At 32.4% G+C, this 72,089-nt stretch overlaps 2 protein-coding genes and 1 long non-coding RNA gene across 3 annotated transcripts; 2 read left to right on the forward strand and 1 right to left on the reverse strand.

Moving 5' to 3' along the window:
* Nucleotides 1–15,837: 15,837 nt before the first annotated feature.
* Nucleotides 15,838–18,246, reverse strand: LOC132755670 (uncharacterized). Its single transcript, XM_060746564.1, has 2 exons — nucleotides 18,002–18,246; nucleotides 15,838–17,282 (listed from the first exon to the last, which is right to left on the reverse strand). Exons 1-2 carry the CDS (start codon nucleotides 18,056–18,058, stop codon nucleotides 16,608–16,610), a joined length of 732 nt encoding a protein of 243 aa, XP_060602547.1. The 5' UTR covers nucleotides 18,059–18,246; the 3' UTR covers nucleotides 15,838–16,607.
* Nucleotides 18,247–21,164: 2,918 nt separating this feature from the next.
* Nucleotides 21,165–23,582, forward strand: LOC132755672 (cubilin homolog). Its single transcript, XM_060746565.1, has 3 exons — nucleotides 21,165–21,230; nucleotides 22,098–22,215; nucleotides 22,456–23,582. The coding sequence occupies exons 2-3, from the start codon at nucleotides 22,140–22,142 to the stop codon at nucleotides 23,280–23,282; spliced, it is 903 nt and encodes a 300-aa protein (XP_060602548.1). The 5' UTR covers nucleotides 21,165–21,230; nucleotides 22,098–22,139; the 3' UTR covers nucleotides 23,283–23,582.
* Nucleotides 23,583–27,382: 3,800 nt separating this feature from the next.
* Nucleotides 27,383–29,732, forward strand: LOC132755676 (uncharacterized). Its single transcript, XR_009629243.1, has 3 exons — nucleotides 27,383–27,530; nucleotides 28,045–28,158; nucleotides 28,477–29,732. It is a non-coding gene; the product is annotated as an uncharacterized LOC132755676 (long non-coding RNA).
* Nucleotides 29,733–72,089: the final 42,357 nt, after the last annotated feature.

Genomic DNA, 72,089 nt, shown 5'->3' on the forward strand with positions numbered 1-72,089 from the left:
AAGAGAACAATGTCTTATCAAATCATGACATGAAAAGTATTTGCTGTTCCAAAGATATAAAAGATGAATTCACCAACAACTCAACCAAAAGCGGCTTACTGACATACACGGTGAGAACTGAAAACCAATCCGAGAAAATGTTTGAGTTAGTGCGTTATTTAATTTTGTTCTCTGTTGCGGCAGCAACCATTACTCAACATCATTTTGAGTTTGAAAATGCATTAACTGACGCGCAAAAAGCAAATGGTGACCTTTATAGGATGAGAAGCCAAGCTTCAAATAAGGAAACGCTTTACTATAACTCTCCTGGCTTGGTCATTGAACTAAAGTTGTGTATTGTTCCGGTGAGCGGTAAATCTTTTGCAACAATATACGTCGACAATATTCGTTACTCTAATGATGGAATGCCTGACAAAGTGACTGTTGGATTCCCGAACAATGTGATAGGTTCGTTTTCAAGCAAACCACATTCACACTTTGGTCATTTCTGGAATGTCTTTGAGGATTCTGGACCAATCGGAGGGCCACGAATAGCTGTACTTCTTCCAAAAGGTGAACACACTTTGAGAATCACAGCGGACATAGATAGATATGGAGTCGAGTTGGACAATATCAGAATTAATGTTGACAACTTGGAAAACAAGGATCTTTTTTGTGGACCAAATACTGTCTTCAAACCGGGAAAATAACACTGATGTGTGTGTACCAAGTAAACATTTAAATATTCGGAATATTTTTGTTTGTTTTTAGAATGGTAAGGCATTAAAGATTTCTTGATTCAAACTATTTTGTTTGTTATGCTCGTCCACATACAATAGAGTAGATTGACCATATCGCACAATCGAATAAGGACGTGACAGTTGACGAGTACTGTTTGTATATATACATAATAAACGGGAGTCGAATTTAAACTGTGAGTATATGTCCAGTTTTAATATATTCCTACAAAAGTTCGATGCTATTCGGATATTTGAAAATTACAAATTTTACCATTTCATGTTAAATGTTGAATACTGCTTAAACCGGTACCGTGGACATGGACGGTATAGTGTACGTTCCATTTGCGTCCATAAACAGGCTCAATCAAACCGAGCCTGCAACATTTTCATTTTTTATCGTTTTGGGCGTTCTTTAGCGTTTCCATTTTTCTCTATTCTGATAATGTGAGATCCTGTTAAAAATAGGAAACAACGCTTTAACGTTAACAGTTACCTAGCAAGAATTTGGGACAAATTCGAACAAAATTGTCTATGGGTTCAGACCAGTCACAAATGCATTTGTAGAACATAAGTACAGTTTTAATATTGATACATTAGAGTGATCATTCTGTCATCTATTACTTCAGAACTTGACTCTTGAGGCGATTTTCTTGTTGGGAAAATATATTTTTATGTTGGCAGGTTGAACTATATTACGTTTTATCACTGACCCGCCAACTTATCTAAGCACGTATCCTGGTCTCGTTGTTCGGACATATAAGTAAAAGGATGGTCAGGTTAAGACTTTGATTGATATGGTTGGGAAGGACTGAAAAAAAAAACACGTATTTTGCGACATTTGTTTTTGCAATCTGATATTCCCTTATGTTTCTATACAAATCATCGCAAAATAAAGCTTAAAAAGGACGACCAGTTGGATGTAGGTACAAAAGACCGGTGGGGACATTTCAACTTCATAAATTCCCGATTATAGCTTCATGAATCCTCGATTTCAACTTCACGAATTAACGATTTCAACTTCATGATTTCATGATTTCAACTTCACGAATTCACGATTTCAACTTCATGAATTCACGATTTCAACATTGAGAATTCAACTTCGTGAATTCATGATTTCAACCTCACGAATTCACGATTTCAATTTCAACTTCACGAATTTATGAAGTTGAAATCGTAAATTCATGAAGTTGAAATCGTGAATTCACGAAGTTGAATTCGTGAAGTTGAAATTGTGAATTCATGAAGTTGAAATCGCGAATTCGCGAAGTTGATACCGTGAATTAATGAAGATTAAATCGTGAATTCGTGAAGTTGAAGTCGTGAATTCTCGAAGTTGAAATCGTGAATTCGTGAATTACGTATGTTGAAAACGGGAATTCACGAAGTTTAATTGTGAATTCATGAAGATGAAATCGGAAATTCATAAAGTTATTAAAATGGCCCTACTGGTCTTTCGTATGTAGGCCTTGTAACGTTATCAAAACTTGTAAACTGGATATATACTTACTGTGTAATGTCATCGTCTCCTTTTACGGTATTGCACGTAGATAGGACATGTGTGGTCGTTTGCACAATATGTTGATGTTAACATCGTTTTAAATTTGCAGCAATAAATGGTATTATCGTGAACTTGGTTTTCAGACACGTTCGTGACCGTGATCCCAAAGTCAGCAACTTTAAAATGTTATTTCCCGATTTGAGAAACGGAAGTTCACAGGAAATAATTTCCCATTATATTGTCACACAATCGATCAGCCCTGTATCTTTCACACTCCAAAAGGGACAATTCCTCTTTCAATCAAAATACAAATAAAAGCATAATACAAATACGAAACCATTCTGGAAACAGTTAATTTTTATTATAAACTACACAAAAACGAAACGTTTGTGTAGTAGATAATTAAAAAAAAAGAGAAAACTTGAAGAGATAAATAAATGTAAGTAAAGCACAATATGTATATTGATTTTTGTTGTATGTAAAAATATATCAGTTCTTTAATTTTCTTCCGTGTTACTACTACATTTACTACAGGAGTAATAGAACAAGAGGCCACCGTGATATTTAAAGTTTCTTTAAGATCAGTTTGAGTTGTTTGTAACACAGTGAATGAACGTGTCTATATTTTGATTTTGCAAATATATTTAAATATTAATATATTAGATTTTAATAAATAATATATTAAATAATAGATATTATTCAGTGCTGTTTGAAGCAAATAGATAATTTTAATTCAAATCTATAGTTCACTTTGGTCAACGTATTAAAATCTGGATAAAGGGTGATCCATCGGAATCATTATTCAAAACAAAATAACATGAACATTGCACACTTGGTCTGATTGCGTCTGTACATGAGGGATAATTAAACGGTGCTACACCCCTCACCCCCCCCCAGCACCGACTTGAGCGGTATCACTTTTCAACACTTAAAGTGTTTGAATTGACTAGACAAATTATAACAATACTGATGTGAAGAACGAGTCGATACGCACAATCCACGATACGCTCAATTAGATTATATTTAAGTTCGAATGCACATTCCGTCATGTAACAATTACACATTTCATTACATAAACATATCAAAAATTCGGAATTTACAATTATGAAGATAAAATGTATATGAAACATACTTTTATCTAAATTCACATTTTTAAAAAACATTTTAAAGCAATGCCTGGTGGATATTGAAATTTCCTTTTCGGGATTTATACCATAAACTAATAACTTGTGTGCAAACATTGAAATATTTTCTGTATGACAAAACATCGACATTTAGCGCGATTTTAGCCCGATTAGGGTCAAAAGTGTTGAAACGCATTTCAACTTAAGGTCAAAATCATTTTTTTCCCCAGAAAATAAAAAGGAATCAATATTATCTGTTCAATAATTTTACGATTTAAGGGCCACGATTTATGTATGTTGTGTTCTCAAGCTTTTTGACGTGAGTGGAGTTCCTTAAAAAACGATCTGAAAAAGTTAGTAAATGTGAGTATTAATTGAAACTTCAACTTCATCAGATGTTAAAGTTCGCAAAGATTATTTTGTACAGATAAATAAATTACTGTCTATTAACAAAGGAGGCTAAAATATTGCTGATCTAATATCCCACCCCTATGTTGTACTCAATTTTTTTATAGATATGTTTTCCCTGTAATGTTTTTGTACAGTGAGCAACACCCTAGATATCAAAGGGTTTTGCGAGAGTAAACTTAGTTATACTACAAAATACTCTGATTATAGAAATGCTACCTATATCAAGTATTTTAATATTATTCTGAAAGGATTTTCCAGAATAATTACTACTAGGACAAAGGGAAGTAACTTCAATTCGCAAATGAAAATAAATCGGCAATAAATTATTTCCCTTTAATAGAAATGACATACACATTAAATTGATATCAAATGTAACCTAAACACCTAAACCAGCTTCCTACATGATAATTTTCAATCATGTAACAACGGGTAATCTCGTTGTCATACCGTATTGACTTAATTTACTACACTTTAACTTATGTTTTGAGTTAGTGATTTACCTGATTTTTGTGTGTAAAATTAAAGATTATCATTTTCTTTGTGACTGGATTTAAAGGCAATCAATTCTAGAATGTAAAAATCAGTTGCAGGACGAAGAAATAATATGAGGCGAACACATTATTATAGTATCATTTCTCATTAAATACATTGCCATTTAATATGTAGCTTTTCAATAAAATCTAATTAATGAGTTCACAATCAGCCAGTTAACATTTTCACTTTCTGTTAAATTTGTATTTTTATAAATATTCCATGTACATATATGAGTCTTTCTGAAACCAATGCATGTAGTATTAAACAATTTTATGACACTCCGAACATGAATGCAACATACTTCTTTTTGACTGTAACCGCCCACCAACCCTCCCCCCAAAAAAAACAAAAACAAAAAACAAACAAAAACAACAACAAAAACAACAACAAAACAACAACAACAAAACAGAAAAACAAACCAAAAAAACACACAAAAACAGCCCACATCTTATTATTGACAATTTTCCTTTTAAAGAAAGGTGACTTTGTTATGAAAATCTGATAATAATTCTTGTTTTGAACTATTGTGTATATGAATCTTAGTTGTAAAGGGTTGAAAACAAAAGTATTTATTCAATGCAAATCAATGTTATTACAATGAATTTTATAGAACATGAGTACCATATTTTTATTTACTCATGAAATATGTTTGGTATGACCTCCTATGATAGGGTATTGAACATTAAGCAACAGTTCAATATAGAGGTATTCGGACTTTGCAGCAATTTATTGCCTGCTTGAAAATGAGATATTGTAAAAAAAACATAACTTGTATGTGTATAACTTGGTTTAACCAATATTAATCTACAGATTCACTCTGCATGGCCTGTAGCTTGGTCAATAGTATCGTTGACAAATAGAATTTTATTTATCATAAACATATCTTTTTCCAGGCAAAGATAACCATAGTTATAAATAAAATCATATCTAATTTTTGTACTACTCCAATTTTATCTAAAAAGATCATATAGTTCCTTTATGTTAATCTGACTACATATGAATCGCGTCATTGCAAAACCAACATAGTGCGTTTGCGACCAGCATGGATCTAGACCAGCCTACATATTCGCTTACAAACCCTGTAACAAGTAGAGAAACTGGTAGCGAACAGCATGGATCCTGATAAGACTGCGCGGATGCGCAGACTGGTCTGGATCCATGCTTGTCGCAAACCCATTATGTTGGTTTTGTCATAGCGCGGCTCATATGAATTTACAAAAAAAGTGTCACAGTAAAGGAAGTTTGTCAATATAAAAATCATATATGCATCTTGTGAACCATTCTATAATTAAATGTACATATTTTAAACTATTATATCTGTAAAATATGTATTTCACTATACATATATTTCAACAATAGTAAAAAATATAACCAACATTTTATAGTTATGTTTAGCTATGTTTAACCTAATTGTTTTATTTTGACTCCCTACCCTCACCCTAATATAAATCATAAAATAAATCATGAAGTGCTTTCAAAAACCATGTGATAGTTTACTTCAGAAACAATGAGTAAATACAGGAGGAAAGATTGACCTTATGATGACAGCACTTTTCCTCTACGGATTAACATTATTTTCTAGTACATCTGCTCTTTTTACATTCTTCAGATTTTCTTTTTAAATTTACGTCAATCAATTTGCCTAAATGAACATGAAAATATTACACCTAACAATTTAAACTGCGTATCCGCAATATTCTACAGGCATGAAACAATAGCAAACGATATAATCATATTTCAATATTATTTCATATACACATGCCTGTCAGATCTTTTTGATGGATGTGTAATAGCTTAGCTAAGCTTTGTATATTTTTTCCCATAGTTTTTCTGAGATATATCTTTGTCTAGACTCTGAAATTGAGCGTCCGGGAAATGCCGAGAGTCGATCATTATCTCTGATAATATCTCAAACCCAGCCTTTTCAAATATTTTCTTCGAATACTTTGAAGACCCTTCGACTTTGATGTATGTTGGATTATATTCCAAGTTACAAATCATTTCAACAGTTGCTTTAAATATATTTGTGGCAAGACTTTGTCTTCGGTAGTTTTCTGCAATTGCAAGCGCTTCAATATGAAATGCTTTATTTGTACCATAATGTCCGAAGTAGTCCGCTTTATCATCACATATTTTATTGAAGTATATAGCGTCTTTGAGTGATTTCGTTTGAATTTCATCTATATCATCGTAGGAATGCTTGTCTTGAACGGCTGTGCGAATTACGGCTGCGGCACATCCTGTTTTTTCATCCATGAACATCAAGGACAAGTTAAGTTGAAACGCTTGAAGACAAACTTCTTTCACTTCATCCGTCCATTTAAGACCGGATACTTTATGAACATTTTCAGCAGCAGTAATGAAATGTTCGCGAATGAAATCCAATGCCTTTTGATAGTGTTCAGATGTGATAAGAATTAGCTTGAAACCTGATGAAATGGCATTTTCTCTTGCCCTTTCAAACGCCTGAAAGTAAATTAAAGGAACAATTAAATTTGTTTGCAATACACGTATACACTTAACAAATCTTATTATTGTGCATGTATGGATGGTCTCATATTTGCACCAGTTAACACACATCTGCATGGTGCGTGAAAAGTTAATGTTTGCAACTAATGCGCACCCTGATTGACGATCACTACCGTTTTGCATGGATTTGACCAACTTGTTCATAAATTTGTGTAGTTTTACCCAATTTTTAACGGTGTTAAACTTGGCAAATTTTGTGATCCTGCGCTCGTCATTCTTCAATCACATTTAAGTCTAATAACTTTTATGACACGTAAGTAACATTGCTGTTGTTTACATGTAGAAAAAGTGTTGTCGATTTTGCTGTGTAGTATGCTGCTCCTTTCATACAACATCTGGAGTGCTTTTCTTAGTATATGTCAGAAAAAAATACTCAATCTAAAGTACAAAGCAGAGATCGGATTACCCAGACTACCGTCTACTAAGTCCATCTGCATTTTCTGGTTCAGTGCATACATATACATTTGTACAAAACTGTTATGTCACTGCTGGTTAAAAGTTGATGTTATTTTTTTGCTTTATTGATAGTTTTATAATATAAAATGTTTTAATATATACATGTACTCATCTACGAAATACTGAGAAATATCTATAATAAAATGCGTATTATCATTTTCGTATTTTCATTGTAAAATTTATTTTCACTGCAGATAAACACATTTTCTTCACTCACTTTCACTTGTGTCTAGTCGGACTACATTATTCTACACAAAATTTAACAGGAGGTCTTTCAAATTTTAATAATTAAAAAAATCATAAAAAAAACCCCAAAAAACAACAAAAAACAAACAATTATAAAAAAAAAAAAAAAAAAAAAAAAAAAAAATTAAAAAAAAAAAGAATAAAAAATAATAAATAAAATAAAGGAGAAAAAAATATATAAAAAAAACAGAAAATTCAAGTTTTTTTTTCTTTAGATACACTATCATTTTCATCTTGTGGTACGAAAATATCATATGTCACTCGTGGCCACCACCACTCATCAAAAAATTATTAGTTATTATTATTTATAGAAAAAAAACCCTTAAATATCCCCTGTGTATTAATTATAAACAGTGAACTCATACCGCGTGACATTGACCTCATTTTTGTAGTGAAACGGGCAATGAACCTCCCGTTCGTTATTCTATTATCACATATGACCAAAAAGAAGCGAATCCTAAGACACAAGTAGTATGTTATAAGTATATCATTATGATTTCAAACTATTTTTCAGCACTCAAGGACAAGCCAGGTTTTTCATGTTTTCAACAACAACAACAACAACGACGACGACGACAACAACAACAATAATAATACTACTACTACTACTAATAATAATTATAATAATAATAATAATACTAACTATTAATATTATTAATATCATTATTAATTATTATACCGAATTTATATCTATCTATTATTATCTATATTTTATAGATACAAATATATACATGCATACCATTCCTTCATTTGTGTTCATTTCGATAAACATATTAATTTGGAAATTAAATAATTAATAATATTAACATAAGTATTTAAAGTATATATAAACATGTGTCCTAAAAAATGTTGATAATGTTGTCCTGCTAACGTTTTTTTTAAAAACCGTTAAACCATCGTTTGTACTAACACAGTATAAAAAAAGATTTCAAAAATTTCTAAAAATCAATAAATACATATTGTTTCATAACTTTTGTATTTTGTTGAGTGTTAAGTTTATTACATCCATGTCGTCTTCTTTTTATATATCATAAAGGTGAGTTTAAACATGCGTCAAAGGCGATATAGGTCAAATCACAACACTCTTCAACTAAAGAAAAGGTCAAATCAATGTAGTTTATACGTGTTTAAAGGTTTACCTTCAAAGACGATATAGGGAAGTCACAATACAACACAAATAAAGTGAAAGGTCATTCAAATGTAGTTTATGTATACATGTTGAAATGTTTAAAAGTACAACATCTACATGTTTATGGTTATGGCGAGTATTGGAGTCAAAAGGTTATTCTAAATTTATTTCCTAATATATTACCTTTTACCTTGTTTGGTATTTCAAAATGTGTATGATATTAAATACTTTAATTTTATTGAATACCCTACCTATATACATGCATTTATTTATTGTGATTTTGTATCCAAAAGTGTTCATTGTCAAATGTTTAATTCTTAATATGCTTAAACTGAAATTTAATACGAAGTTCAACGTTTAATTTCTAAAAAGGGCAAATATAAATTTTACATCATATAAATGATGTCTTAAGATCATGTTATTTGCTTGTTACATGAAGAAAGAAACTGTAAATGTGAAATTATTTGTCATTAAAGTAGCAAAATGTTAATAAAGTAGTATTTTGAGATCCATTAAAAAATTAATCAATGTAACCATACTAATTGCCAAAAAAAAGCACCGACCCATCAGTCCGAATTCAATGTCTTGAAATTTTGTTAACCACTTATTTTCTCCAACTTACAGATAATCTTGCTCTCGGCTTGGCTATGTTTACCATCCCTTCGCAGCTCAATGAATACACTCACGTAACTTTACACAGTGAACGATAGTGAAACGTTCGACCGGTTTACTAATTCCTTTAAGAAGATCGTTTTTGTATCAGTTTAGAGGGTCTTCATTGCACAATATAAACCCAAAACCCTTACTAAAGCAATATGTCCGCGAGATTTACGTGTGACATGGTCGTTTTCTGTACCGGTGATTTGTTCTTTCTGTACACAAAAGTATATTTATTTGGTAAAAACACCATTTTCTCGAGCCATTTGAGGAAAACACATTTTTCTGAATCCTTTCTAGGTTCGTTTTTGTATCAGTTTGGAGTGTCTTCTTTGCACAAAAAAGGCCCAAAGCCCTTACCCAGAGATTTCCGCGTGTCATGGTCGTTTCTTTGTACCGTCGATTTGTTCTTTCTGTACATAAAATGCATCAATTTTCGCAAAAGACACCATTTTCTCGAGTCAACCGTGAAAACACCATTTGTCTGATTTTTTTGCAGATTCATTTTTATAACAATTTGGAGGGTCTTCTTTGCACAATGTAAGGCCCAAAAACCCTAACCCTAAATTATCAAAATTAAAGCGTCAGCCACATTCTGAATTAAAAAAAATCATTGTATTCGAAAATTAATTTTCAGAAAATGATTGTTTTAGATTAAATAGAAATTAACGCTATCATTCATTTTTTTTATAAAAAATAGTAAGACTAATCAGGATAACATTTCGAGACTGTTTACAAAGTGGCTAAATTTTATTGCATATAATTTATATATGACCACTGATCGCCATGATGACATTGCTCGGTCAATTATCCTTTCAAAAGGTATGGAATTCTTTATTTCGAATTTCATTGGATGCTACATATTATCTTACCATTATATCATGCATGTGTTGCTAACAAGCCGAGGGGAACGTATAACCCTGACGTCTGATCATGCTTTACACTTTTAGTCGTTTTTTTGTAAACTATTGTATTGTTTTGTCCGGATTGAAAGATAGACACCTCCATTTAAGAATAATAGCGTGGAAAGGACACATCGTCAAGGATATTTCAAAGTGCTATTTGAAAACCAATGCACGACTACCGGCACTTGCATGCTGTGACTGTTTCTTCATTATGAAGGTATCGGTCGGTGTATAACTCAGATCCTGAAAAGCTTTCACAATTATCCGAACTTCTTATCGACATCTTGATATTAAATCTATGAATGACATGTCGCCGTCTGTGTGTTGTTTACATCAGTGACGGGCGTTGAAATGACGATCAAATTTACATTGACGTCATTAAAACATCAAGTTATATTTAAGCAGAATTTTAAACAGAAAAACCTATCGACGCAAAATATTACCTTTCGCATTTATTATTAAAATAGAAATCTATAAATTTTGGGTTGGCCCATGAAACATTTCTGATTTTTCTGTGTTGCGTTTGGGTTTTATGAAGAAAATCTACGTATTTTCCGAACATCCCTCGTATCATAAAGATAAATAAAGTAAATGCAAGTGTTATGTCGAAAACAACATAATTATAAAAAAGAACAAACATCTATCAATATCAATGTTTAATATCGTGCTTCGTGGAAGTTCAAGTAATACCATATAATGGGGTTAAAGACTTTGTGACGTTACATTGTATTTTCAATTCCAAAACATTTTAATTTTATTCAAATTGAATACAGGCCAGTTTCTGTTATGTCATTGAAAAGGTAGTATAAAATTATGTGAAACATATGCAAGAAAGGTAAAGATATTGTGATTTTGTTGAATGCAGCACTTTATTTAAACATATGTTATGGTAGAACTTGCGCTAATTTATTTATATGGAATAAAAATGTTGTCTTGACGTCACTCTATTACGCACAGAAGACACCGAAGACGCTAATATTGGTCTTGTCCTTTGTCCACATCTTGTGCGTTTTCTTTATGAGCAGCTGAAATGAAAGTGTACACATTTTTATTTGTATAATAATATATGTATAAGATTTAGTACAACAAAAAGAGCGAGTGGTATCAGATACATAATATTGATATAAAAACCTGTATATAGACATTAAATAAAACGAGCTTTTTATATCTTATGACATCAAAGAGGTTATTATCAAAATGATTTTTACACGTGCGTATTGTAATTCAAATCTGAACATGAAATAAAGTAATTTATTGCTTCAACATAAACTAACGAGTATTCAACATGTTTATTTATGAAAACATATTCAAACGAAATTACATGAATAGGAAAATTATCAAACCTTCTCGTTTGACTCTGACACCGTTGTCAAATTCAGACTCCACTTTCTGCAGACCTGAAACAGAATTGCAGAATATAACAGTTATAACATACAGTCATTTACCCTATTTCTAAAGCATAATTCTTTCATTATATACATTGCATATCGACACAATATATATAAAGAAGTACACTACAAGATGTAGAAATTACTATATCATACAAATATGTCATGAAATAAGTTCTGATGTAGATATATTAGATAGTTGCGAGTGTATTGACTTGCAGTGCAACTCTCTTGCATCTGTAGTTATTGCATCCTTCCTATATCAAGCAAACAAGTGTTAATCCGCTAAATGTAAGTGTAAGTTTATTATTTCTTAAAATAAAAGAAATATCTTAAGCATTTATTTATCTAATAGAGAACGTATTTCATATATTGCCTCACCTCCGCCGCTACGAGTGCCACCAAAATGCAAAGACATTGAATTATCAGTCAACAGTCCAACCAATAAGACGACGATAAAGAGCTTACCCATGACTTATTTAAGATCCGTTTCTCACTGAACACATGAACAAGAATACTTACATATTTTGAGAGTAGTCTTATCATAATAAAGAGTATGCAAACATATGTTACTTCCCATTTCTTTTCAGTAAAACTAACTAATTATCTTTTTATTTATATTACAGAAAGTAGATTTGCTACGTTTTTGTACGATAACTAAGAAACAGAATTGAAAACATTTTTGTATGGCGACAGAAATGTTATGTCGGCTTTTTTTTGCGTGTGGTCCATTAATTCGTCAACAGGATAAGTATAACATTCCATGCAATATCAGTACGATTACATAAAACTATCTGAGACCCCACATACCATGTAATCAAAGCAACATGTTTCATTTTTGCATTCCTTTATACTTTTTTTTCTGTATGAAAACCATTTTAAATAATCTCAAGTCGGCCGTTAAGTGTAATCATAAGATGAAAACGACCAATTAATTTGGTCTTAAGAATAAAAAGATTGTTTGAAAAGATTTTTTTCTGAATGAGATCCATTATGAGCCGGCATATACTGTAAACAGTATTTTACAAATCTTTGCAGGTAAAACGTTTTTACCAAGAATAAATATTATGTTTTTGAACTGAAATGCTGTGAAAATTCCGCATGACCCCTAGTTTGCTTTAGCTGGAATTATCTTGGATGATACTGTACAAGTGACTTTGATTTGATTTGAGAGTTAGTAAAATTGCCACAGGGTTGAATGTTTATATAGAACATATAGTGAAATAAACTGTGGTCTGAGGACACATCAAGACGTGAATGTAGGAAATCAGCCTTGACAATTGTTCTCTTTTACAGTTTAATATCAGAAGCACTAATATTTTTTCTTCATATTCGTTGTATGTGCTCGTTGTTTATAAATTCAGTTGCATATTTTTGTGAAAAACAAAAATAGAACTTAATACATTAATTCACAAAGTAATGCCATGTGTGAAATTCTGAAATGTTTGTCTGTTGCGACAAAGATTGAAACGTCTGGTGGAAGCAAACTTTAATTTGATAACAAGTAAAAAGGAAATGATTGGTATACTAACTTGAAGGTGATGAAATCAAGCGTCCTAAATATATTGATATTGTGTCGAAATATTGGTCACATTTACATAATGTTCGAATGATTTGAGGACGAAGTATTCTGTTTTCTTTTACAAATAGCAAAAATATGTCTGAATTTTTAAACAATGTTTATGGATAAATTGTTAAATATAATCAATTCTTAGTTAAATATTGTTGACTAATTAAATTAAACTATTTGATAAAACACAAGACTACATAGTTGTTTACATTTTACTTAACGGGGAATTTAGGTATAGAACCACTAAATATAATAAAAATCTGAGCAAAGAGAACAATCGTCAGAATCCTTCAAAACAACCTATTGCAAATATATGTATTACATTATAAAACAAACTTAATTGTCATTCAGTTAATCTGTTTTATAACTTAAATGTTTTTTCTTCACGAATATGCATACGTTGTGCCTGTTTTGCAAAAAAAAAAATATGTCCGTTGCGACTGATGCGCTAAAAAATCTCCGTTGCGTAATTTACTTATACCTCTTGTTCCCGTTAATATAAACTGACTCATTGACACATTACTTATAAAGTAAAAAATATATATGATATTCAAACATGACATTATCACTTCAGTTAAACATTTATTTTAATTCCTTAAAGCTCGGTGACATATGTTGTACATCACAAAACCTATTTTTATTAGAGAATATGAAAACAATGTGACTTTGTTGAAAAAAATTGACAAAAGAAAGACTAAAGTATTCCCTATGGCTGAATAGGCGAATGCATATCTACTAGCATCTGCGTGCACGCGGCGTCTAATAACAAATACGATGGCTGATCATTAAGTTCGTGGACAACCTGGCTTGCAATAAAGGCATAGGAGATATCATGTGCATAACCCATGAATAATATAAATGAATACTTTAAACATGTAGTGACAAAATATCATCAAAAAATGACCTGTGTAAATATCATAAACATTTATCGACAACCATGTCTCAATGCTCCCCGCAGGTCCTGCATAATTTAAAGACGTCACGGTCACATCTTCTCAAAATAAACCCCACCCGTTTTTACTCAACATCCATGCCACAGTTTACAAATGTTTCCATAAAACGGTTTATCACATCCTCTTAATACGGACAAAGCAGCTGTATGGAGCTTCTCAAAACATAAAAAACGTCGACCTTTTAGTTCTGTTTTCAGTTTTGGGAATAGATAGAAGTCACGCAGGGCTAAGTCTGGTGAACTTGATGGATGTTCCAAAGTCTCTACATAAATGTCCGGTCACTATTGTCGTAGTGTTAATAAAATAAAATAAAAACAATAATTACTATAATTACTGTAGCATTATTATTATTGTATACTATACTATACTGTACTGTACTGTACTGTACTGTACTGTACTGTATTGTAACGCACCGGACCGTACCGTAACGTACCGTACCATACTAAACTATACTATACTATACTATACTATTGTTTTTGTTAGTTTGTTTGTTTCATTTTTACGCCTTTTCCCAACAATATTTCTGTCATATAGGCGGGTAGTTTCCTAACCATTGTACCTGGAGAGTTACACCAGTACTAGACTTCCTTCCTCCGTGCTGAACTACCAAAGCATCTCCCGGGCATCGAACCCACGCCAGAGAGGTAACTGGATTAGAAGTCATCGACTCTGACCCGTCGACAACGGAGGCGGTATACTATACTATAATTATGTGATAAAACGCATACCTATGAATGATACTCTGCGTTGACCGTTACACCCTGAGACACAGCATGACCTGGCTATCAAAGAACACAATAAATAGGTGTTTCCCCAGTGATTTACAGGCTCGAATCTTGTTGGTGGAGAATCAGTTGTCTTTCGTACTATTTTGTTGCCTAATCTCCTGGTCGTAATAGTACAACCAGGTCGAGTAATGATCATATGGAGAAAACGCTGGCCTTCCAAGTTGAAGCTCTATTAGAACCGACGACTGTGTTCAACACAATAATTATTATTGTTCATTTACTGAACAATTAAGGAACCCACCTAGTGCCTTTACATCGTATGTGTCATTTGTTAGAACAGCGGCACAAGAATACTAAGTAAACATACTTTTCGTTTGAGTGTTTTTATTGAATGTGCTAACAGATGCTAGAAATCTACTTAGTAAATGTCAGTATTAATCTTTTTTTACTATTATGTCAAATAAACTTACGGTCCGTTGTCCAGTTCATAAGAAACCGAAACACACGCAACGCATATATAATGCTCAAGGCTGTGCATGCTGTTTTTGGTTCATGTAATGAAATAAATTTTCCTAAGAATTAAACTGTTTAGATTTGAGGAAACACACAAATATAGAGACTGAAATTATTATAGGGACGAGATCACCCATTGAATAAACAATAATGCTTTCTCAACTCTATGTGTAAATACACATACTTTATTAGATACATTGACGTTGTCTAATGGTTTTCAAGTCGACAACCTGCTATGGGCATATGAATGAATGAATGAATAGTATAATTCATACTAATTCAGATGATGTTACGTCTTCTTTGACACGATTACTCTTTAGGCATATATTTTTTTTCTTCGTCACAATAGCAGAACTAGATCCCCGGTGTTCACGCTCGCGTGGTTTAAATCTCTGACCTCTAATAGACATTCACGTCTGGAACAAAAACACACGTAAAAAGAGTACATAAAACATCATTTATTATAAATATTCTATTTAGAAAAAATACAAATAAAACATTTGTATCATTTAACATCAAATATATGGATTGGAATACTAGATCAATACTTATTTTGCGGTTGCAACTCTTTATGCTCCCATGAAATAGTTTTAAATTCTTTGGTAAATATGGTATGTTTTGTTTCTTTAATCGGCACAAAATGGTAAGCAAATATCAATCCATACACACTGTGTTTAGATTTAAAGAATAATTTCAACAGATATATTTTACAATCAGCATAAAGTCCACCATATCTGTCGCACGGCTGTGCAGTGTCCTTCAAAACATAAAAAAACCCACAAAACTCTACTAGGATCCCTTTATATCAATGCATTAAATATTTATATTTAATAGATTAAATTTCCGTCCATCTGTTCAAATGTTAGACAGCGGACCGACAATTCTAACGAACGGACAACCAGATGTATAGTATTACAACCTAAAATTATATAGAGCGTTTACAAATAGAGATTATTAAGAGACAATTGTTTGGAGTTTGAAACTTAGGGAGCTGTAAATGTCTAAGACAAAGCTATCTTAGACATGCATAAAAAATACACGATAGTATGTCTAAATTATTTACTAAAGTAAGGAACAAAACGATCGGGACTTCATATTGATATATTAATGAAAACAGATATAAGACAATGTACTTAAGCGTATTGTTTTATTGCAGAGACTGCACATTAATAATATCCATACAATCATTATTTTACAGCAGATCGTTCGGTCGCTCTTTAAATATATAATTGTGTATCATTTATTGTCTAACACTTGTCCGGTGTAACTTTCAACCCATAAACTTTCATTGACTTATGTTCTCCAGTGTTTTGAATGGGAAAGTTTCCATTCACTTCATAAGAGTCATAGAACTTTTCATACAATGTCTCAAATCCTTCTCTTTCGTAAATTTTCTTCGAGAAGTTTGAAGTTCCGCCCCCTTTAACATACACCTCATCAAAACCAAGATTACGAATCATTTCCAGTGCAGCACGAAACAGTTTTGTTGCAAAGCCTCGTCGCTTGTATTTCTCTGCAACTACAAGGCCAAGGAAATTAAACGCTTCATCTGTTTCATAATGGTCAAAGAAACGACTCTCGTTCTCACAGTGAGCTATAAAACTTAGAACTTCCCGCAGTGGGTTTGACTTTATAGAACAAAGATCAAGTTTTTCATCTCGACAAGAAATGTTTGTTGTTCTAAATCCTATAGGTTCTCCGCTTTCTTCGTCTATAAACAACAACGACAAATGTAATTTCAAAAATTGTAGCCAGAACGACCTCATTTCGTCATTATATTCTAATCCTACCGCTTTGTTGATTGGTTCATCAGGTACAAAATAGTCCCGGCATAATTCTAGCGTCTTTTCATAATATTCTTCCGTTACTAACACTAATTTGACACCTGGAATGTCAAACTGTCCCCTTGTCTTCTCAAACGCCTGAAAAAGTATTTGATCAATTTAAACACACTATTTATTAATCCTGAATTTGACAGAATCTAGTGCATTGATATCTCTACTTGCTTTGGTACTTCAAACGTAAACGTTAAACCTTTAGCAACAGGAATGCATCAAATGTTCTATGGCTTTTATACAAAAGTTCCGATACAATATCATAATCAAATAAAAGTATAACCGCAGCGCGTAATGTCAGCTAATTTCGTTAAATCAATAAATATGGATAACCGTGAGTCAACTAGTCGATCCATGTTCTTTGTTTTTTTTCTGAAATGCTAAAATGAACGTGAACGGCCTTTATAATACTCTTGGAAGAAGTCATACAAAAGTACACACCAACAATGATTGTCCTGTAAATCGCCGCTATCGATTTGAATATCAGTTATTTTCAAAGCTTGGAAAATGGAAGCTGCCATAAACGTGCTGACATAATCATGATAATTACAAAACTAATGAAAAGCTTGTTTTTATATTTACGATAAAATTGTAAAATTTTATAAACTTTGTATATAACGCCTCTTATAAACATGGCATCAACCGTTAAATAATTATGATAGACACAAATGACAAATATTTGTTAATATGCCATTTTTATTTACAGTTAACTAGATCTATAAAGGTAGAAATAAACATAAATTCACACTAATTTCGTCATTAAGATGTTACATACAGCAATATATATATAAATGTATACATTTTACCTTCTGAATATCCTCCTCTGTTAAAGATTTCAATGAAACTTTCCTCCTTGATTCCATTATTTTTCAATGAAAAGTATAATTATGAAGCAAACAGAGATTAAATCTTGATCAGATATCTCTTATGCATATTTAAACACACGAGCTGGTTTACAACTTTACACAACACAGCTGACATACATGCAGTATCCTCTGTCTTGATAACGCAGTGATTACAATGTAGTTTCTCTGCATAAATCCACATAAATTATTATACTTAAAACTATAAAGTCCTTGTTAAAGGTTTATGTAATTGTCGGTTATATATAATTTCCGGGAAAACGTAGAATCGGCCGGTTATGATATTTCAAGCACAAATATGAGTAGTAATAATAATTTATTGTAGAATATACTCCTACGTATCGGACTGACTACCAAATGTTAAGAAATTTCTGAAAGTAATTTAAGTTATTCTAATTACTATTTCGTTTATCTTTTAAATAAATAACATAGTCTTTAAGAATAGATACATGTAAGGCTTTATAAATTTTTAGTTTAACAAATTATACCTAAATTTCCCAATCCTAAAAAAAATGTTTGTAAAGTACATTTTAATTACTTAATCACATAAAGATTTATTTTGTCTGCGTTGATGTAGCAAACATAACCATAATGTACGTTTCGTTCAATGAAACAGGTTAAGGTTGAATACTAATTTAACTGTAACAGTGTTAATTTTTACATTTTGTTGTTATCTACTCCGATACAATAAATTATTTCCTACTTGTTTAATCCTTGATTTAACTACCTTGGTTGAAAAACCTAATGCATAAAATTAATACAGATGCAAAAATTAATAAATGCGTACAACTCTATGTTATACAAGGAAGTTAACGGTAGAGAATACATTCCATGCAGTGAAGCGCATGTTTATATTTTTTTCTAGCCTACATTGTATAAAAGTGCACAGATAAAACACATGTAGCAGGAAGAAAGAAATATTAACTATTGTGAAAGCTTATTTATTATTGTTATTATTTGCAATTTTCATTTTTTTTCTTAAATATTTGGTGTCCTGATAAAATATCTGGACCGTCATTAGCTTCTTTTACTCTTATAGGTACTCAGTACAGTTAATCTGATACATATCTGTTTACAATTTGCACTTTTAATTAATTGTTTACAATGCGTCAACTAAGTGAGATATAGTTTCACAATCAGCGCTTCTTACTTCCGGCGCTAAGCATCTTAAAAATGATTTGAATTCGTGATTATACATTACAGTACTAAGCACATGTTTAAGAAGCACATGTTCTTAGGCATGAAGTGCCTTTAAGATTAACCCTTAAAAAAGAAGCTGTTGATTCGTCATTTAAGTGTTGTATGTATTTCAAATTGATAAGCATATGTAAATTACTTTTAATTGAAAAGTACATGTTCATGTATATTGTATCGGAAAGTACATTATGTATTTTCTATCGAAAAGTACATGTTAATATATTTTAAAATGAAAAGAAAGTGTAGATACATTTGTATGGAAGTGAAGTTTACTTTCAATTGAAAGTACATGTATTTTGTACTGTATTTTGAAAGTGCTGTGCCGCTATGATAATGAAAGTGTGACGTTTCATATTAAGTTTACAACCTTTTTTCTAACTATACTATACTTAAAACAATTTGTGTACATGTATGTATTCTGTTTAGTATTTAGTATAATCTTACACCAACTTGCAAGATATTGCTACATTGAAATCAAAGAAAAAAGTGAAATGAGAATTCAATAGAAAATAACACAACACTTAAAATATTTACAAGAAAAAATACAATATATTCGTGTTTGATTATTAATAATACAGAAATATATTTTTGCGAAAAAGTACAATCCGAACACGCGTGGCTGTCTTGCTTTGATTTTTAACTAGAAATTTACAAGAGTTACGCTGACAGTTGGTAAATTAATTTGTCGATATTTAAATATGTATAGCAAGGCTGCTTGACTTGAGGTTATAAACACAATAAGATAACTGTTTAACAACTTATAATGCGTCTCTAAATAATTATCATAAACGTACAGTACATGATTGGAAATTTATGTAAAAGTACATTTTATAACTTTTTTTTTAGAAACTAAGAGAATATGTCATATTAACATTTATTTGTTTGAATATATTTAAAATGAAAAAAAAAATGCATTCAAAGGTATAAATATGTATTGCATCATGATTGTGTGTGTGTCTTTCTGTTTTATTTTTCTTCAAAACAAAATAATTGTTTGGATATTTACAAGTTTGTATTGACTCGGGCAAATGAATGAAGCAGAAATTTAATATTCCTAATTTCTATTATTATTTGGAATATCATCACTACATAACATGTATTAACACAAAGCACGAACTGTAATGGTTAAAATCATTCTAGTACTTCTATCCGAACTATAGTAGACGTAGAATAACACATGTAAGGAACCAATAAGCGTGTGATATAAGTGATTGAAATTATCTTTCAGCTTCTATGATAAACTGTCACTTCAATCACAAGAAATTAGATAAAGTAACAGTGTTAAGGTATCTGTGTATTTCATAATAAGAGAAAAAAGGCCTGACCATTGTTTTTGAGACAAAAGAGGCCGTGGCATTATTATTGAGAAACAAAAAGATCGCAATGAAGTGAAAGCAGATAAAACTATCAAATTAAATATACCAAAATAAATATTCCTTTTTTGACAAGGAAAGAACGGTGTACTACACGTCGCTATCTTAAGTGTTTCTGGGTATTGTTACATTATTTTGAAAGCGTGATATATTGATGATTTCCCTTGAAATCTCTTGAAGGAGGTATACTTTCTTAGAACCTATGAAATTGTTTCATTGTTTAGTTTTTCCTCACCCAATGAGAATGTTTACGACACATGATAGCTATATTAAGGACACACTTAGGACAAACTCTAAAAATGGTATAAATAATTTTATTATCTAGCTTCCTTGAATTATATCTTAAGCGGTTTTAAATGGAATACAGCTTAAGTTTTAAGTAAACGAAACTAGACACGTTAAGTGACCACTTATAAAGACACTTTCCGACAATTATGTTCATAACCAATTCCTTTTAAGGACGTATGTTTGCTTTGTAAAAAAGTAATGAATCATTTAGAAATACTGCATGTATTATACATTTGACTGAGGGTATAATAAGCAAGCCCTTTCTTTGGAAAGGTTGATCAAGAGAAGGACATCGCTCTGATCACACGATAGAGGTTAGTTTTCTAATCTGTTTTGTCTTGTTAAGAGATTAACTATATGTCTTTGTTTTGTACGGGCGTCTTTTTGGCATAAATCTGCGTCATATTCAACTTGATTGGTAGCTAAATAAAACACAAATTACACTAAAATGTCAAAAAGAGATGTGATTATTTTCAAATTGTAATTTTAAATTTGAGCAGTAATTAATCATGGCTTATCAATAGTTTTAGAATAAATGGTTTCTATAATATACTCCAAAATTATGTATCTACAATCCAGCTTTCAATTGTCTGTTTTGTTTCACAAAAATCATTTATAATAAAATAAAATAATAAAATAAAACTTTGTACCATGTAAGATGTAACAAAATTTTGTTTATTTTTAATGCGTTGTAAAATGGGTAATGTAATATGTCTTTATAATTTAAAAATACTTTTTTGAAAAATACTAAAAATCTTTAATACTCGTGTTATCCTAAATGATTCCCACCTCATAATATTCAAAATCTGTATTAGTTTATTATTCTTATCGAATTTACTCTGTAAGTTTCAGATAATCAGTCCATACATTTATCTACAGATTTGTCATGATAAAGTCACATTGAGTGTCACTTGACTATCGCCATCTGCATATGCTGCTCATATTAACAATTTATTATTTTTATGTTCTTATTTTGAATTCTGATTCTGTCAGTGCCAGGGGGCATAGACGTAGCCTGCATTTCTCATCTCATTTCATGAATATTATCAATGAACTAAATCTGCAACATTTTCAATTGTCGGGTTGTAAGCGTTATTTAAGGGGTTTAATTTGTTTACCATTTTATTTAATTTGATCGAGTGATTGATCAATTTTTAGAATCATGATTTCATTTATTTTAGAGCATTGCTAGCAGAAAACAGTGACAATATTTTCTACTTACGATGGGAACAACCAAACTCAATCATGTTGGAATAATAGCCCTATGTCTTCTTAGTTTGACAGTTTGTTTCGTCAAAGGTAATTTATTTTACTTGTTAATTTATCGAATTTTGAACCCTTTTAAATTTTATTTCATAATACAGATAATAAATAAGACAGATCACGTTATTCCATAGTAAAAGTGAATTATCATATATATATATTTCAGCAGAATGCTATATGTATGTTCAAGAATTTTTAATTTCCATTAAAAGAAAATCTTGTTATTTCTGAAAAGAAAGAAGGAAATGAAGATCATGTAGACAATATTTATTTCAGGTGAAGCTAACTGCACCTCTAAAATAAAACCAATTAAAATTCGCCCATGCCCAGATGGCCTTAGAGATGACGGTATAAGTTGCTGGAAAGATTCGTACGGCCGAGGTGTTGGTCGAATTCCCGACAAATCACCTTGCCAGGAAGACCAACGCGATGACGGAACAAGCTGTTGGATTGATTCCTACGGAAGAGGGGTTGGTCGCGCTGCCGCCAAAGCTCGGTGCCCAAAGGGTCTTAGAGATGATGGAACCAGTTGCTGGAGCGATGCTCACATATATGGGAAAGGATGTTGTTGTACATTGTGGGGATGCTGTAACAAATGTCCAAGTGGTTATAAAGACGACGGTTGCACATGCAGAAAGGTCAACATAGGAATAAAGGTGACCCTATTCCAGAGGTTAGGCTGTAACAGCACGGAGGACAAATACGGATCTCGCTGCTACCCCAAATGTCAGTCTGGTTATAAAGCCGTTGGATGTTGTATTTGCGAACCTAATGGTGGACCTGGAATAGTTCAGACTTTAAAATCCCGACAAAGCTGTAAAACGAATGAAACCATGTACGGTGGACTGTGTTACCCAGAATGCAAGCAGGGATATAGGTCGGTGGGATGCTGCGTGTGTGAACCAGAGGAAGGTCCAGGAATAAAGATAACATATTCGAAACGTCAGTATTGTGAAGGTAATGATCTGAAATTCAATGGTGTATGTATCGATAAGGAAGGATGTTCAACATCTGATCTTGTCAATGAGTTGCAGAAAGTGACAAAGTTGTCCCCAGAAATGGTCGATCATCTCAAAGAAAGGATTGCAGCCAGCAGAAAATGAATAAGCTTACCGATTTTACCTAAAGATAAAAAGGTATACGGCTACATAGAGTGATTTTTTTTCCTAAAAATATTTAACATTAGAATTATGTTGTTTCCATAATAATATGGTTCTCTCTCAAAAGAGCACATGGACTATTTCTGTTATTGGACACACATGAACACTGTTCGTAATCAGAAATAACAGTTTACGGAACAAAATACTGTACTGCTAAGTAGATAGCAAATAGTAAAGCAATGATTTGTAAATGCGCCTTCCTCTCTTTTTGAAATAAACAAAAATATGATTATGCACAAACAAGTATTTTGTTTTATTTTTTATATATTTTTTAAAGATATGAACGACAAGCAGTAGATATATAGAATCATACACATTAAATTAATACAGATTTTTAGCTTAGCTTGATAACAGGAAATTACGGCGAAACTAATATTTTGTTGACATTTTCTTATTCCCACACACCAAAACTGTGGACCATTATAACACAGTCATTAATTAACATACATGTATCACCTTTTAATCTTTTTTAACAGTCGTGGTTTTTACATCCCAGAATCTGTTGTTGTCTTCATAAAAATAGTTCTATAACAGCAAGGTATTAATACGTTGAAACTATTTAGCTTTTCAAAACGAGTAAACAGGGTCAACAAAGTCCATCATTATAAAGTAATATATGAAACTGTTCTATCCCAATCTAACCCAAATCCCCATTTTCACCATTTGTTCCTGGTTTGCTTTTCTATATCGTTGCTCCAAATAACGCGTTAACTCCCCAGAATAAATTGACTTATTTTTATTTTTTAAAGGATTCATGGAAACAATACTAAGCTTTACTTATATGCAACGGTTAGAGTATGTACGATTCTATGTCAAATAAGGGGCAATCCGCCCGTTAATGTATTAAATGCAGCTTTCTCTGTCGAGAACACAACCGACACATGTCACCAGTCCCTTTAATGGTTAATTTTGATGCACAAAATGGTAATAATTTACCTCCATGCAATTTCCATGAAGTATATATATTTACTGATCACAACAATAAAAGTGGTATTTAAATGATAAAAATTCAAAGAAACGCGCAAATGATATTACACCAAAAATTCAAAATAAATTTAAAAAAAATAAAAAAAAAAAAAAATGCTATGCTTACAGATTTTTACTTACCTTTACATAAATAACAGCAATACCTACACAGACATTCACCTTATGTTCATGATTTGTACAAAGTGATAATTCTACTTTATATAGTCACCAAAAGTGATGGTACATGCTAAATATTTATGATCTGGACGTTTTATGTTGAAGGCAACGACTTTTAAAACATGTAAACTATATAAACTGTGTACATGTAGATTGTGTGAAACCTTACCCGGCACACACCCCAGGCACAGCCTGTATTATTGCAAAAACTAAGATCTCGGAATTGTAGCTTTACATTAGTTAACATGCATGTAAATAATATTTCCTATCTTAGTGACCCCTTTGGTCGGGGTCAATATTGACCCCAGGAGCATGATTAATATATCTCTTCTAAATGTATACAATGCAATCTCGTATACAATGCAATACTCTAGACAATAAAATATACTATAATGTATCGCGCATATAAACGGTGTTCTGATTACCTCCCTTTATCTAAAACTTTCTTTCAATATTCAGCCATTCAAACAAGCGTGGTAGTCAGAGGATAAACTTTCGGACACATATGATATTGATATTTCTTCTTTTGAACACATATTTTGTTGCAATGTAACTACAATGAAAGAGATACAAATTTATATCAGCCCTTCCATCCATATCAGTCTTTCATTTAGAGGAAGACTGTTCACAATGAGGTCAAATAGAGGTAGTATTGTGAATTAACAACTGCAGGTACTCAAGACATATTCATTCAGAAGCTTTGATAACTTAAAAAATATATAATTATATATATATATATATATATATATATATATATATATATATATATATATATATATATATATATATATATATATATATATATATATATATTGTATGTATCATTACAACATGCTGTTATTTAGTGAATTTACGTATCTTAAGCAACATCAGGTTTGATTAATAAGAGTGTCTTTTTTAATAATAATTAAATAATATAAGCCTATGACCTCCTCAATAATTACAATCTAAACAGACAAAAATATTAAGTTATAGATGTAGGGAAATGCATAGATCCCTACATTACCAAGATCTTTCTAATTCAAATTATATACTCATTGGATAACAATTGAAATATCCCCACCACATATTTGTTAAAAAAGAACAAAGGTAAATGTTTGTGGTTAAAGCTATTGTTATTCAAATAAAAAAAGTCAGAGTAAGTACACCATTCAGTAATGTTATATTTCTGCCAAAAAGATTTACTATTTTCCGTTCAAAATACAGTGCAGATACAAAAGTTTGAAATAAAAACATTTTGTCTAAGTGTGATCTTGATATTGACCTTTCCAAATGTTCAAGATACGGACACGAAAAACTTCTATATAAGTCTTTATAAATCAAGAAATCGGACACGAAACAGGCGGGTGGACGGACGGACGGATAGACGACCGGCCATGTGCATTTTCCGCCTTTTATGTTTTTCAGGCGTATAAGGGCCATTATTTACTGTTCTATACATATATTTTTACAAATTACCCCGGTACAATTTTGTTATTTTAGATACTTAAATCTTATAAGGTTTGCCCTTGAAATAAATAGAGATCACAATGCTTTTTTACCTTTCTACCTTTTATACGGAAATTTACAACTTTTCTGAAATAAAATATATTGAAACATATAAACTAACGCTAAAATCCATTTGTTAAAACAATAATGCACTATCAGCAAGTTTATTTTTGTTCGGTTTAGCGTCGCGCAAGCACACTAGAGGATATATTCAATATGAGTAAGAATATACAGTCCCTGGCGAGTAGGAAAGTTGCAAGTGTTTTGAAGTCAACTTTCACAGTAATCTTGCACGAATGCCTTCTGCAATCAAGATAATGCGTTTAAATTAGTATTATAGCAAATGTACTCAGTCTATTACAAGAACAAAGTGTTATGTCATCATAAATATGAGAGTGTTTCCTTATAGCAATAAGGACAAAAAATAACAGAAAAAAAAGAAGCGAATAGAAAATAACCACTTTCGAGTACTTATGCTTTTCTTCTGAAATATTGCATGGCGTTTTTTTTTTCGTCTTCGAAATTTATCGTTTTCATAAAATATCCATTGTAACAGATTCACATCCTCATCGATAAATCTTTCAGTGTTATTGAACATCTCTTATTGAATCATCTTTGCGGACAATTTCTTAACTAATGTGACAGTATTTTAATATCAGTAAATGTTGAATCAAGAACAAACCATGCAATTCATAGTGAACTCGTCGCTATCGTTATACTTATATAAATCCACTCCTAATATAAAGCTCCAATATTTCATTTTGACCTCACGTGTTTATGAAATGAATGAGAGAATGAAATGAAAACTAGATAGCTATAATGGATTTCTATGTTTTATATACATAAAAGTGTCAGAGAAGAGAGTTTCATTCTAAACAAGAGCATGTGAATACTGTAAATTATTTAAATATTTTATACAGCTTTGAGTGTTTTACTCAAGCGGAATATACTTAAATCTAAATGGTATGTGTTAAGAATGAGTAAGTGTATGACTAAATTAACATTCAGCTTATGTAACGTATTGTTTCTCTTTTTCCTTCTGTATTCAAAGTCACTGAATCATAAATGAATAATAAAACAAATTATCAAATGTTTAGTTATCTTGAAAAGAAAATGCGTAACGATTTACATACAAAATTATTTGCACATGCATGTGAATTTTCCCATTTCTGACAAGGAAACAAAGATGATAGACTGCACCATGATTGCATTTTTTTGGTACTTTTATTATTTAATAGCGTAATATATGGACAATTTCCTTTGTCTTCACACGAAGTACACTTTGTATCTAAAAAGGAAAGTCTCTAATAGATATGAATATTTTTTCGATTGCTTCCTTCTATCATACATTTTAACATTTTAAATGGACATGTCAAGTGAGAACGTGTCAGGACAATATCTTGAACACTTATGTTATAACCAACTGTTGTTAAGCATTCATTTTCCGCGCTTTGTAAAAACGTAATGATTGACTTAGAAATAAAAATTAACTGTTGGTATATATACAAACCATTGGAAAATATGCAAAAGAAAGAACCACGCTCTGACCACACGATAAAGGTTGGTTTTCTATTTGTTTTTTAGTGTCATGTTAAGAGGTCTATTGTTTGCCTTTCGTGTTCTATTTACGTTTATGAGTTTTAAACACAGACGACTTTTAGCATATTTATACTTAATATTTAAATTGATCGGTAATTATATAACAACGCATTGTAAAAAATAAAAAAGGTCTTTTAAAAATTCATCCTAAGATTTAATCTTGTAATCTCATTAAGTATATTTTAGACAATTAATTCGCAAATTTATCTGCTGATTAGTCATGACATTGCTACATCGACGGTTACGTGATAATATACATACCATGTTCGAATACTGATTTTGTTTCAGTCTGTACTTGGAGGCGTGAACGATAGCTTTCATTGACCACTTTTGTCTACATTTCAAATCAAACCAAGATTTTCAATTCTACCATTTTTAACCATGTCATCTATTTTTTTTATCTGTTACAGCTTTTATTATCATAAGATTATCCGGTTTTTAGAATGTTGTTGATGCATGATTCCATTCATTTCAGGAAATCTTCAGCAGAAAACAGTTATTTTGTATGTGCCATGGAAACAGCCAAAATGACACATCTAGGAATAACAGCCCTTATGTTTGCTGAGTTTGACAGTTTGTACAATCAAAGGTAAATATTATTCATTTAATATGATTGAATACCTCTAAATACTTAATTTGATGATACAGATAATAAAATGATCTCTTTTTGTTAAAAAAAACAAAACAAAAAAAAACATGTTTTATAATAATCATAGAGCAATCAATTTCTTTTAACAGAAATCACAAGATATGTTCTCTGATTTATTTAATTTGAACTGGCTTTTGTTTATGTTCCGTTTTTGTTTGTTTGTTTGTTGTTTTAATTAAAAAAGATAAAAGTTAATAGAAAATATAGAAAATAAGAAGATAGATAAAAATGAAAATTACGGAAACAGCATTTTTTCAGGTGATGAGAACTGTAGCCCAGGGGACAAACAATTTAAAATTCTTCCATGTCCACATGGCTTTAGAGATGATGGTTTAAGCTGTTGGAAAGATTCTTACGGCAGAGGTGTTGGCCGAATTCCCAACAAATCACCTTGCCAGCAAGGCCAACGTGATGACGGAACAAGCTGTTGGATTGATTCCTACGGAAGAGGGGTTGGTCGCGCTGCCGACAAAGCTCGGTGCCCACATGGTCTTAGAGATGATGGCACCAGTTGTTGGAGTGATGCACGTATATATGGAAAAGGATGATGTTGTACATTGTGGGGATGTTGTAACAGATGTCCAAGCGGTTATAAAGACGATGGTTGCACATGCAGAAAGGTCAATGTAGGCATAAAGAGGACCCTATTCCAGAGACTAGGCTGTAAAGGCACAGAGGACAAATACGGGTCTCGCTGCTACCCTAAATGTAAACATGGCTATAGACCTATTGGATGTTGCATTTGTGAACCTAGAGGGGGCCCGAGAGTAATTGAAACCTTGAAATCTCGACAAACCTGCAGAATGCACGAAAATATGTACGGCGGACTGTGCTACCCAAAATGTCGAGACGGGTACAAGCCTGTTGGATGTTGCATGTGTGAACCAAAGGGAGGTCCAGGAATCAAAATAAGCTATATTGAACGACTCCATACATGTTTATTATCTCAAGGTGTCGATAAAATAAGAAATGCAATGAAAGGGATGTCTCAAGATATGATTGATAAACTCAATGAAATGATTACAAATCTAAAAAAACAAAACAAGCTTACTTAGGCCAAACTAAATTTAATATCACCTGCTTTTTAATATAACAGTTTATAAGTTATAGAAAGAACATCGAAACACGAGAATATCTGATTTGTACGAGGGGCGATGTTATTTCTCTTTTTTATCATAGTCCAATATAAAAACATATTCTCTGTCGTCACAATATGAATGTCAAGAAGAATGTAACCAATGAACGAGCATCTGAATATAATATTTCTGTCGCTTTCCTTTCTCTGCCGTCACCATAAGTAAACCTCAGCAAAAATGATCCAAACAATGGACATGATCTGGAGTGCGAGTTAATTATACCTTCACTCAAGTTAACGCACTGTGCATGTATATGTATACGATATAAAGTCCCCAAACTATGATACAATTATATTTTAACATTAAATCGGAACCGTGTACTTTTCTTTTTTCTGCGAGCCTCTCTTATTCAGTAATTAAAAAGCAAACACTTTTCATCTTTTATATCCTTTTTGTCTATGCCAGATAAACCAGAGAATCATTCAATGACAGGAAGGTAATCATTTGAGCCTATTTCGATGTACTCAACGGTTAGACGGATATATATATATACAAATAAATGATAAACACGATTAAAATGATATTATTTACTTAAATCAGATTATAAATAAAAATAATTCCCATCATGTTTGTCTATACTATACAAACAATATATACATGTAATGCATAATATGACATAAATATATGAACGTATGTTAAATGAAATTAAATTGCAGACGAAATAAACGAATTATTTTTAACAGTAACACACATGGCGGATAGTATAAAAGTTTTCCCTGCCGGTTACTTTGACAGTCCCATAGTTTACTGCGATATTAAGCGCAAACAATATATTTTTTCTAAACTGACCAACGTGGAGCAAGTTACGAAACCTGCCAAACACCTTTTTGTCTTTATAAGTGGCATTTTGGAACCTGTGAATGATTAGTGTTTTCATTTCGAGGACATAAATATAAAATTGGATGACAAATTTCAGAAAAAAAGATGTACAAATTTTGTTTATATATCCTTTGAAACCTGAAAAGCCTCTTCCTTCCTTATCACAGTAATACACGAGTACATCATCATACCCGTCCAACGTTCATGTGCTGCCCTCCACATACGCTCCCGTACGCTCCCTTCGCAGCTCAGTGAATACACTAACGTTATTACACGTTAAGAAAGTGAACGATAGTGAAACAATCGACCTATGCGCAGGAGAGTACCTTCCTCACAGTATGGCATATATTATTACAAACAAAGTGTCGAAAACAATTGATAACAACTGATACAAAATATTGCTAGCATGATAAAGTCTGATACTCTGAAAACAAAATTAAAGCCATTATTGGAACACTATAACTAATTATGATAAAAATGTTTACTCGATTACCGCCAATAGTACGATTTACGTGCAATACATCAAATCTGAATGAATGCAAACATGAAAATTACTATTCTTTTAAAAAAACTTAACATGTTATACAAGGAGAGTGTATCATTTAATTCGTCTAAGGTTTCACTGATTTTTTATAATGTTCCGTCAAGATATTTAACTTAAACAGCTATACAACATTTCAGTCTCCGGATCCAACCTTTGAAGGCATTTTAGGTAGACTATAAAGACACTGAAATATTGTAAAAGCATGGTGTTTGTTCTGAACAATGCTTTGACCTGAAAGGTATTTCTTTAGATTTCGAAACCAAAGGAAGACACAAGGGGCAAGTCAGGAGGATGGGGACCACAACGATTTTATTTCTGCTGCGCTAGCACTTTGTTTCCAGATTTTTATACTTCACAACAGCAGGTGTCAAGTACCGTGTGGCAGCTGTAAAAAGTTGCCCCGTACTTCACTTCAGTGTTGTTTTATTTTTCTGGTCCTTCTGCATCATTGATGCCAGCTCTATTAAGAATTGAGTACCGCTTAAGCCGGTGCTAGGGGGCGTGAGGGATGTTGCACGTATTCATTATCCCTCATGTACAGACTCAATCAAACCGAGTCTGCAATTTTTATATAATTTGTTGTGATTAATGCTTCCGAGGGATCACTTTGTTTCCAGATTTTTCTACCAATTATGTTTTATTACAGTATACGGGTAGACAATGGCAATCTTTAAACATAGCTCAGCTAAAGCGAACGGAATTTAATGAGTCTGGTATCAATGTTAAGCTAACATGTATATCCAGCCGAAAAGGTTCATTTTCCTCTTGTTTTTTTTACAATATTGAACAATTTACTGTTCTAACTGCATTCATATTGAAACACATATTTAAAGATTAAAACATATTATAAAACATAAAATGAGTATAGACATATAACACATAAAATGAGAAAAGAAATATAATTACACGCTAGATACACATTCCTAAAGAACGCCAAGACGGCAAAATTGAAAATAATGCAGACTTGGATTGAGCGAGTCTGTTCATTGACATGAAAAGTCCTACCTACTGTCTACGCTTCACCAGAATCTAAAACCTGCTTTGGTTCAATATGTTTCACAACCAATATCACTATTTTGTTTGTTTGTTTGTTTGTTTCATTTTACGCCTTTTTCCAACAGTATTTCAGTCATTTAGGCAGGTAGTTTCCTAACCATCGTTCCTGGAGAGTTACACCAGTACTAAACTACCTTCCTCCGTGCTAAACTACCAAAGCATCTCCAGGGGATCGAACCCACGCCAGAGAGGTAACTGGATTAGAAGTCATCGACTCTAACCCCTCGACCACGGAGGCGGTTATCACTATTTAGAAATTCCTGAATCTATTATTCTACGTTATGACACTTAAAGGCAAACTATTGTTATTTTCTTACATTCCTAAATGATTGTTAATTTGTTACACTTAATTCCGTGGTATAAAAAACATAAGTCCACGTAAGCTCGTATCCGTTCGTTCATCTGGTGTTATATTTCAGCAAAAAGAAATATTTGAATAATTAAAGATTCCCATTTCCATTCCATGTAAGCGATCTTTTTAGACTATCTTTATATTTTTAAATAAAAGGCAGAAACAATATATATATGTTATTCAAGACATACAAAAATCAAAAATGTAAAAATGCACCACAGAAATAGAAGTTTGGTTTGAACTTTTTGTATTATTCTTAGTGTTCATGCATAATATCATTTGAAATGTTCTTATCACTTCACTTTGTATCTGTTTCCTTTTTTTTTTTATTACATGCAAATGGTATGCAAATGTATATTAAACAAAACGTTTTTGACAATAATTTAAAATTTATCTGCATTTGATAAATGATCATTTCATTGCATTTCACCGGCAATATATACAACTGATAAAAGGTTAAGCACGCTCCGGAAATTTATAATTGGTTACGATTGAAAGCACTGTCATTAAGATGACGACTTAATTGAGAATTGACAAGTAGCGATACCAATTTAGTAATATTAAACATGCAAATTTATGAGTTTAGCTTATTCGCAACCAAATTATTGAAACATAAACAAATGTATTTGTACCAAAAATGTAAGTGTTTATAAATATGGTGTTGGAGCGTTTATAAAACATTTACTGGTTGATATTTATGGTATATGTTGACGATTACGTTATCTAAAACGACATGATGCAGCCAATTTTTAATAACGTTTGTAACCGCCATGTGCCCGTATAACAGTCTCAAACCTTCTGCTCATACTTCCAGTGTAAGGCGTCTAATGCGATTTTGAGGTAAATTTTGTCATTCTTGGTACAGAGCTTGTCCCAGTTGTTGCAGGTTGACCGCAGGTGGTCCATACCATTGCCGAAATAAAATTTAAAATTTCAGTTCTGGTCATGTCAAAATTGAGGCCAAATGCCGCGTAAAGGAAGAGGCGATCATCCGGGCACGTGGCGGTTACACACGTTATTACAAATCTGACTGCATCATGTCATTTAAGGTGACGTAACAGTCAACATTTACCAAACATGTCCACCAGTAACTGTTTTGTAATCATTCCAACACCAAACTTATAAGCACTTACATTTTTTTTTGTAAAAAACAACACATTTGCTTATGCATCAACACTTTTGTTAAGAATAAACTAAACTTATAAATTTACTGATTTATGATTAGATTACTGAATTGGTATCGCTACTAATCAAGTTACTATTTCAAAGGTCAATTAAGTCGTCATCGCATGATTTAAATATCAAGGGTGTGCTTAACGTATTTCTAGGTGTATAATACCCGGTGTAATGCATTCCTTTCATTTGAGCGTTTTTATCGACAGCGAATGCAATTTTGTATTACGTATTCCAATTATAATTCTGCAGTATTGTTTATATTGAAAAACGCTGGGAGTTGTTTGCTGCACATTTTTCGATTATTCATCTTTTTTAAAGCGAGAACAGTATGGCCTGGTTAACAAAAGCATAGTTTATCAAAGCAAGATTATATTTTTTATGGTCCTTCGGGACAATTGATGCCAGCACTATTAAGTGTTGAGAATTGAGTACCGCTCAAACCGGTACTGGGGGTGTGAGGATGTTGAACTTATTCATTATCCCTCATGAACTGACTCAATCAAACCGAGTCTGCAATTTTCATGTAATTTTGTGTATTTTCTTCTTTTTTGTACCCAACGTACAGTCACAACTAACCTCATGAGTCGGAGAAGAAATCAAATTATCAACATTTTCAGTTCAGAACTGGTATTGTGTTATAAGTAAAGGCATTCTAGGAGGAAGACAAACATGTTAGTAAGTAAAGATAGTTTCAGATAAAAGCCAGTCGTTTGTAAAACAGTCATCATTTCAACGACTGAACTCTTAAACTGGGCTTTGTAAGACTCGTATTCAGCAAATGCTCTCTGCCCGTTAATGCATGTTTGTCTGTAGTTTTACTTTGATTCTGTGCAAGCTTTGTAACGTCACCTTAGTGCAATAACAGATTACCCACTGTTAAATTTAGAAGGACTTATTCCGTTATTGCACTTAGGAGACGTTATGAGATTTATATGAATACTGGTGACTTATTTACACTTCATGATGCTGAATCTGTAAATATATTATCTTTATTAGAACAGTATAACCGTTTTTTTAAATATTTTTCATTATCCTTATTCAAGATTCGAGTCCCATGTGAAAAGCAACAATGTTACTTTTTCTGCATCATTGCAAATACAACAACAGAAGAAAGAACACTCATCAAATTGTTTATGTGACCTTGATATCAAAAATTGGAATTGTAAAATCAATTCCACTAATTAATTAATGGTTATTGGTTATTAGTAAGCATTTTCAAAATGAAATAAATCATGATCGACCAATTTAAGGTGATTCAAGATTATCAGCCTTGATTTTCACTTAGTGATTCCAAAGTAAAAGTAGGCAAAATTCATATAAAAACAAAGCCCACAATATAAAATGGCGAACTATTTGCAATTACATTTCAAAGTCAATGCTGTAAGGACCAAAATAAATAAAACTAAAAGTGATAACAATATTTACGTTTAATGCTCTTGCTTCTGAAGACCAAGTAAAATCTTTTGCAATGTTTTAAACACATTTCATGAATGGTAAAATCCAATTTAAAGACTGTTGTAGTGCTGGCAGAATCACCTTAATGTCGAAAATGCTTACTAATAATCACTAGCCAATTAGGTGTTTGAAATTAGTTTTATAAAACTTTCGAGTACACTGATAAAGTTTAGCCGATTTACCAAAGTAAATGAGTTGTGATTTATTTCTTTTGAAATACTACAATCCTATTGGACAAAAATATTTTCAAATACAAAGTAATCTTTTTTGTAAAGGAACAGCGTCAATCACAGACAGCATTTATTGATTTATTGTCAAATAGCTGTCATCATCCTAAAATTATGTTACTTAAGGGCCTCATCAGGTAAAGTAAATAGTAGATATTCATTTGTTTAATATCACAAATAGGGAATATTTTAATCTTGCTGTTGCATTTTTTTCTTTTGTTTAAACTAATTCACACTGTTGTCATACTCTCGAATAAAAATTGTTTTTCTGAAGTTAAACATGTCACTGTGTTTTAAGAAAACAAAATAAACGTTTATCTGAAAAGATAGTGCCATGTTAGAATATCATATTCTTTTTTTTTCATCGTTTTTTATTAACCTAATAAATAAAGTGTATTATTAACGTAATAAATGAAGTGTCAATTAGCTTGTCTATATTCTAACAACGGAAACGGAACAAGAGTTATGATGACTTAAATACCTAACGGAGATTTTTGGTGCAACAGGCGCAACAGACATATTTGTTTGCAAAACAGGCTCTACGTAAACTATGCTTGTTCGTAAAAAATGATTGAAATTAATGATATTACACAGATTAACAGAGTGAAACAGTAAGGTTTGTTTAAAATGTATCACAACTATTCGCAATAGTTTTTTTGAAGGATTTTGTAACGATTAGTTTGTTTATTACATTTAGTACTTTTATACCTAAATTCCCCGGTAAGTGAAATGTAAACAAATAAGCAATCTTGTGTTTAATCAAATAGTTTTATCTTTTATATATAAGTTAGAAATACGTAACAAAGAATTGACTATATTTAACATTTTATTGATAACTACATGTATTATTTGATATTACAGATATATTTTTGCTATATGTTATTCAACAGAAGAGTTCGTCCTCATAATAATTCGAACATTATGCAATTCGCACCAACATTTCAACCCAAAATTTATATTGTTAGGACACATGATTGCACCACCATTAGATAAGTATACCAATCACTTCATTTTTATTTGTTATCGAATTTATTATGCTTCCACAAGACCTTTCAATCTTTGTCGCAACAGACAAACATTTCAGAATTTCAGACATGGGATTACTCGTGTGAATTTATGCATAAGGTTCTACTTTTTCACAAAAATATGCAACTTAATTAGTAAACAACAGTCACATTCCAAGAACATGAAGAACAATTGATAAATGCGTCGGATAATCAAGGCTGATTTTGTACATTTTGGTACCTGTGCAGCATCAACATTTAACTTGTTCATTTGCTGACACAAAACACACAGTCAGATAAACATGGTGAACAGCTGAGTGTGCAGCACGTTCCCACGACACAGGTAAATCAGTCAACAAGTGTATTAGTGATACGGCTGTTGGGAGATGTTTACTGCATAAAGCTTTTTCAAACTAGTTTTTTCAAGAACCTTTGAATACCTTAGGTGCTATGAGGCATATCGATTTGTTCACTTTAAAGGTACTTTTGGTTATTTTTAGATGGGTCGCTTTGACATTTGAAAGTGTAAACAGCGATATTCATTCTTTGCATGTTAATGAAAAACATATGCAATAGTTAACATTAAATGTTTCTATCGTAACAACATTACTGCACACCGAGCGGTTCTGTTTTTAATCATCTTACAAGCTCTAAATCCACTTAATAAATTCAAAAAACATATCATTTTCGCTTGCACAGACGCTTGCACAGTTAGAAAAAAATAAATAGACATCGCAATCTTATGTGACGTTAAGTGTTGCGCACCGGAAATTAAATTATCAAAGCTGAAACATTTCTTTGACATTTAAACGGTTTGTACGATTTATTTAGTCAAGATATCTTTTCAAGTTGTGCATAGGAGTTCGTCTTTTGATAGTAAGTATTGCTCTTTTATACGTTTTACATATTTATTGGTCTGATATAGATGTTGTAAATAATTAAAGTGACAGGAGCAATTGAATCATTTTAAGTTTCAAAATTAAAAAAGCAGAAACCGTTTTGTCGAGTAACACTTTGATTGCTGCTCAGAAGTATTGCTCTACAGATGTTAAATTTACTAAGAAGTCTTACTTTAGGGACAAATTCGATACTACTAATGTAAAAAGGTAGTTGATTTACAGATGGGCACAACCTCTGTAGAGGTTAAGTCTCCAAATTCGTTCATAAAGCTTGAAAGGAGGTGAAAAAACTTCAATATGATATTGACGTACTCATTTAAATAGCAATGTAATTTAAATGTTATACAGAATCAGGTTCTGCAATACTAAAACAGACATTGATCAATAAATTCATTTGTTAGTTCTCTTAGCATTAAACATAGCAAATATACATGAATACGTTATATAAAGGAATAGAGCAGAAAATAACCGCCATGTTTTCAGAAATGTCAAAAACAAAAAAGCCATACGTAGTATCATGATTCATTTCATATTATTACCCCTCACTTTTTTCGTAATGCTAATTTCCCATAGGCCTCTGGGAGTTATTTATACTGTTAATGCAAGTGTACCACGTGACTAAGAATTTTGTACTGTTACATAGGAAACAGTATTTTTTAACAGTATAATATCTGGTCACGTGGTCTATTTTCTAAATCAAATGAAATAAAATGGCCGCCATTTTTCTCTCGATTCATTCTTATTTTAGACGTTCATCCCCGATAGGACATCAATTTCCTCTCTGGAGTAACTTTGACACCCATAACATTTAGTTGTTCGCACCCTGGTGTGCTTTTCGTGTATAAAATATCTTTTTGTTGAATAGTCAAAAAGTGAACATCCGTTTTCAACGGAAGTACTTGCAATGTAAATAATTATGTGTCAAACTGGAACATGCAGACGATATAAGCATGCAACAAAGGATTATTTAACAATTTTAATCAGTGAAACGTTACTGGTATGGTGGACAGACATAGGATAACATCCTTATTTTGTCAAGAACCATGCTAAGAATATTCTGGAAGCAGAAGGATCAGATTACACAGATCATAACCATGTAAATGGGTAAGTGTTTTGTTTTCTAAATAAAACCTAGCTTATTGTATGTTTATGATTTGTAGATATCATCACTTGCATAAAGAATAAAAGAAAAAGAAAACTTCTCAAGTGGGCCTTCTTAAAAGGTAAGGACAGTTTAGTTATTGTTACTCTTGGTTTATTTTTGTTACAGTTAGATTTTGTTGACAATTTCAGATCATAGCAGTATTTTTGTTCGGAGTATGAAAAATAAATAACACATGGGTTAGTGAGTAACAGTAAAATATCATCCCTCGTAAAATACTGTTACCTTCGGCTACGCCTCGTATAATATTGAGATCCTGTATAGTTTTATATCACAATTATGATGGTCAAATGACGATATATCAATAAAACATTATTTGTAAAATATTTCCGAATATACATTTCATGTAAATAAAATCTCTGCCAAATTGTTCAATAAGAAATGAAAGCATGTATTTCAAAGTTTATTTATTATGCGTATAAACATTGGCAGTACATATTTAACATATAATTCGATGTTTGAAAATTGTTTTAGAAGATAATTATTATATTATATAATGATATAATAATTAACTTAAGTGTTGTTACATTCTTAATTCATCATACAGGATTTTTTAATAATGTATAAGGTGGTTCTCCAATCTGATTTAAATCAGCTCTAAATAAGGATCCGCTTTTAGATCTGACCGTGGCCTGATACGAAATCATTTCTGTTTACTTGTCTCACAGCCGATCATCGGCGAGCTTTCTTTTTTTGAAAGCTATGTGGTTTTTAACTTTAACCCTTGGAAAATCTAAACAGAGTAAGTAATTTTCACGATTTCGAGAACAAACATGGCGTGTCCATACAGCCGACAGATAAACTGGCAAAACAATCTTGCCATTGATAATTGACTTAATGTTTTGATGTTAGTTTGTTAAAAATTACTTCAACATTATTTTTCTTATCAACACTTTGTTTAACAATAGCGGATAACGGTATTTTGATACTTGTTCTAATACCTATGAAAAAAACGGGTTTGTTTGCATGATTAAAAATAGCTTTCTCGTGACATCCATATTATAAAGAAGGCGAAATATATACGGTCGTCATCAGCCCGACATAAAGGAAATAAGTAGATCTGAATTTAAGTAAGATTGGATGGTTTTCTATGGTACAGTTGCACTCTTAATTTTCAGCAAATTAATTGAACTTACACATTTTATTGTGTTTATCTGTTCTATCCTGGCTGTAAACTACACATGCCATTAAAAGAATAAGTCAATGAGTTAAAATTAAAAACGTCTATGTCAATCAGCCATGTTTTTGATTAGTACTTAAAATGATTGACAAACTTTAATGCCATGGTAGCTCTTGAAATGTGTAATATTTTTTTTTCATTTAGGCACACTTTTTAAAACATCCTTACTGTTACTTTAGATAAAGATTTTTTTACAGAAGGGCTTCAATTACCACTATCACTTCCTTAGAACAGTATTTTAAATTAACCAGATAAAGACGAGACATCATAGTTTGGCTTCGGTTTGTAAAACTTAAATAATGAAAACGTTCTTGAGCATATTAGTTACACCATTTTCATATGGAAATGAAAATACAAAAACTATTCTGATTTTTTATTATGTAATTTGATGTTCAGTAGAATTTTTTAAGGCACGTGGGGAAGGATGTGGTTTGTGGCAGCGAATGACGTCACAGCAGTTTCAACAGACAAATTTTACTTGTGACAAAAATAGTTAAATGAATAATTCAGTATTGAATGTTTCATTAAATCTATACTATATTATACCTTAAAACAAACAAAACGATTAACGAAACAGTACAGTTGAGTACCTTATTTTTTTATGTCACATTCGTAATAAGATTAAAGGTTTTTGTTGCAATATCGAGAGCACAAAAACGCTGTGAAATGAATATTGATATTCCGAGGAAGGTATATTACATTTACTTAACAACAGATGTTTTACATGCAACGTTATTTACATATGATTCCCATTCTATCTCACAGGAAAGTAAAGATGGACAGAAAAGTATTGGTAGCTTTTTTATTTCTTGGACTCCTGGTTGCAATCTCGAATTGCGAATGCCAACCATATTGTGATATTGGTACGTGTTTATTTCTATTGTTTGACGTACATTGTAAATGATAGGTGATTCATTAAGGCATGCATTTTTATTCATATCGGCATTGTTTTCACTGTCATTCAAATCATTTCTGTATATTTATATTTTCATCGGTTATCATAATAAGTTTATTTTTTCTGATCTATATGTGTGCGATTTTTGTTTGGGTGGGAGGTTGGGTTTTAAAATACAAACTTTATTTTGACATCTAGTATAATCCATGTTGCTTTTTACAATCTATTATTATAATATCATTCATGATATTATAAATTTATTATCAATTTATAAGATTCACTGAAAAGATGTAATTTTAGGGCTAGCTCATCTAACACGTTTAATATTTTCCTCCAATTAAAGTTCCAGTATGATATGCTAAAACTTCTCGTATATATAAACCTTACATGTGATGCGGATCAATTATAACTTTGTGATTCAAACACATCTTTTAAATTGAGATGTATGATTTCATTTTAAATTTTCAGGTCCACCAGGCCTACGATCTGATGATTTGCGTGCAACAAATCACATCAATAAAATCATCAAACGTGAAGGTAATTTAATGAGGTGTTAACTTACTTTTAAAAGATCTTTAAGATATCATTCGTAAACAAAATCATTTTGACATAGCAGCTCATTAAAATTTGCCAGTCATGTAATTTCATACAAATATATATAGAATTAATATAGATTTAAGCTGCACAAAAATCATCATAGCTTCGATGCACGAGCAACGGTGAACTCCGTATGGATTTTAAAAATCTGATCATCGATCTCTCCGCTGAATTAATATGTGCTCAATACACCACATATATTAAAGCTAAAAAATATTTAACAGGGTAATTTTTGCGTGACTCTCTTTTGTCAACATTTTTTATTTTTCATATAATACATATCATTATTCAGAATCATATACAAAGTTTTTTTGTATTTGCAAGTTGGTATTACATCTCCCTTATGTAACAATGAACTAGCTTTATATAAACACCTCTATTAATGTCATCATCTGGAGCTTTTGAAATAGTCTAAATTCATATATAGCTTCATAACTATCTTGATAATATATTTCGATTATATTCAAACTAAAATATAGCTTACACATACATATAAATCGATACTTGGCTCGTAGAGCGACAGTAATAACACGAGTATTATCAGAATATTACTTTATTACTCTGTTGAATGATATTACTTTTTAAAACACATCATTTTTTACACTAAATGATCTTTACATAACATAAAATTAACACCTCTTGCTCCGAGCGTCTCTTATAGATTTCATATATCTTTGACGTTTAAATAGATACGATATATATGGGAACATAAGAGATATGAAAATACTTAAGCAATTTTCACGCATATTAACTCAATTAATGATGAAAAAGATGTGTTTAGACTACACTCTTCTGAATAGAAGCTACATTCTATGACTTGATATCATATCCCTCAGTACATTCATTTCTAAAATACATCTTGATTAATATTCCAATGTCCACTAATTAATAATCCGCGCGTGATGGTCGCCAATACTAGATTCTCTCGTTGATAGGACAACTCGGATTATTATAGCAAGTATGATTGATTGATGAATTAGACACTGTATTTTAAAGACCCCATTTGACTATAGAAAATGTTGCAATTATATATTGAGTTCACATATTTCCCGTGAAGTTATATATTTTCTTTGCGTGGTAAATCTATGAGACATACAAAACTATGCATTTTTATAAATCTAGTGTTAATTAACTAGTGAACATGAATAATAGCGCAAACATATACTCTCATATACAGAGATCCAAAGTGGGTACAAATATTTATGCGGCGATTGATATATTCTATCGATATAAGATCTCTCGAAGAGTGAATCTCTAGATGTAAACATAACACTTCTCTCTCAATGATAATCAAGACCTTTATATATGCCAGTTTAAAGAAGAGTAAAAAGACTGTTATAATGAATGTTTAGCGGTCTTGTGTAGTTTTATCGATTTCGCATCATAAACAACTGAAAATTGGTCAGGTTCTTGTGACGTACATATCCTCAGCTCCGATTATTATCTGGGTGTGAATATACAGCATAGTTACATAAAAATATCTCAATATGTGTATAACAATTCACCCACACAATTTTGATACAACATTTTCAAAAACGAGAGATGAATAATAAACAAACTCATTATGATGTTTTCCTACCGTGCAAGGGTCCCTCTTTTCTCTCGAATTTTTTTCTATATGCTATAGAGGACCACTCTCTTTTAATAATAATAGTTTAAAACTAGAGATCAACTAATTTATATACTGGAGACGTGGCTTATAATACCATAATTAGTGCCATTCTGTTGATACATATTAGTGTTAATACTATTATGAAACTTGAAAGCAACTATATTTTACGAAAAACTTTCTCTTCTTTGTGAAAGGTTTTGTTTATTCACTCTTTTCGCTTAAAAAAGTCAACCATTTCTCTATGATGGTACAATGAACAAGTCAAGTCCAAGTGAAAGCAGGATTATATTTATTGCAGTAAATCAAAATAATGCATCATTTTATTTTCTATCAACAGTCAAACCAAAGTAAAATTCTTAACAACTTCAACAAATACATTTCTTCAATTACTAACTCAAAAACTAACCAACTCAACCAACTCCAACTCAAAACCCCAACTCACTTCAAAACTCCTCAAAAACCAACCCAGCTAGAAAAGTTCCCAGTTTATATACCCTTCTGTTTGCGCAGCTAGGGTGGTGTGCAAAAGTAGATTGTCGCGCGACCCACTTGCGCTAACCAGTTTGGCACACAACTCATTGCGCGACCTGAATGTTGCGCAACCTATTTAAAGTGCTGACAATGCCTTAACAATGTTCAAAATGGCCTGCAACTAGTTCAGGTATACAGACTGTTGTACAATACAAACATAAGTACAAAAATACATAATAGTTATATAAATTTACATGTTAACACTCAATAGCATAATTATTATCTGTCCAATAATGCAACTTAATACATGTAATAGTGCAAAATACACTTGTATTAATAAAGATATATGTACTATATATGGCTTATAAGACCAATACACTTACTACTGATTGACATTTCTATAAACTTATAATACTGACTGATAATTCATTAAACAACAGAAATATAATCTCTCCAGCTTTACAACATACAGCTCAACATTTGAACCAAGTAACCTGTACATAGATAAAGCAGTAAGGAATCCCATTCATAAAATCTGATATGACCAAATTATGCTTTGTTAACAACAATTGAGATGCTGAAGGGCTAAAAATAACTTAAAATAGATAAATACAGAATCCCTAAAGAAAGCCCAACACGACAAAATTGAAAATGTTGCAGGCTCGGTTTGATTGAGCCTGTTCATGGACGGTACTGGAAAGTGCAAGTTACCGTCCACGCCCCCCAGCACCGGCTCAAGCAGAATTCAACATTTAAACATGAAATAGAAAAATTTTGAATTTAGAAACATCCGCAGATGTGTTCATACGGCGGTTATCATGGAACCTTCAATGTGACACAGTAGTGCCATTCCATGAAAAGCGGCGTATGGTCCCCAATTAAAAAAATACGTGTGCCCTAAACGAGAAAACAATGGGCGGAACTAAATAAAATGGAATTTTGAAAGGGGATCAGAGGTTATGAAGCCTGCGTATCACAGATAAGACGTCAAAAGACAAATTTAAAAAGCAGGCAACATATCCTAAGGGTGATTCAACATTATTCAAGTAGGAATATTGGAACCACCCAACTAGAAAATGCCGAAAAATTGAAACTAAAAATACCACAAGCACAACAATAATGTCGTGCTGAGCGATCATCGAGGATCGAAAATATAACATCATTGATTAAATGTACGGGGAGACTTTTTACAGCCGCCACACGGCACAAATAACACGGATGTGATCATAAAATAGATAAATACAGAATCCCTAAAGAAAGCCCAACCTTGTACTTTTAGTCTGCGCGACCTCTTATTGCGCGACCTCTCCATATTTGGAACTAGCATGCCTGGGAAAGCTGATTCTGCGCGACCTTTCCTATTGCGCGACCTTAAGTGTCGCGCGACCTTTGGCTGCGCGACCTTTCCAAATTTGGAATGAGGTATGCTCATAATCTAAAAATAACTGAGCTCTGCCAATGTTCTGGACTGTTAATGACTCAATTGTTTTACAACAAAAAATGAGTAAAAGTTAACATAAACATTTTAACCAGCTTAGAAATATTGTCCAGATTTACCATCCTAAAAGAATACTCTTGTAGTAAAAGATTAAGTTCAAATTTCATAACACTCTCCCACCTTTGGACTTTGCTTACTCCGGAAGCAAAACCAATTAATTTAGACATGTTAAGTTTTTAAATTTGAAACAAACCTTGAAAACTCTTGTTAAGTAAAATTGAAGTAATAATAAAAGAATAATATTGGTTCTTACATGTGAAAAACGACTAAGTATTATATGCTATTATGCAGATTAACATAAGCAAAACTGAACAAACTAACAAATAAGCATTATGGATTTTTATGAAATATAAAACATAAGTATTCTACTGTTCAATTAGATAAAATCCCATAACAGTTTTCCCTGTCTCTTCAATTTAATTCACAATCTCCAACACACTTTTGTTAAGTTCAGTAAGACATTTTAGAAAGTCACTCATTGCTTGTTTTTTTTCTGTTTGAATATGTCTAATTTCTTTTTGTATGTGTGAAGTTAAAGTTCTTTGATAGTCTTGAATGCTAGCTGCACTATTGTTTATTTCTTCCTGTAATATTAATTGTGTTTTATTTACTTCTTGTGTTAATTTGTCAATTTTCTTTTCAATGTTTTCCAAACGTTTTTCAACTGATATTTCGCTACATGATTTAGTGTGAGTCACTTTCTGCATTTTTATAAGTTCAGTTGTGGTATACGAACCTACCCAATTTGAGAACTTAATACACTTTTTCAGAAGAAATGTCACCATTTGGGTACAGACCTCCTGCATGTGATGTCTGTGCCATATCCTTCTCTTTGGTGGCATCACTTAAATCAATGTTATCCGCAGCACCAGACTTAGGCGCACGTTTCTCCTCCGTTGCCCTAAGTCTTCTCACAGAAACAAATTTCTCACAACCACGAAATTCCTGTTCAATTTGCCTGAGAAACGCTCCCAGATACAACGCAAAAACAAACAGAAAATTCAGCACTGATGCAGAACAGTCCCTTATTAAGTCGGCAGGAACACCTTTTCCTCTGACTCGCTTGACTTTCTTAGACACCAGTGGAACCACATCATCAAAATCTGCAAGTTCCGACCACTGTTCATGCTTTTTCACACATTCTTTACAACCTCCACACGGAAGCTCACTTAGAATTGAGTGACCACTATAACAAGTACACGAACAAGGGTCACACGGAATCCTCGACAAAAAGTCAGCATTTGCATGCTTAGTTCCCGTGCGATGCTCTAGCTTAAAGTCATATTGTGATAGCACTTCAAGCCATCTAGCCATCTGATGTTCTGGTTCTTTGAAGGACATAATCCATCTTAATGAAGAATGATCACTTCTCACTAAGAACGAACGTCCTAACAAAAACTGTTTAAACATAGTAACAAATGTAACAACTGCCAACAGTTCCCGACGTGTTACACAATAGCGTCTTTGAGCCTTATTCAAGCTTTTGCTCGCATATGCTATTGGCTTCTCAATAAACTGTCCAAGTTTTTCACTAAACTGCATTTGTGACAAAACTCCTCCTATACCGAAATTCGACGCATCGCAATCAAGTATGAATAATCCATCATCTTGAGGGTATGCCATGACTTCATCACCAGTCAATGCACTGCGTAAATCATCAAAACTTTTCTGAGATTCATCAGACCATTCGAATGGTTGTCCGGCCTCCAACAACCTATTTAATGGCCTAGCTCTTGTGGAAAAATCACGAATATATATCCTGTAGTATGAACAAAAACCAAGAAAGGATCGCAGAGTTGTTAAATCGTACGGCCTTGCCCAATTTGCAATACAACTAACTTTAGACTTTTGAGGGCTTATTCCCTCCTTACTAACTACATGTCCTAAGAATGACACTTCAGTTTTTAACAGAAAACATTTGCTTGGCTTCAGTTTCATTCCCGACTCACACAAACGCGTTAAAACTGTATCAAGCCTATCTAAATGTTCTTCAAATGTGCGGCCAAAAATTATCAAATCATCAAGGTATATCAGCAAAATTTCCCACTGAAGACCTCTCATTACTAATTCCATACATCGCTGGAAGGTTGACGGTGCATTACATAATCCGAACGGCATTACCAAATATTCAAATAAACCGAATTTTGTAGTGAAGGCTGTCTTTGGGCGATCAGCCTCATCAACTTCAACCTGATAATAGGCTGACAAAATATCCAAGCACGAAAAATATGATGATCCCCCTAAACTTTCCAAACAATCACTAATATTAGGTAAGGGGTATGCATCTTTTTCTGTTACGTTGTTAAGCTGACGATAATCCACACAAGGTCGTGTTGTTCCATCACGTTTCCTGACATATACTAATGGTGACGCCCAAGGAGAATTACTTTCCTGAATAACATTGGCCGCTAACTGATCTTTAATTATTTTCTCTTCTTCATTTGCGAAAGCTTTTGGTGGGCGCCTAGGGCGTTGCTTAATAGGCTTTGCTGCCCCAGTATTGATTTTGTGCTTAATTACAGATGTACGACCAAAATCATTTGGTGACTTTGCAAACACATTTGAATGCTTAATCAAAAGATTCTTAAGTTTCACTCTTTGATCATAATTAAGATTTTTCACTGAATTTTCATAAAGCTCATTTAAATGAGATGGAAGCTTTGAGTCACACTTTTCATTAACAAAACACTCATTTTTCTCACAAAAACTAACTTTTTCAGCATTCTCAATATATCCAAGAGTAGTATTAGCTTCAATTTTTACATTTTCATTGCTTATATTCATTAAACGAATTGGAACACAACCATTTTTAGAATGAGGGTTGACCAGTGTATGGCCAACAATTAAGCTATTTTCACTATCCTCACCTGTTTTTAATGGCGTAACAATTCCAAACTCAGTATCAATTTTGCCGCCAGAACAACTCCCTTCTATTATCACTTCACTATTTGCTGGTACAATGACTGATTTTGAACTTTTGACACGCATCACTTTGAAAACTGAAGATTGCATCAACGTAGGATACTTCTTTCCATTTAGACGCAAACCATTTTCTGCACTTAACACAAAATTATTTTCTTGTAAGATCAAGACCTAAAAGACCATCTTCTTGAATTGGTGCAATAAACACATTGAACTTAAATATATCCTTATGAATTTTAAAACTCATCACAGTTTTACCTAAAATAGGGAGATACCCTTCATTTGCAACTTCAAGCTTAAAATTTGGATCAATTTTCTCCAATGATGGACGAACATCAGAAGGCACACTATGATAGATATTAGAAGAAACAATAGTAACAACTGCTCCAGTATCTACTACTAAATTTGCACTGATATCACCAAATTTTACAGGTAATAACAAAGATAATCCATTGCAGGTATCATTAAAATGAATTTTTATCACTTTTTCACTATGATATTGGACTAACGCAAGGCCGTCTGCCTTAGTCCCTCCTAGTTTTCCGCTTTATTTTTATCACTCTGCTGACTCGTGCAATCACGTGCATAATGACCTAAATTATGACACTTATAACACTCAACAGTAGATAAATCCCTTCTTTTGAATTTTTCTGGCTGCATATCTGGCTTTTTAATGGCAGACAGAATTTCATCAAATTTTTTATCTATTTCTTTCTTGAAAGACAAAAACTGCTCTTGAGAAACATTGTTGTTCCCTTGTCGAACCTTGCGAACTTTGGTGTTTGCCTTAGTTTCATCCTTCAAACTATAGTACGTCTCCAGAATCTCGCGTGCATTTTCGATACTGGTCGGATCCTTCATCCCTATAGCCAGAGCCATCTGGGAGTCACCCATACCTCTAATAAAATGCCATAAACAAATTGTACCAATAGTATGATCATCTGCAGTGGGGTAGCCCTTTCGAACCAGACGCTTTATATCTGCAACATACTCCACGAGTTTGTCCCTTGAGTGAAGCTTTACATTTTCGAGCTCCATCAGATAAGAGGCAGTAGAACGTCTTTCTACAAATCTTGCTGCTAAACATTGCTCAAGCTGTGTGTAAGATTGTTGAGTTTCAGGACTGACCTGGTTGAATACAAACTCTGCTGCATCATCACTCAGACTATTCAGCAAGCGAAATGCCCTCTCTTTATCACTCCATTGGCAAGTCTCAGCCAACACAGCAAATTGACGTATGAATGCAGTGTATGATGTTTTACCATCAAAAAGAACCTGATTTGGTAGTGGAACATTATAATCCCGAAAATTTCTATGGTTACTTTCTCGTAATGCAATGTTCTGAATGCGACTAAGTTCAACATCTCTTGATTGTAAAATATTTTGTAATTCATCAATTTCATTTGACAATACTTGGATTTGTCTGTCTCTATTCATCTGAGTTGTATGATATAGACTGTTCAAATTTTCCTTATCTCTTCGAAGTTGATCATTTTCACTTTCTATAATTTCTTGTAATCCAACTTTTTCAGTTTGTAAAATTTTGACAGTTTCATTTAATTTATCAATATTTGCCAATGCAGCAGTTAAATTAGCTTGTAAATCATCATTTTCATCAATTTTTTCTGGAAAGTTGTTGACGTAAATCCATTGTAAGTTCTGAATTTTCAAGACGTGATGCCGATGCAGATCTAGCAGATTTCTTAGGTCCCATACTACTGACTTTCTTCTAAAACCTGAGTGTCATCGTCTAACATAGAAGCACGTAATTTTGCATTATATGACTTTAATTCACTGATTTCGTTACTTTTAATTTCTAAAATTTCATTCACTTTGTTACAAAAATCACTAAATGCACTTGTTAGATTTTCACTATGACATACTAATTCTTTGGAGATATTTCCTTTTTCTAAACAGCACAAAGAAACAGTCTGACGCAATGATTCTAATTCCTTTTCCATTTTTTTGTTAGTTCATTACACTCAAAAGTAGAAAAAATCAAAGTCTTTATCCCTATGCTGAAGCATGTTAAAGTCCTTATCCCGACGCTGCCACCAGTGTTGCGAAAACTTCTCTTTTGTGAAAAGTTTTGTTTATTCACTCTTTTCGCTTAAAAGTCAACCATTTCCCTATGCTGGTACAATGAACAAGTCAAGTCCAAGTGAAAGCAGGATTATATTTATTGCAGTAAATCAAAATAATGCATCATTTTATTTTCTATCAACAGTCAAACCAAAGTAAAATTCTCAAGAACTTCAACAAATACATTTCTTCAATTACTAACTCAAAAACTAACCAACTCAACCAACTCCAACTCAAAACCCCAACTCACTTCAAAACTCCTCAAAAACCAACCCAGCTAGAAAAGTTCCCAGCTTATATACCCTTCTGTTTGCGCAGCTAGGGTGGTGTGCAAAAGTAGATTGTCGCGCGACCCACTTGCGCTAACCAGTTTGGCACACAACTCATTGCGCGACCTGAATGTTGCGCAACCCTATTTAAAATGCTGACAATGCCTTAACAATGCTCAAAATGGCCTGCAACTAGTTCAGGTATACAGACTGTTGTACAATACAAACATAAGTACAAAAATACATAATAGTTATATAAATTTACATGTTAACACTCAATAGCATAATTATTATCTGTCCAATAATGCAACTTAATACATGTAATAGTGCAAAATACACTTGTATTAATAAAGATATATGTACTATATATGGCTTATAAGACCAATACACTTACTACTGATTGACATTTCTATAAACTTTATAATACTGACTGATAATTCATTAAACAACAGAAATATAACCTCTCCAGCTTTACAACATACAGCTCAATATTTGAACCAAGTAACCTGTACATACATAAAGCAGTAAGGAATCCCATTCATAAAATCTGATATGACCAAATTATGCTTTGTTAACAACAATTGAGATGCTGAAGGGCTAAAAATAACTTAAACCTTGTACTTTTAGTCTGCGCAACCTCTTATTGCGCGACCTCTCCATATTTGGAACTAGCATGCCTGGGAAAGCTGATTCTGCGCGACCTTTCCTATTGCGCGACCTTAAGTGTCGCGCGACCTTTGGCTGCGCGACCTTTCAAAATTTGGAATGAGGTATGCTCATAATCTAAAAATAACTGAGCTCTGCCAATGTTCTGGACTGTTAATGACTCAAATGTTTTACAACAAAAAATGAGTAAAAGTTAACATAAACATTTTAACCAGCTTAGAAATATTGTCCAGATTTACCATCCTAAAAGAATACTCTTGTAGTAAAAGATTAAGTTCAAATTTCATAACAATATGTATATGGTATGTGAGTTTTTAACAGTGTCTGTAACGGGTTTCTTAAGAATGTAGGACAATGTTGTTGTCAAAAGACAAAGAGGTCAATTTTAAAAATCACAAAAGATGAAGAAAGGATCAACTTTTTGAGTATCAAACTGAATGTCAATGTACATTATGTTATGTTAATAATGTGTGTGACTAACGTTGGCTTTGATGCAGGTTGCTTTTCTCCTCTTCATACAAATTTGTAAGACGTCGAATGACGTCACTGGGAACGTTCTGCCATTCAACAAGGAGGGCATGTCTCAGGTTATTGAAATTGTTGATTTGGTTATGATTGCGTTCCAGACGCCCATTCCCGTCCCACATGTGTTATCTGTGTTTATTCTGGCCAAACTTCCGGCCACGGCAAGATGTCGATGCCGTTTTTAGCCAAAAACTATGTTGTAACACATGTTATGTGGTGCCTCGCGTTGTCCTCTTACATAAACACTCTATGACTCCGATTTTGAATAACTGGGAGGAGACTTTTCATATTATGTTAATTTACATTATCTACTGCAATAAGGTTGCCCTGAATGGTGATCAAATCTGTTCTTTGACTTGCATTATTCCAAAAACCATGAAGCTTCCACCGCCAAAACTTTCTTGTTCTGTACGAAACATTGGACAAATTTCTCGTTCCATGGTCTGTTAATCTGACCCTACCGTTAGCAAAGCTGACCCTGAAGGTGAAGAAATAACGAACATGTGTTAATATAATGAAGCGGTCGTCTCTATGTGACGTCGAGGGGCCTTCCTGATCATGGCCCTTCCTTTAGTGACCCAGTAGTTGCATACCGAGTTGCCAGGTTGTGGATTGTTTTCCTAGAGCGCACACAATGAAGACACGTCATTTACAGACGTGCCGGCTCTTAACATACCGACAGCCTGATTTCTGTCATTTTCAGAAAGCCGTGGAATACCCGTTTGTATACAAAATTGTATAACAATTTTGTATTTTTGTGTCCGTGTTAAATACTTTGTGTGACCGTGTAACAAAAAGCTATCAAAATGAACCCGGGATAGGTCAACACGTAGTAGTTATCAAAAGCGGAAGTGCAAAGCATGCTCATTAACGGTACAATTGTACAAAATCTTGTGTCAGTGTATTCTCTTTTCTCGGGCCAAGTATATTTCGATAATGTTCACGAATGTCACCATTAATCGTCTAAAAATGTTTCTTTTCTTTTCTTGAGCCGGAAAAAACATCAATTTTATCATTTGTATCGTATGTGATAATTATGAATAAAGAAATAATTTCAATCTATTGTAATATTTCGAGCTATGTATATTTGGACTGCGTATCAATTATCACATTACACGACAAAAATATGCACTTTTACTTAAATGAATCATTCTGATATTTGGAATGTTTTATTGATATCAAATTATCAAATTGCCTCTTATTTTAAAAGAACTGTGGAAATTGGTGAACCCTTAATAGCAACGACAAAAAAGAAATGTGTCTTTAAAATGTGCAAGAGACAGAATGGAAAGTTTGATATCTCACGCGACACGGATCAGCAGCTTAAATAGTATACAACCATGAATTCTCAAACACTGCAAAAATAAAAACAAAATTTCCGGTTAAAAACTTGGATTAAGTGAAGTACGGGAATTTTTACAGCTGTCGCACATACATAAATATAACACATGCTGCTGTGAAACATGTAATACGTATATTAATTAAAATGTCTTTTGTTCAAAAGGGCAATAAAGGCTGGAAGAAACTGCTTTTAAAACATATTTATTTAAAGACAATATGTCTCCATCCACATTTTATATTTCTGGCTTAAAGAAGAAAGTAACACAATTTACCGATAAAAACAAATAAAAACAAATAATTAATTTTCATTATTGATTTTCTGATACTTTTGTGAAAAACAGTCGTTTGAATAGATTAACAAATCAATTTTGTAACAGCTTTCATGCCAGCATTTTTGATGCCTTAAGCATTTACTGAGCTTACGAAAACAAACATACTGTGCTCGCGAAAATTACTTTTTGCTTAGGTCAAGACCGATTTAAAACCAACACAAAAATATAGATCTAATGAGAACTACTTTTTCAGAATTTCTTCAATGCATATGTTCTTATATTCAAATGTCCACTACTTTTCATGTTTTAAATGTTGAATTCCCATAAAACTATTGCTACTATTGTCATGAATGCTACTCTGCAAATACCACTACCGTCCATGAAAAGGTTCAGAGTCTGAAAACATTTTCAATTTTACCTTTTTGGTCGTCCTTAACTGATTCTGATCGTTAATAAGCAAACATAAGTTATGTTCGGTAAGACAACTGATGCGTGCAAAAGGTTTTCTTATGAGTCACATACGAAATTATACAAAGAGAAGATGTAAATTGTATAAGAGAAGAGCCACATAGTGTCATTATAAAAAAAATAATGGCAGTTAGGGAATACAGTTTCCAAAAACATTTATTTATTCAAATTGAACATATTCCTGAAGAATTCCATGGATTTCAATACTTTTCTGTGATTAAAATATTTTACTCATGTTCGAACACAGTATAACTATAATGACAAGCATATAATAACAAGACTGACATGCGTGTCGGTTTACTCGAATAAAACAATTGACGTTTTTAAATAATATAATTTGTAAATAGCTTTGATTTGACTCGAAAATATAAATGAATTAGTGAATTTTTAATATTGAATTTAATACTATTTTATTCAGCTTTTCATTAAACCAAAAACATTATTTATTTTTTACAATAAACAATTAAACAACGTAAATAGCTTTCATTTGACTCGAAAATATTTATAAATTAGTGTAGTTTTCATACTTAATTCCATACGATTTTATTCAGCTTATTAAATAAATCAAATACAACAATTATGTTGTGAACAACATAAAATATGCAAGATTTAACATATCTAATGATATACACCAGGTTTGTTAAACAACTTATTCTATTTGGTACATAAATTAACATAATTTCAATTAAAGTTTATGAATTTTACTCATTTGCAATAAGATACACATTTGTGCCACTGTAGGATAGGCAGCATGGATGAATGATAAAAGTATGAAAGGCATTTATCGATGTACATATTAACGTTACATGAAATCAAAGAGTACAACCAAAGTAATCGTTCTAGAAAACATGTCATGAAATAATATAATAACAGTTACTTATTTTCCTTATCTTTTTTTATTTTTGTTAAATTAAGTAACATGTAGACACGTAGACACGAAGCAAGTTTCCCCTGCTGAAAACGATAGAGAATAGCCTTTGCCACCAGAAAAGAGCCAGCCAGGCCTGCACATTCATTCAGTCTGACAAGGCATTTCAATCATAACTTTACCTTTGAAATCAATATCAAATATCAATTATCTTATCTGATTTTTAAAAGTTTTCAGTATTTCAATTCAAGGGAAAAGCAACTACATTCCTTTGTCTGTGTCATTTCAAATACAACAACAGAAGGAAAAATACTCATCAAATTGTCTTGGAGATGGTGGTATCAAATATGAGGATTGTAATATCAATTTCAGTAAAAGTTAGTGTTATTAAGTAAGAATTTACAAAATTTAATTTATCATGATCTACCAATTTAAGGTGATTCAGCATTGTCAGACTTGTTTGATTTTCACTTAGTGAATCTGAAGTGAAAGAAAGCACAAATTCATATAAAAACAAGGTACACAATGTAAAATGATGAAGTCGATGTTTGAAGAACCAATATAAATATACAAAATAACAATATTTACGTTGAATGTGCATAATCCCAGAAGACCATTTAAAATTCTTTTAAGCACATTTCATACATGAAAAATCCAGTTTAAGCTATGTTGTAGTTCAGACAGAATCACCTAAATGTAGAAAGTGTATACTAATAAACTAATTGCTTATTGAATGATTGAAATAAATCTAATTAAACTGAAAAAAAGGTAAGCCGATTTACCAAAATAAATGGGTTATGATTTTTTTCTTTTGAAAAACTACAATATTATTTGACGAAAAAAATAATTTCAAACACAAAGGAGTCGTATAAATTAAAAAGGAACAATGTCCGCTAGACAACGTTTGTTGATTTACATTGATTTATTGTCGAATTGCTTAACATCATACTCAAACTATATTACTTTAGAACCTGATGACATTACTAAAGTAAAGAATAAACACACTTTACGTTTTGTTAGTTATAATATTAAAGAATAAAACAAACTTATATTTAAACGTCTATAAAACATGGTGAATGACAAATCAAAAAGTTGCGAACGTATCCCCCCTACACAATTCACTAAAAACACCAATAAGTGAATAAGTGTATTCAAGAGTGATACGACTAAGGGGAGATATTTTTTGCAAAAATCCTATTAAAACAAGTTTTTTAAAGTACCTTAAGGATATGACTGATCATATTTTAGATAAATATAGCGCCTCTAGTTTGAATCTGAGTGATATGCAAAATACTATAAGTGGTATGAGACATATAGTTTTTGCACTTTAAGAGTACTTTTGGTTATTTTTGTGTATGGGTCGCTTTGACATTTGGGTGATCGATAAAAATTCTTTGCATATTTATAAAAAAATGACCTTAATTGATAAATAAGCGTGTTTATTGTCCGTTTTTAATTACGTTGTGAATGCACAAAGCAATAGCTAAAGTACAGCTCAATATTCTGTTCACACCATAATAATTCTGTTAAAAATTACCAATTTGCGTTGAATAACAGATGCAACTGCTTGCTCAGTCACTCTCCTTATACGGTCACGCAAGTATGAAACAAAAATGTTGATGTCCCACTCTTTTACGCATGGTTTATTAAAAAAAACAATATAAATTAATTTTCGAAGAATATACGCACACACACACGCTCACACACGCACACGCACGCACGTACACACACAAAACAAGCGTCAATCCCCCTCCAAGACAAAAGGCGGGACGTAAACCATGACACGACCCAGCGATAGGCTTTTTTAATTTTGTCCGAATCATATCATCTACATGCATAGCTAGTCACTACTAGTGTTTCGCATAGTAACCAAGTCTACAGATTAAGAACTTAAAAAGAAAATGCTTGTTGTCCGGAGAAAACATGCTGAAGGTTAAATATAACAGTATGACTTGGCACGAATGCTGGACAAGGCGGTGTCTCGCAAACCTGCTCTTACAAGTTAAATGTCCGATCATAAAATGAGTGTATTAATGCTTATTTTATGACAAAATATGTCATACCCAGCGGTACTGTTCTTAATCATCTTTCATGCTCTAAATCCACTTAATAGTTACAAAACTTGTTATTTTAGCTTTCACAGATAGATAAAATGAATTTTTCGCAATCTACTGTGACGTAAAATGTATGTTCCGTGACTCTGTGCCCCGGAAAGAAGAGTATAAAAGCAAAAACATATTTATTTAACATTTAATCTGTTTGAAAGTTTATTCAGTTGAAGATACTTTTCAGGTTGTGCATAGGAGTTCGTTCCTTAGAAGTAAGTAATGCTCTTTCATACGTTTTACATATTAATTGGTATGATACAGATTTTGTGAATGATTAAGCTTTCATTAGTTTCAAGAATAAAAAAGCTTATTAATAAAACGTTTTTTCGATCAACATTCTATAAAAGATAAACATTAGGGACACATTCGATACTGCTTATGTAAAGAGCTGGTTCCTTTACAGAGGAAGTCTTACATTAGGGACAAATTCGATGCTGCTTATCTGAAAAGGTGGTTGCTGTACAGATGAGCACACCATCTGTAGAGATTAAATGTTTTACCAATGTCTTACAATTTTGTACATCAATCTTGAATGGAGACGAAAAGAGCTTCAAGATAGTTCTCTATGGTGCCGTTGCTCTCTTTATTTTCAGCAAATTAAATTAACTTACATTTTCTATTTTTATATTGTGTTTATCTGTTGTATCTTGTCTTTAACTTTACACACCATTTAAAGAATAATTCGATGAGTAAAATTAAAAACATGTCAATTAGCCATGTTTTTGAACGAGTACTAACTTAATAGATGTTTTTTGAACGGGTACCAAGGAGGCTAACATTTTCATACCATGGTAGCCCTTGAAATCTGAATATTGTTTTCATTTGGGCACACTACTCTATAAAACATTCTTACTGTTATTTTAAATAAATTTGTTTTTTTATAACTGTCAAAAAGTAAAAAACATAATGTTTTTTGTTTTTTTTATCAAGTTTATATAATTTTATATATTATTTTAAGTATTATTCAATTACTTAACAGAAGAAAACTTCTAAAACGCTCTTAGAACAGTATTTCAAATTAACCAGATATCATTGTTTGCCTCGGTTTATAAAATTTCAATTACAAAAATGTCCTAGAGCATATTAGTTACACTATATTTATATGAGAAAGAAAATCTATTCTGATTTTTTATTATGTAATTTGATGTTCAGAAGAATTGTTAAGGCGCATGGGGGACGTTTGCGGTTTGTGATAGAGAGTGACGTAACAGGATTTCAGCAGACAAATTTGCACTGTTGACAGAATAATGTTTAAATCGGAATTGGTTGTTTTATTACATTTATACTATACTATATTATGCTTTAGTGCATTCCTTAAAACAAAAAAAAATCCTCTTATAAAGTGTCTTATGTCATTACCGAAACAGCACAGTTAAGTGCGTAACCTTTAACGTCAATTTCATCATTAGATGACAGGTCTTTACTGCAATATCGAGAGCACAAAAATGAAATAAAATCGATATCCGACAAAAAGATACAATGGTGTCTTTCGAAGGTACATGTATATTACATTTAGTACAACAGATGTTTTAATGCAACGTAATTTACATATGCTTTCATTTCTATCTCACAGGAAAGTTAAGATGGACAGAAAAGTATTGGTTGCTTTTTTATTTCTTGGACTCCTGGTTGCAATTTCGAATTGCGATGTTGGTACGTGTCTGACTGTATTGCTTGGCGTACATTGTAACTGATTCATCAGTACATGCATTTTAATTTATATAAGCATTTTTCAATATATATATATATATATATATATATATATATATATATATATATATATATATATATATATATATATATAATATATATATATATATATATATATATATATACTATATATATATATATATTTATTCACCGTTTATTTCAATACGTTATTCTTATATTTTTAAGAATGCAATTGTTCCTTGTTGGATAGGAGGTTAGGGTTTAAAATACAAACTTTATTTTGACCGTCATAACTAATAGCCATGTTGCTTTATCAACATTTTATTATAATTAATTATAACATAATTCATAATATTCATAATACTTAAGATTCATTCTCAATTGCTAAGATTCACTGAAATGACGTCATTTTAAGGCTAGCTCATCTTACACGTTAAACGTATGTTTATCCAATTGAAACAACAGTATATTAGGCTAAAACTTAAAATTTTTAAACTTTACATGTGATGCGGATCAGTTATAACTACATGTGTATGTGATTCAATTACACCTAATAAATCAAGTTGTATAATTTCATTTTAAATTTCCAGGTCCACCAGGCCCACCAGGCCTACCATCTGTTGATTTGCGTGCAACAAATCACGTTAATAAAATCATCAAACGTGAAGGTAAATTAAATGGGATTTAATTCATTTTGAAATAGTTTAGATACCATTTGTAAAAAGTCATTTGCTGCATTAAAATTCGCAGTCATGTAAAGCATTAACATTTTTATTTCAGAACATCAAAGTGTAATTTTACTCCCATGACTTAACTCTTAAACACATTTTGCATCGAAGTTTTAAAATTCGTATATAGTTCACCAAGATATTGTGTTTAATCTTAATGCTTAGTCCAAATTAATCGGTCTCGTTTTTACTATAAAATATTACTATTATGAATGAGGAGTAATGAAGAGTTCATTTTTTCTTTTATCTACATTATACATCTTGCCGTTCTATAATTTTAGATGGACGCATAAACAAGGATAACAAGGATATTAAAAAAACGAACGATTAAGCGGAAAGTGATCCATGTGAACCTGTTCTTGATGAACACTATAGGCCATTGCTGTTCAGGCATAATTTGAAATAAATATATTTTATTTCCTTTGTTCATTTGGAATATCTAGTATCTAATATACATGTATATAGTTTAATAAAGTGGATAAAACATACACACTTCAAACTGTTTTTGTACATTTGCGTTGATACCATTTAATAAATATGACCACCAGTATACTGAAGTCAATTATATGTTTTAATTATGCTTGTTAAGGAATAGTAAACACGTTTTAGTTGGGTATTACGTCACACCAAAGTTGACCAAACACTGTTGAGGTCATATGACGACTTTCCAGCTTTACTGGTTCAGAAAGACTCTACAAGTAAGGACTTTTTTTCAATTTTGAAATTTTAAGTTATGATGTTCCTATTGTTGCCCACACCCCCTAGCGCCGACTTAAGCAAGTTTATAAATAATATGATTAACACACACGAAACAAAAGTAACTTTACATTGGGCACTGATGGTCATAGGGTCGTCTTTGAACAATATAATTTACGTATGTTAATGTTATATGAAACTTGAAAGCAATATCTGTGAGTGTGCTACAGAGTCCGTTACGGCAAATGTCAAATTTGAGAACAAAATACTGAGGGGTATTTAAAACAAATCACAAAGTAAAGAAATGGGTGACTTTTGTGTATCAGACTGAATATCCTTGAGCAATACGAATATTAATAATGTGTGCTACCAACGTTGGCTCTGAAGCAGGTTGCTATTCTCCTCCTGACGGCGAATGACGCAATTTGATTTGTTCTGTCATTCAACAAGGAGGGCATATCTCAGGTCATTGACATTGCTGGTTGTTATGATTATTGCGATCCCAACATCCAAGCCCATCCTGCGAGTTCTACTGGGTATTGGTCTGGATAACTGCCGGTAACGGCCAGAAGTTGAAGCCGCTTTGAGTCTAAACTACGTTACAACACTAGCTGTGTTGGATCTCTCTTTGTCCTGCTGCAGAATCACTCCGGACCCCGAATTTGCATAAAGGGGGGATTGTTCCTGAGAATGTATATATACCCAACCCCAGTAAAGTTGTCCGGAAAGATGACCAGATATGTTCTTTGGTTGTCCATTTTGCCCAAAATCATGAAACTGCCACCGCTAAAAAATTCTCGTTTCTGCACGCAACATTGTGAAAAATGGTCGTTTTGTGGCCTGTAAACACTGACCGAACCGTCAGCATACCTGAGCTTGAAATGGGACTCGTCATTAAAATTATATTATGCTATTGGGCTCGGGTCAAGTGCTTGTCCCGTCGAGCCCAATCCTAGCGGGTGTTTGTGTGATACGCAGTTACAATTTGCCCGTATTAGGTCGTCGTGCAGGAATTTGCGCTCTATCTTGTCTGAGACAGTTACGAATTGTCTGAACCGAGATTCCCTTCCGTCGTGCGGCTTGGGTAAAGAAATTACGTAAATGTGTTAATTTAATAAAGCGGTTGTCTCTATGTGACGTCGCCGGGGCCTACATGAATCTTTGCCAATACAGTTATTTGATACAAGTATTGCATACCGAGTCTGTAGAGCCTTGGCATTTACAGTAATATATCGGACGATAACGTGATATAAGTCATTCGATAATCCTCTAAAGCAGATAATTTAGTACAAACAGTTTTTTTTTATTAACTGCAGATTATTTATATCAAGTTATAAGACTTTTGTGTGCATAAAAGTTAAACTATATCAGTTCTTCTTCCAAAACGAATGAAATGTTATGAATTCAATTCATATTATTAAAATAGTAAAAATTGCAAATATGGTCCAAAATGAAGCTTCATCGCGAAATCAAGACATTTTTGAATCCGTTATAACGTTCTTCTCATTTCTTTCAATGACCAGAACAGGAATACAGATTTTTCATTTAGCGTACAATGTAATACCTTTTAATCTAAATAACGAGCTTTATAATTTTATATTTTAACTGAGTATCAACCTTATTGTAGAAGAAAAATTCATTTGTTACGAGATAATTACTCTGATATTTGGAATGTCTTATTCACAGAACACTTGGGGTTTGGAGCTCAAACGCTTTAAAATCTAAATAAATGCATATTTTGTCAATTCCAGCACATGTACTGATCATATATATCAAAAAAACTTAATATAAGCCGGTTTTGAAAAAAAAATCAATATTTCAACATCTATAAAAATACACAAGATAGAAATGTTCGCCGAACAAAATCGCATCCCTACCGTCAATAATCACCATGTATTTTATTCTATTTACATATTTTCACATAATCCGTTGTCCATCGACAGCAGAGATATAATTCTTCAACGATGATGGCCAATTTTAAAACTTCAACGGGTAATATAAACAATGCAAGAGCCGAAATAAACATCAAGATTATCGCCGTTTTCCTCCATTGACAAAATCTTTCGATAAATTCAAACGTGACAGTCGGCTATTAACGAAGCCATCCGATTATTTGGTTCCCAAACTTAAAAGCGCTGCGTATTTTGCACACGGCAAAGCTGGGGCCACGTTGGAATTTATCGAAAGATTTTGCCTCTGATTTCCAAAGAACTGTGGTATTTTAAAAGCAAAGACAAGAAAGCAAAAAGTTTAAAATCATTTTTATTAAGATTGTCAATGAGTAAGATTGGGATGCCAAATATCTCTCGCGATACGGATCAGTGACTCAGTATACAGTATATAGCCATAAAAAATATAAAACCAAATATTCCGAAGGACCAGATGAAAAAACTAGAATTAGATGAAGTACGGGATGCGGGAATAAATATTTATAGCCATCACACTTGTATAAATGTAACTTCTGCTGCTGTGAAACATGTAATACGTACATTAATTATGTGGTTTTTGGTTCAAAAGTGCTGAAATAAGCATATTCATATGAAGATAATCTGTCACCATACATATTTTATGTTTCAAGCTTTAAAAAAGGAAGTAACACAAGTAATTTACAGATACAACAGATACGACAACACACAAACTGTGCTCATGAAGTATACTATAATTTGCTTATGAAATGGAGGAACAACTTTACAATAGTCACTGTACTTTCTTGGTAACTGCATAAATAAAAGGTTTCTTGTGAGTGATATAAGTAAATACTTAGTTAAAACTAATGTTTGGAAAGAAAAACAAAAACAGCATGTAGGTTAGATGGTTAACGCACTCGGAATAGATCTGCATAGTATTTACAGACCCGGTTGGCCTTTTAAAAACCTCGATCGCTACGCTCTATCGGTCTTCAAATTTGCCACTCCGGTCTGTAAATACTATGTAGACATTGTCATCTGTAGTCAGATAAAAACTAAGTCAGATAAACATGGTAAATGATAATCAAATTGTAAACAGCTGCATTGAGAGCGCATTCCCACGATACAATTTACTTAAAAAGGTATTTTAGTTAAAAAATATATAAGTGACACGACTGGCGGGAGATATTTATTGCATAAAGCCACTTAAAACTAGTTTTCATCAAGTACAAATGTACCTACGGGTATAACCGATTATATTTTAAGATAAATAAATAAATAAATATATTTTATTTCCTTTGTTCATTTGGAATATCTAGTATCTAATATATATAGTTTAATAAAGTGAATAAAACATACACACTTCAAACTGTTTTTGTACATTTGCGTTAATACCATTTAATAAATATGACCACCAGTATACTGAAGTCAATTATATGTTTTAATTATGCTTGTTAAGGAATAGTAAACACGTTTTAGTTGGGTATTACGTCACACCAAAGTTGACCAAACACTGTTGAGGTCATATGACGACTTTCCAGCTTTTTACTGGTTCAGAAAGACTCTAAAGTAAGGACTTTTTTCAATTTTGAAATTTTAAGTTATGATGTTCCTATTGTTGCCAACACCCCCTAGCGCCAACTTAAGCAAGTTTATAAATAATATGATTAACACACACGAAACAAAAGTAACTTTACATTGGGCACTAAGGTCATAGGGTCGTCTTTGAACAATATAATTTACGTATGTTAATGTTATATGAAACTTGAAAGCAATATTGTGAGTGTGTAATCCAGCGTCCCGTTACGACAAGAAGGTCAAATTTGGAGAAACGAAAATACAGATGGGTATTCATAAAACAAATCACAAAGTAAAGAAAATGCTCAAGGCTACTATTTTGTGTATTCAGACTGAATATTCTTGACAATACGAATATTATAATGTGGTGTCCAAGCGTTGGCTCTGAAGCAGGTTGTCTATTCTCCTCCTGACGGCGAATGACGCAATTTGATTTGTTCTGTCATTCAACAAGAAGGGCATATCTCAGGTCATTGACATTGCTGGTTTTATGATTGTTGCGATCCCAACATCCAAGCCCATCCTGCGAGTTCTACTGGGTATTGGTCTGGTTGATTGCCGGCAACGGCCACAAGTTGAAGCCGCTTTGAGTCTACGTTACTACGTTACAACACCAGCTGCGTTGAATCTCGCTTTGTCCTGCTGCAGAATCACTCCGGACCCCGAATTTGCATAAAGGGGGGATTGTTCCTGAGAATGTATATATACCCAACCCCAGTAAAGTTATCCGGAAAGATGACCAGATATGTTCTTTTGGTTGTCCATTTTTCCCAAAATCATGAAACTGCCACCTCTAAAAATGTCTCGTTTCTGCACGCAACATTGTGAAAAATTGTCGTTTCGTGGCCTGTAAACACTGACCGAACCGTCAGCATACCTGAGCTTTAAATGGGACTCGTCAGTAAAATTATATTTCGCCATTGGGCGCGGGTCAAGTGCTTGTCCCGTCGAGCCCAATTCTAGCGGGTGTTTGTGTGATACGCAGTTACAATTTGCCCGTATTAGGTCGTCGTGCAGGAATTTGCGCTCTATCTTGTCTAAGACAGTTACGAATTGTCTGAACCTAGATCCCCATCCGTCGTGCAGCTACCGTTCAGCGGATTGGATAAAGAAATTACGTAAATGTGTTAATTTAATAAAGCGGTTGTTTCTATGTGACGTCGCCGGGGCCTACATGATCTTTGCCCATCAGTTACAGATACAGTAATTGCATACCGAGTTGTCAGGCCTTGGCATTTACAGTATATATCGATAACGTGAATATAAAGTCATCGATAATCCTCTAAAGCAGATAATAAAGTACATACAGTTTCTTTATTGTTTATATCAAGTTATAAGACTTTTGTGTGCATAAAAATTAAACTATATCAGTTCTTCTTCCAAAACGAATAAAATGTTATGAATTCAACTCATATTATTAAAATAGTGAAAAATTGCAAATATGGTCCAAAATTAAACTTCATCGCGAAATTAAGACATTTTTTAATCCGTTATTATATTGTTCTTCTCATTTCTTTCAATGACCAGAACAGGAATACAGATTTTTCATTTTATCGTACAATGTAATACCTCTTAATCTAAATATCGAATTTTATAATTATATATTTTAACTGAGTATCAACCTTATTGTAGAAGACAAATTCACTTGTTACGAAATAATTACTCTGATATTGCGAATGTCTTATTCACAGACACTTGGGGTTTGGAGCTCAAAACGCCTTTAAAATCCAAATAAAATGCATATTTGTCAATCCCAGCACATGTACTGATCATATATATCAAAAAACTTAATATAAGCCGTTTTGAAAAAAAAATCATATTTCAACATCTATAAAAATACACAAGATAGAAATGTTCGCCGAACAAAATCCGCATCCTACCGTCATAATCACCATGTATTTTATTCTATTTACAATATTTTCACATAATCCGTTGGTCCATCGACACAGAAGATATAATTCTTCACGATGATGGCCAATTTTAAACTTCAACGGTAATATAAACAATTCAAGAGCCGAAATAAACATCAAGATTATCGCCGTTTTCCTCCATTGACAAAATCTTTCGATAAATTCAAACGTGACAGTCGGTTATCAACGAAACCATCCGATTATTTGGTTCCCAAACTTAAAAGCGCTGCGTATTTTGCACATGGCAAAGCTGGGGCCACGTTGGAATTTATCGAAAGATTTTGCCTCTGATTTCCAAAGAACTTTTGACCCTTAAAAGCAAAGACAAGAAAGCAAAACGTTTAAAATCATTTTTATTAAGATTGTCAATGAGTAAGATTGGAATGCCAAATATCTTTAACGATACGGATCAGTGACTCAGTATACAGTATACATGTATAGCCATAAAAAATATAAAACCAAATATTCCGAAGGACCAGATGAAAAAACTAGAATTAGATGAAGTACGGGATGCGGGAATGAATATTTATAGCCATCACACTTGTATAAATGTAACTTCTCCTGTTGTGAAACATGTAATACGTACATTAATTATGTGGTTTTTGGTTCAAAAGTGCTGAAATAAGCATATTCATATGAAGATTATTTGTCACCATACATATTTTATGTTTCAAGCTTGAAAAAAGGAAGTAACACACGTGATTAACAGATACAACAGATACGACAACACACATACTGTGCTCACGAAGTATACTATAATTTGCTTACTGAAATGGAGGAATAACTTTACAATAGGCACTGTGCTTTCTTGGTAACTGCATAAATAAAAGGTTTCTTGTGAGTGATATAAGTAAATACTAAGTTAAAACAAATGTTTGGAAAGAAAAACAAAAACAGCATGTAGGTTAGATGCTTAACGCACTCGGAATAGATCTGAATAGTATTTACAGACCCGGTTGGCCTTTTAAAAGCCTCGATCGCTACGCTCTATCGGTCTTCAAATTTGCCACTCCGGTCTGTAAATACTATGTAGACATTGTCATCTGTAGTCAGATAAAAACTAAGTCAGATAAACATGGTAAATGATAATCAAATTGTAAACAGCTGCATTGAGAGCGCATTCCCACGATACAATTTACTTAAAAAGGTATTTTAGTTAAAGAAGTATATAAGTTAAACGACTAGGGGAGATATTTGTTGCATAAAACCACTTAAAACTAGTTTTCATCAAGTACAAATGTACCTACGGGTATAACCGATTATATTTTAAGATAAATAAAGAACACTGTTTAATACATGCTAAGTGGTAGCTCACCTAGTTTTGAATCTGAGCGATAAGCAAAATACCATTAGTGCTTTGAGGCATAAAGTTATTTCACTTTAAAAGTATTTTTGGTTGTTTTTAAATGATTCGCTTTGACATATCAAAGTGTAGGCGATTGATAATAATTCCTTGTATATTTATGAAAAACATACACAATTGATAAATCAATGTTGAAAACTGTTCGTTTAAATTACGTTGTGAATGCACAAAATCATAGCAAAACTTTAATGTACAGCTCAACATTCTGTTCAGACCATAATAATTCTGTTTTACTTAAAATTACCCATTTGCGTTAAAACAGATGAATTGTTTGCTCAGTCACTCTCCATAATCGGCCACAATAGTATGAAACAAATTAAATTTGTTATGCTCCACTCTATTATACATGGTTTATTTAATAAATCAAACTAAATTAAATTTGAAGAACACACACTTACACACGCACGCACGCAAGCGCGCGCAATCACACACTACACACACGCACGCACACACACATTCATTAACTATAATTATTTCAGTGCCAATTATTAGTATCAAACCTCACTCTTAGGTAGCCCTTAGTCAGATAAAAACTTAGTCGGATAAACATGGTTAATAATAAAACAAATTGTTAACAGCTGCGTTGAGAGCCCTTTCCCACAATACAATTTACTAAAAAAGGAAAATTAGTCATAAAAAGTATATGTGACACGGCTGAGGTGCTATGAGGCATAAAGTTGTTTCAATTTAAAAGTATTTTGGTTGTTTTTAGATTGGTCGCATTTACATATGAAAGTTTTGGCGATCGATAATGATTCCTTGATTAATATTTATGAAAAACATACATAATTTATAAATCAATGTTATAAACTGTTCGTTTTATTTACGTTGAAAATGAGCAAAATCATGGCAAAGTTTAATGCACAGCTCAATATTCTGTTCAGACCATTATAATTTTATTTAAATTAAAATTAAACATTTGCGTTAAAAATATTAGCGATTGTTTGCTCTTGGACCGCAATAGTAGGAAACAAAAACGTAAGTGCCAGTCTAAACGCATGTTTTATTAAATAAATCAAACTAAATTAAATTTGAAGAACACACATACATAAATACACGCAATCACGCACACACGCGCGCATTTATTAACTTTTGATTTTTCAATGACAATTATTTGTATTCTTTAACGAAAGCGGGTAAGATAGGCGAAACCATTTTTCAGTTATATTTGAACTTGTACCACTATATACATCATTTCCTGTTCATAGCTATAATGTTGTTGTGACATTTATAACAATAAAATGTTGTTGTTGTTGTTGTTGTTGTCGCTTCAGCGCATTAAATCTCATTATACAGTCAGGTTTTTCATTCAAACATTTGACTGTTTGCTATTAAAGCGGTTTGACATATGCCAGCAATATTTCTTATATTCATCGAATGAAATAGAATTGTAGTACATGTAGTACCAGTGAAAAAAATAAACCAGTTTTAAAATACTGTTAAAAATATAAACCTGTGAAAGAATGCAAAAGAATGTTGTCACTTCTATGGCAAAATGGTGATTACGAGGGTTGTCCAAAAAATTCGTGCACTGCAGTTATTGTCGTGTGAGTTATTGATAGAAAAACATTAATTATATATCACCTGAAGGGGAGATATATCTTAAATAAGAAAACAAAAGAAAAAAAAACATGTTACCAGCATGTTCTGAAAACGAATCGTCATACAGTTACCTAACATACAGTTGGTAACGTAATACCGGCGCACGACAAAAAATGGGTTAGTTCATTACTTTGATGCATCACAGTATTTTTTAAACACTACATATTAACGTTAAAATTCAGGGAAAAGTGTGTGTACGTATTCCTAACGTCACTAGAAAATATGGCGTCATTTGCCCTATTGTAACAGTCGTAAACGAACATTTGTGTGCGGTCATCAATACTGTAATTACGTGAAAATGTCAGTCGCTAAACGTCTGGAAATACGGACGATCATTAAATTTTGTGCAAATATTGGTAAAACACCAACAGATACCTACAAAGAACTTTAAAGGGCAAGCGGGACAAGTTCAGTGTCACCAAGGCTGGTAAGAGAGTCGGTAGACGATGACAACCAGTCAGGCAGACGTCCGTCCGTAATGCCGGCGCATGTGACGAGGGTTGTCCAATATATTCCTGCACTGGTGGAATGTGCTAAATGTACGTTGCATAAAAAAACAATAAAAACTACACAATACTTTTCATTAATCATTCCTGTATTGACAGTAAAACAAATTATAACATAAAAAGCAAATACCACTTTATATTTACAAGCAACAAAGAATACAATTACAGTGATGAACTAACCCATTTTTTTGTCTTGCGCCGGTATTACGTTACTAAGGTAACTCAATGACCATTCTTTTACACGACACGGCGGTTACTCGGCTTTTTCTTTTGTTTTCTTATTTGAGACAAATTTCTCTTTCAAGTGATATATAATTCATTTGTTTTTATTAATAACTCTCACGACAATAACTGCAGTGCACGAATATTTTGGACAACCCTCGTATCTTCATAAAGAACTACAAATACGTGTTAAAGACCATCAGATTGCATTGTCATCTGTAATGATTGTATCAAATGTCGATTTTCGTCCATCAAAATCTTGTTAATTGTGTTCTTTGTGATGATATGTACAAAAGAACGTTATCGTTCAAATGCTTTGTAATTAATTACTCAGGCCTATCGACGTTCTTGATAATATTCCTACCGTGCATGTTTCTACAACAACTCACTCAAAATTGATAATTATATATTTCCTAAGTCATTTTATCCACGGCAAAAATATCAGAAGTGCAAGCAGGGCCGTATGAAAGAAGGAAGCAATTAATTTACCTGAAAGTACCTACGGAAAAGGCAATTTCAGAATGATAATTTTATGTTATAACATAACATATGTCCGCCTCGGCGCGGACGCCAATGAATCAATTTCGTAACCAGTCTTTCAACGGTTTTATTTTTAAAAAGCAACTTGTGATTAACTAGCTAGCGGAAAAGTTCCAGTGAATGAGAAAATACGATATCTCTAGTCTTAAAGAAATAAAAACATCAATATCATAAAAATCACTGTTTAACAACAAGAATTTTATTACCACAACAAAGGTGGTGTAATTCTATAAAATCCTAGTATAACACGAAAGCTTTCCAGATTTATTCAAAACCGATGTGTTATTAGAGTCCATATTTGCGTGTTTCGAAATTGTTTTTTTGTTGTTTTTGTTTGTTCCTAATTTTTTTCTATGCGTGCTGAAAAATTGGACGGTATTGTTGTGTGATGTAGGGATTGGCACAAAATTACTGTGTTCAGTATAGTAGTGTCCTTTTAAATTAGGCACAGATTTTTGAATGTTGAGCATGAATATGAAAATATATCACAACAATTTACCAATAGTCTTTTTAATTTTTATTAAGTGTACTTCAGAATAACGAATGGTAGCAATGTTATATTTTAAACATAGCAATACTTTTCATTTATTAATGGATAATTGGTTAGATAATGTATTGATTTATAAAGTCAATCAATAAATAAACAATACCTCAAACATTATCATATTGTAATTGAATAACTATAAAGTGTGAAAACGAATTATTTCCAATCTGTTGTATATATAAAAAGATATGGAGAGCAGAACGTATTTACAATTAAATACATTGCTATATCAACTATATACATGCATACATATGTACAAACGACATACATTTTACTTCTACAAATAATGCATGAACAATCATAACTACATGTATATAAACCATTCGATTATTAAGCCCTAATTTAGTATTTTACCATGTAAACAATTCAATCCAGATTAATGATAAGTAAAAATGTAGACCATGATTATAATGACCAATGATACAGACTGATCTCGAGTTAAATGAACTTGTCGAAAAAGAAATTAAGATACATTACAGGAATAAAGTCCGCAAAATGGCCTTTACGTTAAAAAATCTGCATTCTCTTTGTACCAGTAATCTTATCAATAGCTATTAACAATAAGACATGACAAGAAAACACTTGAGAAATCTATTTGCAACAATATAAATACTGGCAATAATTTTATTCAATTTTATCAGTTATATACAGTAAATTTCACGCTCCATAATTCACGTACATGTCTGTATTAAGATTAAATTAATTCACACACTAGCTTCACGAGTTTAGAATATTTAAAAGTTTGGCTTGTTGTTTCTAGAGCTAAGCCAAGCAAGAAACTACCCTGGTCTGACGGTAACAGCTGTAATAATGCTTAGGACAGAAGGGCACAAAATCTGCATATTGTTGCATTTCCAGATATATTTTTAAAAGAAAAAGCGCGATATTAAGTACGCAAGTCTTATGCAAAGGGGGAGTTATCCAGAGTTATTCCTAGACATAGTTCATAATGTCCAATGGTTATCCCCCATTGGTAATATTGGTGTGAACACTTCAATCTGCGTTGTAACTGCTCAAACCAAGTTTTCTGTCTTTGGTTTGATTGCATATAAATGGCTTCTATCTTGGCTTCTTTATTTGTCAGAGAATGATAAGCCACCCCCATAAGAACATAAGAATTAGTTTAACTTACAACACTTTTACCAAGATAAAACTTCCTGTTGTTTGAAATTACAAATTCCCGCTCATTAAAGACGACTACAGCTCATTTATCAGCGTTATAACTATGCTCTGTTAATAGGACCATTGAGACAAAATGAAATCAATACGAAATTCATTAACATATCAAGTAGTTTTGTCTATTCTGCCTTGTTCTTTCAATTTCATTTTATCACTTTCTATTCTATAAACATTTATCTTATAATAATCTCATCGGTGAGATACGTGGTTTATCCGTATGATAAAATTCACATCAACCACAGTGTGAGTAATATAGCTCTGCCGAACTAGTTTTGACATACGTCTTTTTTCTGATTCCGTGAATTAGAAAATTTGCATTAAAGTTAATGCATTGTAGTTGCGTTTTTTTTATTGACATTTTCTCTATTCAAATATTAGTTCTTTAAAATTGTTAATCATAGTAATTTTTGAATATAATGCCGTTCATGAAGTTAAAAAAGAAAATAAATGACAAGTCTGACCATAGCAAAGGATTGGCAATCACAGTTAACAGCTGCCATCTTGAAATACTAAGGCACCACGGTGTTGTTGTAACAAAGTAAAATACACTTAAAATAAACAACAATTTAGTTGACGCCTTCCTTCTAGAAGCTTCTACTGGATTGGTAACCGATTGTATCCTTGTTGTAAAACCACGACTTCTTAGAAATAGTACAACAATAATGTTCGCGTTCCCGACAATTATTATGAGTGCTGGTTATACATTGTCAAACGAAAAAAAAAATAAAAAATAATCTACAAATGTCTTACGGATGCCATATATATTAATCTCACACATAAAAACACCGATATAATGGGCGTCATTAAAACTGTTTGGCCGTCGGAAACATTGTCAAAAGAAAAAAAACCCTCTAAAAATGACTTATGGATGCCATATATTCGTCACAAACACAGAAACACCGATAATGTAAGTTATTATGACGGGCATCATAAGACCTGTTTGACCGTCAGTAAATCATGTGACAATCTGTTTTCTTTTTTACGGCCCTGATCGCACTTTTTACCATGAATATTGAAGTCGACCTAGTTCAGTCTCCCATAACTTTATATTCGTTTTAAGTGTGACGTTGTACGACAGTAAACAGGTTTAACAGTAGTAAACTATTAAACTTATTCTCTTTTCAACTCTCTTTCATAGCTAAAATCGACCCTGATTTCCAGATTTTTTTCTGTTCTATGTTTGAAGGCAATTAATTTTGTGGTAGTTTGAGTGGAATGCTGACTTGCGGAATATTGTGACATTTTAACAACAGAAACTTTCGTCTGCAGTTTTGCATGAGTTGTTATAGGTTTATTGGTATAATTGTAAACACACTGGTAGGTCAGACGAGCTTTTTGAAGCATTTCAACATAAGAAAAGATTGACCTCCCAATAAATCAATAAACAGACTTTGTTCATTTTGACTTCGTACTATTTTGTATGTTCCAAAGAAAATACCACAGGGACTTAAAATTCTATCAAATGACTAATATTAATGATAATATCCTAAAATACCCCCTATATAGTGTAAATAAACTTATTCTATATACGGTATACAATTAAAGGGGTATGTTTTGGATATAATATGTATATTTTTGACATTATTGTTAATATTGAAATATATATAGAATGTCAAGTTCCTGTTGAAAAGAAACATTACTATTCTAAACTCTAGCATGCCTACCAAAATTGGGGGTTGCGTTCATCGAATGCCGTCTTTCCCTTTTGAACTTGTCTGTCATATTTCATGATGAACAATGTCTTTTGTCCGCCAATTTATAAATGATCTACAATTCTTGTAAAAACCAATTAACCATTGAAAAGTTTATAAGACTATTTGG

The sequence above is a fragment of the Ruditapes philippinarum genome, unplaced genomic scaffold (assembly GCF_026571515.1).
Source record: "Ruditapes philippinarum isolate M1 unplaced genomic scaffold, ASM2657151v2 ctg340_1_1_1_1, whole genome shotgun sequence".
Taxonomy (NCBI): domain Eukaryota; kingdom Metazoa; phylum Mollusca; class Bivalvia; order Venerida; family Veneridae; genus Ruditapes; species Ruditapes philippinarum.

Bases quoted from the DNA above. Each gene is read 5' to 3' on its own strand.
- LOC132755670 (XM_060746564.1), bottom strand. From the start codon at position 18,058: ATGGAATCAAGGAGGAAAGTTTCATTGAAATCTTTAACAGAGGAGGAT. The intron at 17,283-18,001 runs GTAAAATGTATA...ATACTTTTTCAG, and splicing joins CAGAGGAGGATATTCAGAAG to GCGTTTGAGAAGACAAGGGG.
- LOC132755672 (XM_060746565.1), top strand. From the start codon at position 22,140: ATGGGAACAACCAAACTCAATCATGTTGGAATAATAGCCCTATGTCTT. The intron at 22,216-22,455 runs GTAATTTATTTT...TATTTATTTCAG, and splicing joins GACAGTTTGTTTCGTCAAAG to GTGAAGCTAACTGCACCTCT.